General features: G+C 42.0%; 5 protein-coding genes across 11 annotated transcripts in view; all 5 read right to left on the bottom strand.

Annotated features, from left to right (window-relative positions):
- Positions 1-2,598, bottom strand: part of ankrd39 (ankyrin repeat domain 39) — a 3,502-nt gene extending 904 nt beyond the window's left edge. The window contains exons 1-5 of one of the 4 annotated variants that reach the window (XM_042708203.1): positions 2,009-2,307; positions 1,822-1,925; positions 1,462-1,665; positions 1,105-1,362; positions 1-854 (exon numbers count right to left, since the gene is read on the bottom strand). The exon at positions 1-854 is cut by the window's left edge and continues 904 nt beyond it. In XM_042708203.1, coding sequence (XP_042564137.1) covers positions 1,144-1,362; positions 1,462-1,665; positions 1,822-1,925; positions 2,009-2,102 — 621 coding nt within the window. In that variant the 5' untranslated portion in view covers positions 2,103-2,307 and the 3' untranslated portion in view covers positions 1-854; positions 1,105-1,143. The other 3 variants (XM_031570215.2, XM_031570216.2, XM_031570217.2) reach the window with 3 other exon arrangements.
- Positions 2,599-19,397: 16,799 nt separating this feature from the next.
- Positions 19,398-25,866, bottom strand: LOC105902766 (beta-microseminoprotein). 3 transcript variants are annotated; one of them, XM_042708202.1, is made up of 6 exons: positions 25,756-25,866; positions 25,013-25,097; positions 24,827-24,868; positions 24,589-24,706; positions 23,649-23,685; positions 19,398-19,595 (listed from the first exon to the last, which is right to left on the bottom strand). In XM_042708202.1, the coding sequence occupies exons 1-6, from the start codon at positions 25,756-25,758 to the stop codon at positions 19,503-19,505; spliced, it is 378 nt and encodes a 125-aa protein (XP_042564136.1). In that variant the 5' UTR covers positions 25,759-25,866; the 3' UTR covers positions 19,398-19,502. The 3 variants fall into 3 exon arrangements, with proteins under 3 accessions (XP_042564136.1, XP_012685878.1, XP_031425796.1); XM_012830424.3 differs by lacking the exon at positions 19,398-19,595 and having other exon boundaries at positions 23,458-23,685; positions 25,756-25,865; XM_031569936.2 differs by lacking the exons at positions 19,398-19,595; positions 24,827-24,868 and having other exon boundaries at positions 23,458-23,685; positions 25,756-25,865.
- Positions 25,867-33,824: 7,958 nt separating this feature from the next.
- LOC105902768 (progonadoliberin-1) lies at positions 33,825-35,219 on the bottom strand. The gene is made up of 3 exons (XM_031571181.1): positions 35,094-35,219; positions 33,914-34,009; positions 33,825-33,830 (listed from the first exon to the last, which is right to left on the bottom strand). The coding sequence occupies exons 1-3, from the start codon at positions 35,217-35,219 to the stop codon at positions 33,825-33,827; spliced, it is 228 nt and encodes a 75-aa protein (XP_031427041.1).
- Positions 35,220-36,345: 1,126 nt separating this feature from the next.
- Positions 36,346-43,102, bottom strand: kctd9a (potassium channel tetramerization domain containing 9a). The gene is made up of 12 exons (XM_012830423.2): positions 42,908-43,102; positions 42,371-42,492; positions 42,048-42,091; positions 41,784-41,883; positions 41,456-41,514; positions 40,727-40,855; positions 40,555-40,622; positions 40,292-40,387; positions 39,832-39,981; positions 39,457-39,562; positions 39,010-39,143; positions 36,346-38,721 (listed from the first exon to the last, which is right to left on the bottom strand). Exons 1-12 carry the CDS (start codon positions 42,953-42,955, stop codon positions 38,605-38,607), a joined length of 1,173 nt encoding a protein of 390 aa, XP_012685877.2. The 5' UTR covers positions 42,956-43,102; the 3' UTR covers positions 36,346-38,604.
- A 9,228-nt stretch (positions 43,103-52,330) lies between these two features.
- Positions 52,331-60,700, bottom strand: npy8br (neuropeptide Y receptor Y8b). Of its 2 annotated transcripts, none has more exons than XM_012830392.3 (2): positions 60,339-60,700; positions 52,331-54,703 (listed from the first exon to the last, which is right to left on the bottom strand). In XM_012830392.3, the coding sequence occupies exon 2, from the start codon at positions 54,591-54,593 to the stop codon at positions 53,487-53,489; it is 1,107 nt and encodes a 368-aa protein (XP_012685846.1). In that variant the 5' UTR covers positions 54,594-54,703; positions 60,339-60,700; the 3' UTR covers positions 52,331-53,486. The 2 variants fall into 2 exon arrangements, with proteins under 2 accessions (XP_012685846.1, XP_031426074.1); XM_031570214.1 differs by lacking the exon at positions 60,339-60,700 and adding an exon at positions 54,891-55,111.
- Positions 60,701-71,732: the final 11,032 nt, after the last annotated feature.

Below are 71,732 nucleotides of genomic sequence, written 5' to 3'. Positions count from 1 at the left end.
ACGGCTGATCTCATGAGACACAGCATCGGCCACTCTCCCCACGGCTGATCTCGTGAGACACAGCATCGGCCACTCTCCCCACGGCTGATCTCATGAGACACAGCATCGGCCACTCTCCCCACGGCTGATCTCATGAGACACAGCATCGCCACTCTCCCCACGGCTGATCTCTAGAGACACAGCTGGGATAGATACGATTACAGTTCCACTGGAGAACGTTACTGCAGCTCACTCAAAACATTTGTAAACCAAGAATGAACAACCATCCCCTCTTGCAAACTCCTAACTATTTGCTGAGGAACCCCAGTGAGTCGGATTCACTTTGGTTGTTCACTTAAATCTTAATTTCCTGAGATTAACAGCTACAAGACAACGTATCACTGTACCAGAATGATATTGCCTTGCCACATCTCTTCACTAAAAAGAAATATGGTGAAAACAAAAACTACCACTATTGCTTCAGTGAATTTTCTTGCATTTATGTATTATGTTCACACCGTTTAACAAGGCACACAATGAATATAGCAAATGCATCAGTATTTTTCAAAACTTTCCATTTCAAAAGAATCTTTTTTGCCATAAACAAGCACTTCAAGGCAAAGGATTAAGACCCTTGCAGCAGATTGCATAAACTTCAGTACATGTCAACAGGTCCTGGGAACATCTCCTTCACAGATATGTGTTCTGGAACTGCAAATTACAGTGGCACGACATGTCCTGATAGCGCCAGCTGAGTGTCTGCTTCCATGGTTATTCAGTCTGCACCCCCAGACTCTGCAGATTCCTGCAGACGTTTCACTCTCAAAGACCACATGCTCCATCTGTCCTCGCAACATCTGAGGGAAGACCGCCCTCTGTAGGACATTGGAGAAAACAGCCTCACCATCAATAAATGGGTAATGGATTAAACAATACTTTATGCAGATGCTTAAAGCCTATTTAAACCAAACCAGGCCTACTTTTCCATCTTGCCTGTTTTTTTTTATATATATTTACGTCAGTGAAACATATGTTTTGCAAGAACAGCATACAAATACATATGTCAGTACTTTTCTTAAGATTGGTTTGATGGTTTGGCTTGAGAAGCACAGCTCATTTTAACACCTTAAGTCTGCCCCTCAGATACATTTCATGACGGTTCCATTATGGTGACTGATCTATCTGTGGCATGTGGCAGGACGTGTCACTGCTCAAGTCAGAGGGAGTCCCATCATTTTGTGTGTTATAAAGGAGCTGTTGCAGTGGGCTATTTGCTGGCACAAGATGCTGGGGTGCGCGTGACTTCTTGTCCCTTTGTGTCTGTAAGGCAGGACAATGCTTCAGCAGCAGCTTGCAGACCTCCACATGGCCTTGTTCAGCAGCCTACACACACACACACACACACACACACACAAGTAGATGGTTTTATTAGAAGCAGCATGCGTTGCGCTGAACGTCAGTATGATCACAGAGCCACCTTGCCTTGTGTAAAGGACTGGAGCCGTCGTCGTCGCATTTCTGTGGATCAGCGTTGAACTTAAGCAGGAGCCTCGCCACGGCCAGGTGCCCACAGTAGGCTGCCCGGTGGAGCGGCGTGGCACCGCCTCGTGTCTGTGGACTCGGACACGCCCCGTTACCCAGGAGCAGCTCGCAAACGGACTCATGCCCTCCTCGACTTGCATAGTGCTGAGATAATACAAGAAAACATCTTTTTGAATTTAACTTGAGTTTTTATGGTAAACTCACCTTTCTGAGACAGAAAGACTTACACAACAAGACTATTCCTTAGCAAGGTATTAAATAGGGTAGCCTATCATTGTAGGCTAGACACTGATAACCTACCAAAGCAGTATAGCCTGCGTTATCCTTCATATTAGGATTGGTTCCCTTCTTGAGGAATGACTTGACACGGACCAAATCTCCATCTAAAGCAGCAGACCAAATTCCTGTGGAATTCATTATGGGTTTACATAGGAATTACACTCAGACATATAGCAGGAGTCAGCATTACATGCCAAACGTTATCCACCTCTTTCAAAGTCCATCTCTTCTAAAGTTTGGTGTGTGCTGGGCACTGCCTGTTGATGGGAGCAACATGAACACTCCCCTTCTTGGACAGCCATTCTGCAATCAGATCATAACAGACAGTCTAGTAAAAAAAGGTTTGGCACAGATAACACGGCCAGATTTCAAGACAAACCTCTAGTAGCTTAGTTTAGATCTGGGAGTAGAATTTTAATAAGCCTAAAACAAGAATGATGAGCTGATTGCCGCCGCATAACAAACCAATAACATAACCATCAATAGTGGGCTATAACGTTAATTAAGTTACCTACCACAAGCTAGCTTAGTAGGTTAGTTTGTAATTTACAATTAAGGTAGATAACTTCGCTATCGTACTCGTTATCCAAGTAGCTTTAGCCAAACAGACAACAACTACACATGACCTCAACGATATCCAGAAAATATTGCCCAAATTACTCTCTGAAGGGGAGTAGCCCTGACAATGCTAGACAAAGGTGTTTCACAACATACTCGTTACAAATGAGAAGGTAATACTTCTGCGACTCCTACCTGACAATGAATATCTACGTGAATCAGTGACAACGGTAATTTGAGGAATATGGGTGCTACCGGAAGCATTTGTCAAAATAAAAGTAGTATAGTATATTAACTTCTTTTTTTTTAATTCAGAGGCGTCTGATGCGGAGGCTGATTATATGCTTATGTGGAATCCTTTCAAACAAAAATAAAATATGAGGGGACCTGTTGTAGACTCACTCGTGTAAACTCATATACAGACAAAATTAAACAGGTCGTCAGATATATGGGTCACTGATTATTAAATACACACAGCACAATGTAAACACCAATTTGAGATTTATAAACAATAGAAAAACCGAAAACAGCCTTCTTAAATTAGACCAGGACGCTCTTTCAGAAAAATTCGGGAAGTGCTTATTATCGCTTACTTCACACGGGTGGCTTCTCCATTTTTTTTTGTACGAACGGATGATTTATATCCTCAGTACGCCATCTACTGGACCAGTGTCAGAATCACATTAAAAATTTTCTAAATGCCAGAAGTGACAAGTTAAAGGCAACAGCCAGTCAGAGTAGAACAAACCTTCCTTCAATGCTTCTGAAGCAATTGACTGGAAAAGAGTGTGGGAGTGACCGTCCCATTTTGTATGCAGTGGAATCGAGAGAATGAACGGGGTTGTGGAAAATCGTCAAAATAACGCGCGTGGAAGTTAAATAGCTGCTTGAGAGACCCTTTCGATTCTAAATGAAATGGCAAAAAAATCGTTGAACAAAAACCACTCGATATACTACTACACAATTAAAAACTAACTTGATGTACTACTACACCATAAAAAAAACTTTGCAATTGAGATTGAAATGAAACTTAAGGAGAGTACTACACTGTTTTGGGGGCTAAATGTGAAAACACAATAGTCCTAATTTGCGTTAGACAAAATTTGGCATACATTTCAATGTGATCCCAAAAGTAACTACTTTGCTTCCTTGATGCTTCCATCTTATACTAATTACATATACTTTTGAAATAGTATTCCGACTGATATAAAACTATATGTCGAGTCAGAGAAAGAATATAATTGCGGCAGAACGAGGAAGCCATTTTGTTATCAAATGTACTGAAATAAAGTGACTCTGATATCTACAGAAAGAGAATCTATTTCATTGTCCCACTGTGTGTGTGTGTGTGTGTGTGTGTGTGTCGGCATGTGTGTGTCTCTGTGTGTGCACGCCCATGTAGCCCCCTTCAGAGAGAGAGAGAGAGAGAGAGAAAGAGAGAGAGAGAGAGAGAACATGTGTTGTTATGAGTAAAACTGATTTGTGGAGGGCCTATTCCCTGGACCTTTTCAGGGGCCCAGCCATTCCTGTGGGCAGGCCTGGCTCAGGGTGACAGCTCTCCTGTTGCTCTGACAGTGATGAAGGTTGAATAACAACCACCGGGCTTTCAGGATCTGGTTCAAAGGTAGCCTAGTTTCCCCCAGTTAGCAAACATTAGACAGAAGTGCTCCCTGAAGCACTTTTAACAGAGGCTTCCACCTCTTTGCAATGGCCACCTGTTTGTGGAGCCATGTGACGTTGTTGACCCAAGAACAGCAAAGTTTGATCTAAAACATCTTGTGACTCAGGTGAATGTTCAAGTGTTCAACCTAAAATAAGGCGAGAACAGTGTACTTGTGTACAAAACCCCCCAAAAGTAAAGGCACCAATACTTACTGTGTTACAAAGGATCATTCATGGTGAACGTGCAAAGCCTTACTAGCTAATATTGGTTTGGTCTCCTTAAGACCAAGGCACATTTTGCCAAAATTGAAACTGTTGAAGATAAAATAAGAGGGACTTGTTATGTTTCAAAAAGTTTTAGAAACGGTTGCTTATTGGCCTGGCCTTCTGGTTTGAGCTCCTCTGATAATGTTGCTCCTCCTCCCCATGTTATATAATATTGATGCACAGCTCTATTGATTTAGAAGTTCTCTGCTGAAATACTAGGCACAGCCTGACAATTGCGCATACAATCCCAGTTTGCAACAATGGTAAGCCTGTTACAATCATATGATTTCATTGAAATGGTGAAATATGATTAGTTTCACTAATGCCATTGGTAATGCTGTCTGTTGAGTATGAAATAGCTTGGTACTTTAGACTTTGCCCAGATTCTAACTTGATGTTTGATATTCCTGAGAAACTGTGCTGAAGTTGTGTGCATTTGTATTGGTGTAATTTGACCTTGATAAAAAAAACGACACGGGTATTTATATAACTTACTTATATTGATGGTGTTTTCCATGAGGTTTTTCCTCAAGAACAGTGTTACTAAACATTTTTCATTTGTGTCCTGACGAATGGTGAGAAATCTTTCTCTGTGTTTCTGTAAAGAGGTCTGTAGCTCTCGTGCTGATTGTGTGTTGTCTGTTTCTGTAAAGAGGTCTGTAGCTCTCGTGCTGATTGTGTGTTGTCTGTTTCTGTAAAGAGGTCTGTAGCTCTCGTGCTGATTGTGTGTTGTCTATTTCTGTAAAGAGGTCTGTAGCTCTCGTGCTGATTGTGTGTTGTCTGTTTCTTTAAAGAGGTCTGTAGCTCTCGTGCTGATTGTTTGTTGTCTGGCTCCGCTGGCCCATGCAGCCTGCTATCGAGAGAGAGGGAGACCAGGTACACAACTAAGTCCATGTCTGAACTTATGAATATTTGTGTTATGAAACATAACAAAAGTGATTGGTTAAGCTATATAAAATTAGTCCAAACAGTCTAAAGAGCTCTAGATCATGGTGTGTTTTAGAGAGCTCATAGACAGTTGTAAAATGCATGTGATGTTCGCTTTACCATCATTCAAATGCTTTCCATGTGATGTTTTATCAATGATGCTAGAGGTCACTGTTTCTGCTGTAGGGATGACGCACTGTGAGGATTCATGGGATCAAACTGAGCATCCTGTTGGCTCAACCTGGGTAAACTCTGGATGCCAGAGCTGCAGTTGTGGGAAAGATGGCATAGAATGTTGTGACAAGTACGTACAGCATGAAGACAGTCAATGGCTTTAATGATGTTAACTTTAATTAAGTTAGATTTGTTCATCAGATAACGTGGCAAATATTACAACATAAATAACTAAAAAACTTGTACATTCATCAAGTTATGACAGTTATGAATCATTGAGCAATGTATGACAGTTGGTGTTAGTCAATACTTGAAGTAGAAACAAACAAAACCACAACAAAACACACAGACATTCTCATTGAATAAATCAGCTGTTTTCAGCAAATCATGGTTCTCCTCTGACTGTCTATAATGTGGTTTCTTTCCTAATCATCACAAGCATTTTGCCCTTTACTGCCAACTCCTCATCATAAGATCCACAGATCCATTACTGTACATATGATGCAAAATTCAGGTTGCATGAACCAGAGGAGATTACCTGCAATATCATGAACATATAATGACCGACACCCATACATGCTGCCTGTTTTTCAGAATGGCACGACCAATGGGGTATCCTGCCGACTGTGAAGTGCTGTACGACTGGAAGGAATGCACCTACGAAGTAGTTAAAAAGAATGACCTAAGCATTGGGTGTCCCCACAGTGCAGTTGGGAAATAATGAGCTTTGTACATGAGTGTGTATGAGTACATTATGTGACGAGGTCAGTGTGTACCATCTGAGGTCATCTATACATGTGATCAGCATTAATAAAACAATAAAAAACATGAAAGCAATATATAGATGTTTTGTTTTACTTATTTTACATGATGTTAAATAAACTGTTACATTTTTTATGTAACTTTTTAAAAGAAACCCAGGTATGGACTGCACCCGTGTATTACCTTAGTTTATTCAACGTTACATCATCCTGTCACATAAAACTTCGTCTTACCCTCAGCTCAATAGTTATGTCAGGTTTTTTCATATTGAGGCGCTGTATGCCTTAGTCTATGTCACAGGGTTTAGATAATTGTAAATATCACAGAGAGGGCCATTGAAGGAATAGTCTTCCCACAGTGGTCACACATCACACATCATTCCAGCCAATCTTGAACTCAGAGGCTTGTGTATCTGGGAGTGTGGTTTGCACACACAGTCTCCATTAGTGACAGTCAAAGTTTGCCCAATGTTCATGTTCCAAGTTCACCCAAGAGCTGGGAGGGAACTACCCAGGGGGTGCAAGGAATCATTACATTTTCTGTAGCGTGTGATGCCCATTGATTCTGTTCACGTATAATGGTGGAGGCTGCTGGTCTATGGTATCATTTCTGTGGTGTTTAGACAGTGTTTATTTACCGTGGAAGGTGACACACGTGTGGCCAAGAGATGTAGGTTGTTATTCCCACTGTAATACTGTTACGGCCACATGTGTTGTGTTCTTTGTTTATCACTTTCCTTCCCTTTTCTGTAGTTCCGCCCAGGTTGTGCTACCCCTGATTGCCAGATGAGATGCTCCTGGCCAGGTGATCAAGCAGCAGCTAAAGACTCGTTTCCTGCTGCAGTGGAGAGGCTTCTAGCTTGGGGACTGCTGGTCTTGCTGCCTCTCAACCTGGGATTTTGATGTGTGGTTATGTTATGGCTTTCTTGTAGTTGTGTACTTATGTGTATTAATAAATCCCATGGATTTGGTGCATACCCAATGTACATAACCATGCTTAAGGATTTACCTACCAAGAAGACTATTTTTTTGGGTGTGCGCGTCCTCTAACTTTGTGTCCCCCCCATCCCCACCGGGCTAGAAAACAGTTCTTGGACTAGACTTTTGGATCTAGCTTCATCTTTGTTTGTTAACTTCAAGACCGTGGAGAGCAGAGGTTATGAGGAAGATAATTATTTAGTTAGATGGTAAAATGCCAAGGTTGGGATGGGTGTGGTTGAAATGAGGTTTTGAGATCATGCACATCATCAATGATCATAATAGAAACATAATTATGAATTAGGTTGCCAATCAAATCATGAGATGTTGTTATGCAAGGATCAATACATGCCTGTCATCATCAGGATTCCAAACAAGCAATTTAAGATCCAAATAGTTTTCAAAATGTTAAATGCTACACACTGCATGCAGGCCACAATAGCATCAAACATCAAAAACAACAATCAGCTTCTTCCTTTCTTTTCTGTCTTTTCATTTGTCCAAAGTCAAGAGAAATGTGTTCTTCATATTGTGTGCAAAGTGAGAACGTGAGAACGTGAGAATGCTTTCAATTGCATAATTCTGGACCAGATCTGATCAGACCCAACAGCGTGTATTTACAAATATTTTTTGCAACATCATTTTGGATCAGATAATGGCAACAATTTGCCCATTGTCACAGAGAGGACCTAAGGATGTATTTGAATTCCAAGTTATGTGCAAATGTATATGAATGTAGTATATTCATGTTTGGTCTTTCATTTTTTTTATCTCAAGTACCTGCCATAATTGTATTATTTGAATAGAGTTTTCACTTTAGTTCTGCATATTAATCAGCCTCCAGGACTCTGTGCTTTTCAGCTGCAAACAGCCAACCAAAGGGTTTACCTGAGCCAAAGGGTATGGCCTTAAGACACAGGACAATACCATTGGATTGGTTGGTGGAACTGTATGGAAATGGGGATTATGGATTATTGTGCAAGACAATAAACTGTCACTCACATTCTACTTCTTGCACACTTTAGTGAGAGGGTAGATAATACAATTGTATTGAAATGCATTAAAATGGACTGCAACTACACACACACACTAAGCATGATATGTGGCCTTCATCATTGTGGCCAAGACCAGGGCCGGAGTGGGGCCACTTTTCAGCCCGGGAATTTCAGGCCCAAGACCGGCCCACTTTTTCCATGGTAGTGGAAATTGGATAAATGAAGCAACAGTTCAGCTCTTACTATCCTGTAGTTTTCTCTTTATTAATACCATGGTTCAACAAACAATGTAAAGGTTAAATAATAATCCAATGTTTGCAACATCATTTTGGATCAGATAATGGCAACAATTTGCCCCTTGTCACAGCGAGGACCTAAGGATGTATTTGAATTCCAAGTTATGTGCAAATGTATATGAATGTAGTATATTCATGTTTGGTCTTTCATTTTTTTTTAATCTCAAGTACCTGCCATAATTGTATTATTTGAATAGAGTTTTCACTTTAGTTCTGCATATTAATCAGCCTCCAGGACTCTGTGCTTTTCAGCTGCAAACAGCCAACCAAAGGGTTTACCTGAGCCAAAGGGTATGGCCTTAAGACACAGGACAATACCATTGGATTGGTTGGTGGAACTGTATGGAAATGGGGATTATGGATTATTGTGCAAGACAATAAACTGTCACTCACATTCTACTTCTTGCACACTTTAGTGAGAGGGTAGATAATACAATTGTATTGAAATGCATTAAAATGGACTGCAACTACACACACACACTAAGCATGATATGTGGCCTTCATCATTGTGGCCAAGACCAGGGCCGGAGTGGGGCCACTTTTCAGCCCGGGAATTTCAGGCCCAAGACCGGCCCACTTTTTCCATGGTAGTGGAAATTGGATAAATGAAGCAACAGTTCAGCTCTTACTATCCTGTAGTTTTCTCTTTATTAATACCATGGTTCAACAAACAATGTAAAGGTTAAATAATAATCCACTTAAGCTGTGAAGTTAACAAAAAACTGTGAAGTTAACAGAAAACACTATTTCACAAGGATAGGTTGATAAATTAACAAAAGCAGAAATAAATAAATAAAGCATTTGAAACGTATCCCACTCTTCAACAAAGAGGCATATTGAACTAATGTTTACAGTTCAACTCACAGTACAGTATACAGTTACATTGCGAATAGCACCAACAGCATCTACAGCATGGGTCGGCAACAGGCGGCCCTCGGGCCAATTCTGATTCAGATTTTTTTTGGCCCGTCAGATTATTCCGATCGTAGCCGAGTTTTTTTTTTTTTAATCTTTTTATTTTTTTCAGTCGACAGGCTCACGAATTAGGCAAGCTGATGCTAAGCAGAAGTGAGAGAGAACACCAGGGCACCATGATTTGCATTCTTAATTTCATCACTCGTCTTTAAGTGAACTTCAGCTGGACAGAAGTGTTGCAAAAATATTATTAGCTTAGGTCTAATTAGGATTTCAATTTCAATGTTGAAAGAAGTCCATCATTGCTATTATTCACAATAGGCAAGGCTATATTGACAGAGGGTAGGGTGACCAGACGTCCCGGTTTGACCGGGACAGTCCCGATTCTGAGTTGCGTGCAAAAACCTGTCGGGACGCTAAAATGTCCCGGTTTACACCAACCACTATGAAATTGTCCCGGTTGTCAGCGATTACATAGCCGATGTGGTCTTATTATAGCCCGATCATTAACTGATTTGATTTGAACAATGTGTGTGTGTGTGTCAGTCAATCGTAGCGATCTGTGTCTGCATAATCTGTGCAGCCAGCGTTACAATGTATATTTGTAAACATTGTTGCAAAAGCCTCTTCTTATCTGTCTCGTTTTACGGTCAGGCTATATCAATAGCTAGTCCAGGGCGATGATTATGCAGCGTTCTGCACACACTGCAAAACCTCATTTTCTGTAAGCCATGGTGGTAGCGCAGATGTTAAAGATCATATGAAAACAGCCAAACGTAATAGGTGGGTAGAGGCAGGGGCTAGCAGCGTAGCCACCTATTTTAGCAATGTTGGCGCTGGAAGTGGTGAGCTCAAGCGGGCTGCTGAGGAGGGGACGTTGGCCAATAAATGATACTTCTGCAAATTCACTCATTTAACAAATATACGGAATGAATGTTTCCAATAGGGTGTGCGTGTGTTGTTGGAATAACACTGGTAACACTTTACGCTAAAGGTACAGGATACAATTATCATGAATTCACGCATTAATTCATTGATGTAGTATATGTATTATTATGCATTATGTCATTAATGATTTATGTATTACTGCATTCCTTAATATCCCATGAATCATCAGGAATTGACGCGTTCATATGTCTTTCGTGACCTCATAAATGAACAACACAACTGAAGCATTAGGTACGGCACATCATTATGAATAGTGATTTTGTAACGTTTTCAGGTACAGACACAATAGGAACCCAAAAGCACGACAGACACAGAAAGTAGTTTTGCGTTTCTTTACTTGGTTATAACACAACAGAGTCAAACCCTGGTCATCAGCCCAGTGTCTCAGTAATACTACAGGGAAGCAGGCAGAGTAATCCGGGGAACAGGCAGGCAGAGTCAAAATCGGGAGATCCGTCCGTACAGCAAACCATCCGACAAGGAGCAGGCAGGGTAATCCGTAATCGGTGGACAGGCAGGCAGGGTCAGAACCGGGAGATCAGATAATACAGGCAGACAAGTCAGACGAGGAGCAGGCAGAGAAAACGGAATCCAAGGTACAGTCCCAGGTCTAAACACAGGGTAATCAGGCTTATGGTTAAAATACAAATCGCGGGAGAGCTTGGCAAAACACACAAGACAATCTGGCAAAGAACAGATGATAGCGGGCAGGTATAAATACACAGCACCTAATGCGAGATGAGCTACAGGTGCAGAGATGGGCGGAGATTAACAGGTGAGAGAGATGAGGAGATTGCCGAGCATGTGGGCGTAGCCGGATCTGTAATGACAGGAGATGATAACACATGAAACACAACCCAGATGAAAACAAACTAGAATTCAGGGGAATTCGTGACAGAACCCCCCCCTCTAGGGACGGCTCCTGAAGTACCACCCGGTTGTTCCGGATGAGACCGATGGAAGTCCCTTATGAGGGGTGGATCCAGAATCCAGCGCCTGGGAACCCATGCGCGTTCCTCAGGTCCATAACCCTCCCAGTCCACCAGATATTGTATTCCCCTACCACGTCGCCGGGACTTGAGGAGGCGATGAACCGTGTAGGCGGGTGCTCCGTCTATGAGTCGGGGGGGTGGTGGGGCTCTGGAGGGGGGTTGAAGCAGACTTTCATTAACAGGTTTAACCTTGGAAACATGAAAAGTGGGGTGAACTCATAGATCTTGGCAGACGGAGGCGAACTGCTGCAGGGTTGATGACTCTAGAGACCCACGTAACGGGGAGCCAACTTCTTGGACTCCACTCTGAGAGGAAGGTCCCGTGTGAATAACCATACCCTCTGCCCCAGGGTGTAACGGGGTGCAGGGATGCGACGACAGTTGGCGGACCGTTGGTAGCGGTCGGAGGAGCGCAGAAGAGTAGAGTGGGCCTGCTTCCAAGTGCGTCGACACCGCTGGACAAACAACTGGACCGAGGGGACGCTGGCCTCACGTTCCTGCTCAGGGAAGAGTGGTGGTTGGTAACCCCGTGAGCATTGGAAGGGAGAGAGACCAGTAGCCGAACTGGGAAGGGTGTTATGGGCGTACTCGATCCACAGGAGTTGCTTCGACCAAGAAGACGGATTGCGGGAGGCGAGACATCGTAGAGCTATCTCCATCTCCTGGTTCATACGCTCCGCCTGACCATTGGATTGGGGATGAAACCCAGATGACAGGCTGACCGTGGCCCCCAACAAACTGCAAAACTCTGACCAGAAATGAGAGGTGAACTGTGGCCCCCGGTCGGAGACCACATCACTGGGAAGGCCGTGCAACCGGAAAACATGGTGCAACATAACCTCAGCAGTTTCTTTGGCCGAGGGTAATTTGGGTAATGCGATAAGTTGTGCTGTCTTAGAAAAACGATCAATGACTGTGAGTATGACTGTGTTACTGTCAGAGGGTGGTAGACCGGTGACGAAATCCAGAGAGATGTAAGACCAGGGACGACGAGGAACTGGCAGAGGATGAAGTAGACCTGAAGGCGCTTGGTGAGTGCTCTTATGTTGAGAGCAAACCTGGCAGGCAGCGACGAATCCCTTGGTGTCCCTCTCCATAGTAGCCCACCAGAAGCGTTGCCTCAGTAGTGCTAGGGTGCGTCTCACCCCAGGATGACAAGCCAGGCGAGAAGAGTGACCCCACTGGAGAACCTGAGAACGAAGGTCGTCAGCGACAAACAGGCGGTTATTCGGACAAGCACTGGGAGCAGGGTGTTCGGCATTGGAGCGTTTTACCCTGTCCTCCACTTCCCAGGTAACCGCACCAATCACACATGCCGCAGGAAGGATACCTTCGGGGTGGGAGGGAGAGGCCTCTGGCTGGAACTGACGCGAAAGAGCATCGGGCTTGCCGTTCTTAGATCCTGGTCTGTAGGAAAGTGAAAATGAAAAGCGGTTAAAGAAAAGAGCCCATCTAGCTTGACGAGCGTTAAGCCGCTTGGCCGACCTGATATACTCTAAATTCTTGTGATCGGTCCAGACCACAAATGGCTCCTCCGCCCCTTCCAACCAGTGTCTCCACTCCTCCAAAGCCAGCTTCACCGCCAACAGCTCCCGGTTACCAACGTCATAATTCCTCTCTGCTGGAGACAGTTTCCGGGAGAAAAAGGCACACGGGTGAACCTTCTGATCCTCAGCCGACCGCTGAGAAAGTATTCCCCCTACACCGGTGTCTGAAGCATCCACCTCCACAATGAACTGGCGAGATGGATCTGGAAAGATCAGAATAGGAGCAGAGGTGAAACGTGACTTTAACTCACAAAAAGCCTTCTCAGCCGTGGAGGACCACCGGTAGGGCACACTCTGGGAGGTGAGCGCAGTGAGGGGAGCTGCCCCTGAACTATAGTTCCGGATGAACCTTCTATAAAAAATAGAAAACCCCAGAAAGCGCTGCAGCTCCTTCCGTGTGGATGGGGTAGGCCAGTCAGTAACTGCCTTGGTCTTCGCCGGATCCATCCGGATATTACCGGCATTGACTATAAAGCCCAGGAAGGCTATTTCCGTGGTGTGGAAGTCACATTTCTCCGCTTTGACAAAAAGCTGGTTCTCTTAAGAGCCTCTGGAGAACCTGACGTACGTGCACCACATGCTCCTGTTCAAATCGGGAAAAAAATCAGAATATCATCCAGATACACAAACACGCATATATTCAGCAGGTCTCGGAGAACATCATTAACCAACCCCTGGAATACTGCAGGTGCATTGGTAAGACCAAAAGGCATGACTAAGTACTCATAGTGGCCGCTAGGAGTAATAAACGCTGTCTTCCATTCATCCCCCTTCCTGATTCTTACCAGATGGTAAGCGTTGCGAAGGTCGAGTTTGGAAAAAATGGTTGCCCCTTGTAACAGCTCGAAAGCAGAGGCGATCAGTGGGAGAGGATACCTGTTCTTTACCGTAATGTCATTGAGTCCTCTGTAATCAATACACGGTCTTAAGCTTTTATCCTTCTTCTCCACGAAGAAAAATCCTGCCCCCGCTGGGGATGATGATGGCCGAATAAGTCCTGCCGCCAAGGAGTCGTTAATATACTTCTCCATGGTCTTGGTCTCTGGAGCAGAAAGGGAGAAGAGTCTACCCCTAGGAGGAGACGAACCCGGGAGAAGGTCAATGGCACAGTCATATGGGCGGTGCGGCGGTAACGAGGTGGCACGAGCCTTGTTAAAGACCTCCTTAATGTCCATATATTCCTTAGGAACTCCTGAAAGATCCGGAAACTCAGAAAAATCAAGTGAAAAAGTAGGTGACAGAGCAGATCTTAGACAGACCGCATGACAATGGGTACTCCACTGCATGATGGTTCCTGATGCCCAATCAATGTGAGGATTGTGCCTCCTAAGCCAGGGATATCCTAAAATAACAGGTTGATGAGGTGCATGAATTCAATGAAAAGAGAGTGTTTCATGATGATTACCCGACATGTTCATCTGCAGAGGAGAAGTTTGGTGTGTAACCCTGCAGAGGAGACGACCATCCAGGGCAGTGGCGTGTATGGGTGTTCCCAACAGCTCCCGACCGACACCCAGCTGGGAGGCAAAAGTCATGTCCAACAGATTGGCATCAGCACCAGAGTCAATCAGAACAGCAACAGTGTTCTTCTTCCCCGCACAGCATAACTGTGCCTGGATCAGAGGTCGAGAGGGCATTTCAAAAGTCATGGTTCGACTCACCAGCGCCCTCTGGATGACTGGTGAGCCCCGTCTCTTTAACGGACACGATGAAACATAATGGCCGCTCTGGCCGCAGTACATACAGCTATCTTCCCTAAGACGACGCTGTCGTTCAGTCCCTGACAGCCGGGTACGTCCGAGCTGCATAGGCTCCGAACTGTCGGAAGGAACGCCAGTGTCGGTTTCAGCATTACGCAACAGAGGATGAGGTGACTGGCTGTGTGGCCGTTGTGAAAGCGCGAACGTGTCCCTGTCCTTCCTCCGTTCTCGTAGACGATCGTCAACCCAAATGGAGAGAGCGACAAGTTCATCCAGATCCACAGGAGGATCCTTGGCTGCCAATCCATCCTTGATGCGGTCTGCTAAACCGTTGTAGAATGCATCCAAAAGTGAACTATTGTTCCAATCACTCTCTGCTGCCATGGTGCGAAATCTAATAGAATATTCCGAAACCGATCCTCCGCCCTGTGTCAGCTTGAACAAGCCCCTTGCCTGTTCCCTTCCTGGCGTCACATGATCAAAAACTTTTTTGAGTTCAGTGGAGAACAACACAACTGAAGTGCAGGAGAAAGCTCTCTTCTCCCACTCAGCAGTTCCCCAATCTCTTGCCTTACCCGTGAGCAGTGAGATGATGTACGCAACCCGGGACTTCTCTGTGGGAAAGGAGGAAGGCTGGAGGTCGAAGGCGAGTTCCACACTGGACGAGGAATGCCCGACATGAGTGAGGAGCTCCGGAGTAACGCTCTGGAGGAGGCAGGCGTGCATCAGAAAGATTCCGAGGCGCGTAGCTGGCGTGTGATGCATGACCCACTCCTGGATCTGACAGCCTCTGAAGCTGACGGCGATCATGCCCCTAGTGTGGATATCCGACATTTCCTGCAAGGCCCCACTTATGGAGGTAAGTTGTTCGTCATGTTGTTGTACAGCACTAGCCTGGGCTCTCAACTCCTCTCTAAGCGCTTCTTTGTCGGCTGGGTTCATTTTGGCCAGATTGTACTGTAACGTTTTCAGGTACAGACACAATAGGAACCCAAAAGCACGACAGACACAGAAAGTAGTTTTGCGTTTCTTTACTTGGTTATAACACAACAGAGTCAAACCCTGGTCATCAGCCCAGTGTCTCAGTAATACTACAGGGAAGCAGGCAGAGTAATCCGGGGAACAGGCAGGCAGAGTCAAAACCGGGAGATCCGTCTGTACAGCAAACCATCCGACAAGGAGCAGGCAGGGTAATCCGTAATCGGTGTGCAGGCAGGCAGAGTCAAAACCGGGAGATCCGTCCGTACAGCAAACCATCCGACAAGGAGCAGGCAGGGTAATCCGTAGTCGGTGGACAGGCAGGCAGGGTCAGAACCGGGAGATCAGATAATACAGGCAGACAAGTCAGACGAGGAGCAGGCAGAGAAAACGGAATCCAAGGTACAGTCCCAGGTCTAAACACAGGGTAATCAGGCTTATGGTTAACATACAAATCGCGGGAGAGCTTGGCAAAACACACAAGACAATCTGGCAAAGAACAGATGATAGCGGGCAGGTATAAATACACAGCACCTAATGCGAGATGAGCTACAGGTGCAGAGATGGGCGGAGATTAACAGGTGAGAGAGATGAGGAGATTGCCGAGCATGTGGGCGTAGCCGGATCTGTAATGACAGGAGATGATAACACATGAAACACAACCCAGATGAAAACAAACTAGAATTCAGGGGAATTCGTGACAGATTTAATAAGTATGATCATGATTATTTCTTTTTATGCAAAACAATGTGGTCATCACTGCGCAAATTCTGATTTGAAGACAAATTGTGCCTAATAATGTACCCACCTAATGTTTTAGTTGATGTGTTGTTCATGCATGAGGTCATGAATGAGAGGCTATTCACTCATGTCAATTCCTGATGATTAATAAGATATAAAGGAATGAAGTAAAGCACAACAACAATTCATAATTCATGTACTCTTACTGTAGTCACCATAACTGACGCGCAAAGTGTCCCGGTTTTAGGTCCGGGAAATCTGGTCACCCTAACAGAGGGGGCTAAGATAGAGTTAATTAAAATAATGAAATTATTCAAACAGACCACCAATGGGCTCATGCACATGGTTTATTATCATTCGTTATTTTAAGTAGACCTATCCATTCTCCATGTAGGCCTAGTTGTTGCGAGGTCATGTAAGGAGAACCTTTTGCAGCGTTTTTTCCCCCGGTCGACAGGCTCACAAATTAGGCAAGCTGATGCTAAGCAGAAGTGACAGAGAACACCAGGGCACCATGATTTGCATTCTTAATTTCATCACTCGTCTTTAACTGAACTTCAGTCTGACAGAAGTGTTTCAACAAGATTATTGCGAAATAAAAAGCATAGGTTTATATTTTGCAGACCGCGACAACTTCGGAGACACATGGGCTTTCCATTAGTGAAACCGGGTAAGATGAAAGCAAAATTGTCTTTCCATTCCCCTGTATAGGCTCTGTTTTGGTTGTCAACTTTCCTCTTCAGACTTTTTGACAAAGACATCGTTCCCAGCTAATTCTTTGCTAACATCTCTCTGCACACTATTTTCCCCAAAAAATAAACATTGTTACATTGTAAGGAGGTGCGTCAACCAACTATTTCGAAATAAAAGTAGCCTAAGATAGACTCCAAGTAGTAGCCTAGGTCTAATTAGGAGGCTCAATGTTGAAAGAAGTCCACCATTGCTATTATTTACAATAGGCAAGGCTATATTGACAGAGGGGGCTAAGATAGAGTTCATTAAAATAATGAAATTATTCAAACAGACCACCAATGGGCTCATTCACATGGTTTATTATCATTAGTTATTTTAAGTAGACCTATCCATTCTTCATGTAGACTTAGTTGTTGCGAGGTCACGTAAGGAGAACCTTTTGCAGCGTTTTTTTTCCCGGTCGACAGGCTCACAAATTAGGCAAGCTGATGCTAAGCAGAAATGAAAGAGAACACCAGGGCACCATGATTTGCATTCTTTATTTCATCACTCGTCTTTAACTGAACTTTAGCCCGACAGAAGTGTTGCAACAAGATTATTGCGTCAGAGCGAAATAAAAAAACATAGGTTTATGTTTTGCAAACCGCGACAACTTTGTTGCATATGAGACACATGGGCTTTCCATTAGTGAAACCGGGTAAGATGAACGCAAAATTGTCTTTCCATTCCCCTTTATAGGCTCTGTTTTGGTTGTCAACTTTCCTCTTCAGACTCTTGACAAAGACATTGTTCCCAGCTAATTCTTTGGTAACTTCCCTCTGCACGCTATTTACCCAAAACAATAAACATTGTTGCATTGTAAGGAGGTGCGTCAACCAACTATTTAGAAATAAAAGAGCCTAAGATAGACTCCAATTAGTAGCCTAGGTCTAATTAGGAGGCTCAATGTTGAAAGAAGTCCATCATTGCTATTATTCACAATAGGCGAGACCATATTGACAGAGGGGGCTAATATAGTTCATTCAAATAATGAAATTATTCAAACAGACCACCAATGGGCATTCACATGATTTATTATCATTACTTGTTTTTAGTAGACCTATCCATTCCTAATGTAGGCCTAGTTGTTGCGAGGTCACGTAAGGGGCACCTATCGCAGCGTCTAAATAGGCAGCAACCCAGACTCTTGCCCGCCACCTAGTGGCGAGGAAAAATACTGGCCCGCGGCCCAAGTTACTTGCCGACCCCTGATCTACAGCATCAGTAACCGCCTAAGCAGTGCACTGGTTTCAGCCACTTTATCTATAACTGTGTCGTTGCTTATAGACATGAGGATGTCCTTCTCTGTGCACATTAACACGAAAGCCTCCAAGTTGTCCTGACTCAATAAGCTTCGTAGCCTATTCTTCACAAATTTTAAGGTTGAGAAGCTTCTCTTACATGCAACCTGTGTGATGGACAAAGTCAACAGAAACGTATATGCTAACCCAATGACATGATAAGCATCTGTGAGGAGGTTGTACTGTGAGAGTATTAAATGGACACAAATGGCACAGTTTTTGCAGGAGGAACAGGTCCTGATTTCAAGCTCCATCTCTGGTAATATTTTGCTTGCGAATAGGTTGACAACGCTACAACGATATTAACCAACGCTACAACGTTAGCCTAATAGTTACATTGCTAGTCATTAGGCCTATGTCTCTCTTTACCAGTTGCCACCTGTGTTTGTCCTCTTGAAAATAAATCGGTAAGCTTGGCACATTTGGCAGCATCCTCCTCCTCTTTTTTTCAACCTGGCTTTTTCAGCCCCTCTTCCTCCCATCCATCCTCTCTGACGCGTATCGTTGGGGAAGGGCCGGCCCAGCTATCGGTAGTCTGAGAAAACTTTTTGGAAAATAAGGGCTATGGACCCAACCAACTCTATTTGGGAGGGGAGAACTCCCTCGCATGGTACAACCCATGCAGAGGCTGCGGTGTCAGAATGCGGAACGTGTGTAGCCTACTTTAAAAGAAGATGGACTAACGTGACAAATGTCAAAAAATAAAATTCTCGACCGGCCCAGAAGTGAAGCGGCCCACCGGGAACTCTCCCGATTACCCACCTCGGGCCTGGCCAAGACACAGAGCCAGAGGTCCATACTGCTGACAGCTACGTTACTCCTCATAACAAAGATGGTCATGCAGAGGGATCTGTCAGGACACTCAAACTGAAAAGGGTCACTACCAGTTTCATCCGCAGTGTTATATCAATTGGTGTTTTTGTTTGATTCCTTGCTCCAGTGTGGAACTTAATGATAGTGTGGTATGACAGAAACCGCAAAGTCATGTGAAAAACAATACGGTAAAATATAACATTAACAAATAAGTAATCATAAGAGCAGGGTGGAATCCATCTCCACCTACTCTAGGATACGCGGTAACCATAAGCACCTGCATTTGCATTAAAGCAAAACAAAATAAAACAACATTCTCTCGTGTTTTTTTATTGTTTTATTAATGCTGATCACATGATGGCCTCAGATGGTACACAAATAATGTACTCATACAAACTCATGTACAGTAGAAGCTCATTATTTCCCCATTACTTCACTGCGTGGATCCCAAATGCATGGGCCATTCTTTTTAACTAATTTGTAGGTGCATTCCGTCCAGTCATACAGCACTTCACAGTCTGCAGGATATCCCACTGTGAAAGAAATATGCTATATAATTATTATCATGATGTGTTTGTAGTTTGATATTAGTCTCAGAGGTTCCTTTGTTCTGATGAGAGGAATTCTATCTGTGAGAACAGAGATGTTAAACTCAGACCTGTCATTTGATGTTTAGGGTAGGACTGAATTAGGAGACCATGTGTTTATGTGAACTCATTCTGGACTGTTGTGTTAAAGTCTGGGTTTGGGGGTCTTAGGTAAACATTCTTATCTCTTGGAACCAGAGGACGGGATGGTACAAGATGGGAGTGTTTTCCTGCATGAACTGTGAACATTGTCTTTGCATAAAGTGTGTTACATTTTACCAGGGAAGTCAGTGATGGCTTGAACAGTGTTCTGAAACCACTGCACTCCTATTGTAGGAGTGTATGTTGACGAGCGGTCTAGAACCATGCACTCCTCTTCGCCAGAGTAAAAGTTAATTATTTATTATATTCTTGGTTGTGTGAGTCTTAATTCTGAGGTTAATACAGTCCTGAAAAGGGTGAAATAATTCCCTAACACCCACTGGCCTTTTCATCCTGGAAATGTACAGTACAGTAGAAGCTCATTATTTCCCCATTACTTCACTGCGTGGATCCCAAATGCATGGGCCATTCTTTTTAACTAATTTGTAGGTGCATTCCGTCCAGTCATACAGCACTTCACAGTCTGCAGGATATCCCACTGGCCTTTTCATCCTGGAAAAAAAGTTTCATCACAGTATGTAACTCTCTGTGGTGATTAAATAATAAATATTATTATTATTATTATTTAGAACACTGCAAAAAGTTCCTAAAAGTAGTGCCAGCACTCAAAGTTCAAATGTCTGTCTGGGTGTCCAGTTGGTTCGTATGGTTTCAGCACCGTGCGCGCCAGTCTCGTTCTCCCGGGACACGGCCAAGCCAGACGCTCTTCTGGTTCTCTGATTCTCATTCACACACACGACACAGCTTGGACAGGGTCAATGGCCGGCAGTCCGCAAGCAACTCTCCTCCGGTCCAACCTTAATACATGGACACAGCTTCAGACAATACTGTCATTAGCTTGTGGACACGGGTATAAATAGGAACATTGTGATGGGAAACACCTAAGGAGGGGAGTGGCATAATGCTAGGCACCTGTGCTTAATTAGTGATCATGCTACACACGTGCGGTAGAAAAGGTTCGTGCTCAGTGCTCATTTAAAGTGTGCCAATCACCACTACACTCATGTGAAACACTACACACCACTCAGAACACACCGTGAATCACTGCAAACAACCCTCAGGCCCAAAACACCATGTTACAATATCATGAACATATAATGACCAACATCCATACATGCTGCCTGTTTTTCAGAATGGCACTACCAATAGGATATCCCGCAGACTGTGAAGTGCTGTACGACTGGAAGGAATGCACCTACCAAGTTGTACCGTACGGTGCAGTTGGGAAATAATGAGCTTTGTACATGAGTGTGTATGAGTTATGTGACGAGGTCAGTGTGTAGCATCTGAGGTCATCTATACATGTGATCAGCATTAATAAAACAATAAAAAACATGAAAGCAATATATAGATGTTTTGTTTTACTTATTTTACATGATGTTAAATAAACCGTTACATTTTTTATGTAACTTTTTAAAACAAACCCAGGTATGGACTGCACCCGTGTATTACCTTAGTTTATTCAACGTTACATCATCCTGTCACATAAAACTTCGTCTTACCCTCAGCTCGATAGTTATGTCAGGTTTTTTCATATTGAGGCGCTGTATGCCTTAGTCTATGTCACAGGGTTTAGATAATTGTAAATATCACAGAGAGGGCCATTGAAGGAATAGTCTTCCCACAGTGGTCACACATCACACATCATTCCAGCCAATCTTGAACTCAGAGGCTTGTGCATCTGGGAGTGTGGTTTGCACACACAGTCTCCAGCAGTGACAGTCAAAGTTTGCCCAATGTTCATGTTCCAAGTTCACCCAAGAGCTGAGAGGGAACTACCCAGGGGGTGCGAGGAATCATTACATTTTCTGTAGCGTGTGATGCCCATTGATTCTGTTCACGTATAATGGTGGAGGCTGCTGGTCTATGGTATAATTTCTGTGGTGTTTAGACAGTGTTTATTTACCGTGGAAGGTGACACACGTGTGGCCAAGAGATGTAGGTTGTTATTCCCACTGTAATACTGTTACGGCCACATGTGTTGTGTTCTTTGTTTATCACTTTCCTTCCCTTTTCTGTAGTTCCGCCCAGGTTGTGCTACCCCTGATTGCCAGATGAGATGCTCCTGGCCAGGTGATCAAGCAGCAGCTAAAGACGCGTTTCCTGCTGCAGTGGAGAGGCTTCTAGCTTGGGGACTGCTGGTCTTGCTGCCTCTCAACCTGGGATTTTGATGTGTGGTTATGTTATGGCTTTCTTGTAGTTGTGTACTTATGTGTATTAATAAATCCCATGGATTTGGTGCATACCCAATGTACATAACCATGCTTAAGGATTTACCTACCAAGAAGACTATTTTTTTGGGTGTGCGCGTCCTCTAACTTTGTGTCCCCCCCATCCCCACCGGGCTAGAAAACAGTTCTTGGACTAGACTTTTGGATCTAGCTTCATCTTTGTTTGTTAACTTCAAGACCGTGGAGAGCAGACGTTATGAGGAAGATAATGATTTAGTTAGATGGTAAAATGCCAAGGTTGGGATGGGTGTGGTTGAAATGAGGTTTTGAGATCATGCACATCATCAATGATCATAATAGAAACATAATTATGAATTAGGTTGCCAATCAAATCATGAGATGTTGTTATGCAAGGATCAATACATGCCTGTCATCATCAGGATTCCAAACAAACCTGTCTTTTCATTTGTCCAAAGTCAAGAGAAATGTGTTCTTCATATTGTGTGAAAAGTGAGAACGTGAGAACGTGAGAATGCTTTCAATTGCATAATTCTGGACCAGATCTGATCAGACCCAACAGCGTGTATTTACAAATATTTTTTGCAACATCATTTTGGATCAGATAATGGCAACAATTTGCCCCTTGTCACAGCGAGGACCTAAGGATGTATTTGAATTCCAAGTTATGTGCAAATGTATATGAATGTAGTATATTCATGTTTGGTCTTTCATTTTTTTTTAATCTCAAGTACCTGCCATAATTGTATTATTTGAATAGAGTTTTCACTTTAGTTCTGCATATTAATCAGCCTCCAGGACTCTGTGCTTTTCAGCTGCAAACAGCCAACCAAAGGGTTTACCTGAGCCAAAGGGTATGGCCTTAAGACACAGGACAATACCATTGGATTGGTTGGTGGAACTGTATGGAAATGGGGATTATGGATTATTGTGCAAGACAATAAACTGTCACTCACATTCTACTTCTTGCACACTTTAGTGAGAGGGTAGATAATACAATTGTATTGAAATACATTAAAATTGACTGCAACTACACACACACACTAAGCATGATATGTGGCCTTCATCATTGTGGCCAAGACACAGAGCCAGAGGTCCATACTGCTGACAGCTACGTTACTCCTCATAACAAACATGGTCATGCAGAGGGATCTGTCAGGACACTCAAACTGAAAAGGGTCACTCCCAGTTTCATCCGCAGTGTTATATCAATTGGTGTTTTTGTTTGATTCCTTGCTCCAGTGTCGAACTTAATGATAGTGTGGTATGACAGAAACCGCAAAGTCATGTGAAAAACAATACGGTAAAATATAACATTAACAAATAAGTAATCATAAGAGCAGGGTGGAATCCATCTCCACCTACTCTAGGATACGCGGTAACCATAAGCACCTGCATTTGCATTAAAGCAAAACAAAACAAAACAACATTCTCTCATGTTTTTTTATTGTTTTATTAATGCTGATCACATGATGGCTTTAGATGGTACACAAATAATGTACTCATACAAACTCATGTACAGTAGAAGCTCATTATTTCCCCATTACTTCACTGCGTGGATCCCAAATGCATGGGCCATTCTTTTTAACTAATTTGTAGGTGCATTCCGTCCAGTCATACAGCACTTCACAGTCTGCAGGATATCCCACTGGCCTTTTCATCCTGGAAAAAAAGTTTCATCACAGTATGTAACTGTCTGTGGTGATTAAATAATAAATATTATTATTATTATTATTTAGAACACTGCAAAAAGTTCCAATGAATTGCATGTTATATCAACGGACCAAGGTCTAATATTTCTTTATATTGATTGCTGGAAAAAAAATAGCTTCATCTTTGTTTGTTTACTTAAAGACTGTGGAGAACAGAGGTTATGAGGAAGATAATTCTTTAGCTAGATGGTGAAATGCCAAGGTTGAGATGGGTGTGGTTGAAATGAGGTTTTGAGATCATACACATCATCAATGATCATAATAGAATCATTATATAAGAAAAAAATATTATATATTTTTACTCATTGAGCTCCACTGGCTGCCTGTAGCTGCTTGCATTAAGTTCGAGTCACTTATGCTTGCCTACAGAGTGCTTGCTGGCTCCGCTCCCACCTACTTAAATGCTCTTGTAAGGGCAAATGTTACCCCCAGGATGCTGCGCTCGTCTAATGAGCGTCGTTTAGCACTACCATCTGTGCAGTACGGCAATCCAGACTATTCTCACTCGTAGTTCCACGTTGGTGGAACGAGCTGCCTGGCACTACCAGAGCAGGGGCAGCCCCTTTCTACCTTTAAGAAGCTCTTGAAGACCCAACTCTTCAGAGAGCACTTCCCTTCCTAACTTGCACTTCTTCTAGTACTTAACTTGCACTTACAGTAGTTACATTCCTGCACTTTTTTTCTATTTCTTATGTAAAATAGTATTTATTGTTACACTAGGTCTCTATTGCTCGTAGCTTGATTGTTTTCTCCCTTGTGCGTCACTTTGGATAAAAGCGTCTGCTAAATGACTAAAAGTATCTAAATGTAATGTCAAATGATCCATATATGTACAATGATGGGGTACACTTACATGTCACAACACTCCATTCCACTCTTTGAGCAGGTACACCGCTGGCATTGGCTGCTTCTCCATGTGGACCCAACAGGATATGACTCCTGATCAACTGGATCTAGGCAAGGGTCCTGGCCTGAACAGAAGCACACAGGCATATTGAACACAGATAGGTGGAGTGTTCAGCATAGCCCGCAGGTACTTTCATGTTTGTATTTTGTAACTTTACATATTTGTTTTGAGCTTGTAGAGGTACCTGGGTCTTTGACGTATAGCTCTCCATTGCTGCCCCTTACAACTTCACAATTCAGAGATTATTTTTATGTTAGAGACATACATCACTCATTGCTCGTGCATTTTTCTGTATGGGTAGAGAGACATAATGATCATAATGATCTATGGTGATAAAAAAAATTGAATAACTATGGAGTTCAATTTTTACCTTGAGCTTTCCGTTCCGTCCGCCAGCAGGCGGTATTAGCCAATGGCACCAGAGCGCACAGGGTCAGTATCAGAGCTGCATACCTCTTCACAGAGACACAGAGAAGATAGAACAGAAAAGCAACACAAGCTTACTTTCAAATGTGAAAGATTCAATTTGTCAGGCCAGCTATGGACGAAAGGGGAACCGAAAAGAACAGATCTACCGGGCAAAAATGTAGCTCATGACTGAAAAAGCACAGAACAAACTCAATAAAATACTGCAGTGCCTTCTACATTATGGCTGAAATGTTTCTTAGACTTGTCCCTAGTTTAGCTTAATTAAAAAAAAAAAAAATGTTAACAACTAATTTACTGCAGCTCATGAATCAACTAATTTATCATGCCATAAGGAGGACAAAGATGGGCTGTTTTGACAGTAACTTTACTTGCATTAGCAAACCTGGGGTTTGCTCTTTCAGGTTAGTGAGAGCAGGATAAACACACACAGAAGCAAACAGACTTCATGCTTTATATTTGGTGTTGGAAGTACATATACACGTACACATACATACACCGCTTCACTGAACAACATTAAATCACAGAAAAAAAAAATACAGATCCTGTTATCTTTAGGTCACAACTGAACGAATGAAGCATCGACCCTAATAACAGAAAAGGTTATCAAGAATCCTGGCACATGACCTTGACTAATTGAACATTTCAAGAAGAGAATTTGAAATACAAATATTACAACAGACTTACCATGTTTGCAAACTGACGTGAGCTTGCTTTTCATGTAATAGGCAACCGTGCAGCAGACTTTTAAACCAACACCCTGCTAGGGAGGAGGCGGAGCTTTCCTCTCCCCGTTGGCACTTGGAGCTTTGGAACTTGGGACTTTGGCAGTATGTCATTCAAGAGAATGGCAGTGTTCTTAGAATATAATAGGATGTCTTTCTTCAGCATGGAGTTGTGTTGACTAAATCTCTTACGTGGAATAGTATGGTATCAAAAGACTGCGTTAACTGTGTTCATATATTACCACAAACATTTGCTGGTGTATTCTACTCCGACAAATACATAACAGATTTCAATTGTGCAGAATATTAACATGCAAACATGAAAGGTGTAATCATAACATACAAACACGAAAGGTTACCGCGTATTCTGGAGTAGGTGGAGATGGATTCCACCCTGCTCTAATGATTACTTGTTTGTTAATATTATGTGTTTTGTTCTTCAAGTTTAGACAGTTTATTCACTGTGGAAAGTGACACATGTGTGGCCAAGAAATGTAGGTTGTTATTCCCACTGTTGTACCAAACTAGGAAGAGTGAGGCAATGGAGGAGCCACTATTGCTAAATAGATTTGTAGATGCGGTATCTTGCAAAAGATGTGTATGATGTGCTTGTTACTTGTGCAATGATGTTCCCTTGCCATGGTAACCATATCTGTAATGTGCAGACATCTCATCTTCCTTTCCTGATCAGATAGGACACCATGTGCATGGTCAGCCACTGTGTTGTGCTTGCTTGTGCCAAGAGTTACTGAACTAGTGTCTCCCAAATATGGCCGTCTGTTATTGGCCTTCTGAAGAGGAGCACCCAGGTTGAGATGTCTGACATTGGTAGGTTGGGGATGTATGTATGTCTATCTAAATATTAAGATTACATGCAAACTAAAAGAGAGAGATAGAGAGAGAGAGAGAGAGAGAGAGAGAGAGAGAGATAAACCTTTGACTAGACTGTCAGTTCACTGTAGGCTCATTATTGGTGTAAGGGGTATCTGGCTTTGGTTGCTATATAGTCACATCAGTAAACATTTTTCAGACATCAACATAATTCAATCCATTGTAAACATACCCAATGTACATAACCATGCTCAACGATTTACCTACCAAGGAGAATAGATTGTTTTTTGGAAACCGGAGCTTTTCATCTGTGTGTGCTTGTCTGCCAACTTTGTGGGGTTTACTGTTTGCCCCATCCCCACCTGGCTAGAAAAGAGGTCCAGTATTTCAGGCGAATGAACTCCTCTCCAAACAGGTCAACAACTTCTCAGTTTGCACCAACACAAAAACAGTTCTTGGACTAGACTTTTGGATCTAGCTTCATCTTTTTTTGTTTACTTCAAGACAGTGGAGAGCAGAGGTTATGGGTAGATCATTATTTACTTAGAGATGGTGAATTGCCAAAGTTGAAATGGGTGTGGTTGCAATGAGGTTTTGAGATAATGCACATCATGAATGATCATAATAGAAAAATAATTATGAATTAGGTTGAGATGATCAACCTATCAACAATCAAATCATGAGATGTTGCTGTGCAAGGATCATGCTTGTCATCATCAGGCCAAGGATTCCAAACAAGTGATTTAAGATCCAAATAGTTATCAAAATGTTAAATGCTACACACTGCATGCAGGCCACCATAGCATCAAACATTAAAAAAAAAAAAAACAATCGGCTTCTTCCTTGCGTTTCTGTCTTCGTCCAAAGTCAAGAAAATGTGTTCTACATATTATGTGCAAAGTGTGAACATGAGAATGCTTTCAGTAGCATAATTCTGGACCAGATCTGATCAGACCAAACAACATGTATATAAGAATATTTTTTTGGATCAGATAATGGCATCAAGATATTGTGACAAATAATATTGTGAAATACTCACATGACATACGTGTACATCATACACTTTTTAACTTGTAAGGCAGAAAATGCTCTAAAAATGATCAAATCTACAAAATGGACTCCCGGACCAAAAGACCTCCATTGTGTGTATTCACAGCAACCCACATGCATTGAGTGCCAGCAGATCTATCAGCATGGCCTGGCCACAGTTGAACTAATGACCATATCCTGCATTCCTAACACCTGCTACAACCCAGCCCATTGTCACAGAGAGAACCTAAGGATGTATTTCAATACACATTGCTTGTGTATTCTTCTGTTTGGGTAGAAAGACTCTTTAACATAATGATATATGGTGATACAAGATTGAATAACTATGGAGTTAAATCTGTACCTTGAGCTTTCCGTCCAGTCAGAGAACAGGCCGTATTAGCCAATGGTGCCAGAGGGCACACATCACAACAGCCTTTTTTCTGTGCTCAAGTGATCAAGTGAAGACGCGAAAGACTGATGCACTTCGTCAGAGGGTAGAGACAGCAGAGAGCAAAACAGACATAAATATTCTCTATTTGAATACCCTCCAACCCTGCTGAGCTAGCGGTTCCTGCAGCGCTGAAGCAACTTGGATGCAAAGAATTCAGTGGTGAGTACGACTTCACACATTCTGCATTTATTTCTGCAGTTTTTCTGACCTTGTAGCTTTGGGAGATGACGTAAATATCACAAAAAAATTCAAAGGTCATGTCTTTGATTAGGGCAAATGGTTTTTGATATTTGAGCGAAATAGCCAAAGAAGTTACACTTTTATTTTCAAGCAACGTGAATCTTTTTACGACCCGGTCCGAGCACCTACGGTTGATTCCCGTTTACAGCGCCAGGTCTACGTATGACTGTACACACCAGAATTTTTGTTTATCTCTCGAGTACACATTAAATGGATAATGGACAAAAAGTGTATTGGATTAGAATCACAGACTGCACCTTTAAGAGTGCCTAGTTGATACGGAAGCAGGGTGACACAGGAGCAGGTCAGAGATGAACAGATGTGTGAAAATGCAGTCAGACTGTTTTAAATGGAAACAAGACAGATATTAATAAATGTTTGATGTGCTCTAACCTAATCATTGTCCTTAATCTCAAGGGGTGCGGTTTTTCTATTCAACCTTACTTACTGCCCAGTGCTGCCCTAAAAACCCTGAGTTTATTACTGTCAATAGCACACGCTATCAGAATAGTGTTCAGACATTTCTAAAGCATTCACTAAAAAAAACATCAGAATGGAGTAGGTCTACTCTCCACAAATCTCACTGCATGTTAAGTAAATGTAGACGTTGCTGCACACACTGCATATGCAACATGGAACATGATTGTATAAACAGGACCTATACTAGAGTGAATGCATTCAGTCAAATTATTAGTTTTTCCCTGCCGGTACATGGTGAAGTCCACACCCAGTAGGTTGTGAAGCATGCTAAACCATAGACATATATGTCTATGTGTTAAACTGTCAGCAGTGAGGTCATTTCCTCTGTGTGATGGCAGCAGCTCCTACTAGCCCGTGCTTCACTTAGTCAAGTGCAGGAGTTAAACCTTCCCTCATTGTGCTGCAGGCAGAAAAGGCCTCCTCTTCAAAAGGTTTCTGATTGCTGGAGAAAATGACTCACTCAGTTATTCTGTACTGTACTGACTACAGTTTATGCCGTATTACTGAATTCCAATCCATCATCACTTTATTTCAGATACATAACGCCTCACAATGTGATCCCATTGTATAAATACCTCAGAGATACACATTTGACATGTATTATCACAAGTGTAAGCATTTTATGCAGCATATGTCACACACCTTTATATTATTCTGCCTCAGTTAGTGTCAATCATTTTCAGATTGTTTTCATTTTTATGTGCACTGGAATATGTTGATATCTCAAAGACATACAGTACTTCCTACTGTAAGGTGAATGAATACACTTTTATTTTCTAAAGGATTCATCATGAAGACTTGCCTCAAGCTCCGTCTGTTATCTTTCCTGGTGTTGCTGTTTTACACCACTCTCTCCGTCAGCGGCAAGACATCACCAGAAACACTGGCCCGCTACAGAAAGTTCATCAACCAGCATGTTGATGCAAAAATGGCGGCAAACAACTGTGACAGGGAGGTTAATAGAAGACAAATCTTCGACATTAATACCGGTGCATGCAAAGACACAAACACTTTCATTCTAGCAACCACCAATCATATCAAGCCGATTTGTGACAAGGCAGGGAAACCATATCCAGGAGAGCGCAATCTGAGGATTAGCAATCAACCATTCCCAGTTGTCAACTGCGAAGCAAAACGAAAGGGGAAACGTGTGCCAAATTGTGTATATAATGGCAAGGCAGCTACTGTATATATTGTAATTTCCTGTGAAGAGGGCTATCCTGTGCATTATGATCACGGGCGTAAGTGGATGATATGACTTCTGCTGTAATGGTTAAAACTAATGCATGCTAATTCTTACAGAAACCTTGGCTGTGAAACATAATGTCGCACTGTCCTCAAATTGTGTTTGTATACCTGTTAGTGTACATGCCAAAGATGCATCATAGAGATTTCTTTTTTCTTCAGACTTGTTATTCTTAAAATCACATTTCCATGACATTTATGCCGTGATGTCAATACATTCTTTACTTAAGGCAAATGTGCGTGTGTATTTGTTGTAATAACACAGAGGGAACACTTCCCATAAAATGAAGAAAAAAAACTAAACAACACATCTGAGTAACACGTCAGATAAAAAAAGAACACATGACAGTAAATTCATTCGTGGACCACTGAAGTTCAGAATTACTATCGCTTACAGTTTTTCACAATTGTTAACACACGTTTTTCAAAACAATAACGGCTTTCTCAAAACTGCACACAGAAAACTGAAAACCTCACACACAAAATGCTAAACCTGACACTCCCTTTGCCATCAAATCTCTTAACTGTTCACAAAATGGAACTCGTGTTTTCATTTGGTACACACAGCCATATTTACAAAAGACACACACATACATTCATTGAGTACACACAACTAAGCATCTGCTGCCCACTACCAAGCATTTACAGCACACTGCAGTTCAAAATTGAAAACACAATCATCAAAATGGAACACCATGAATGACAATGACTCTGGAGAATGAGCCATTTCTCCTTTAGTAAAATGTCTCAGTGTAGGCCTACTTTTTTCATAGTCAAACATAAAACAGCACACAAATATGCAGCAAAAAAAGTTTTATTTCGGTACACACAGAGAACAGTACAGTACTGTAAACCGTGTGATACCGTTGTTCTCACAAACCATATTTACAATTTCAATCTCCTGTTCGGCGGTGAAAGTGTGTGGTTCACTTTCAGTCCTGCAAAATACAAATACTGTGAGCACAATGTATTCTATTGATATGCAGTATTACAGTACACAAGGCAAATAGATTTCGTACCCGTTCTCCATCCTGAAGTTTCTAATGATGGCAGCAACTGTGAAGAGGCTGAGATTTGGTTGGACACTCTGGCCAGCCTCCCTCATGCTCAAACCATGGTTGAGCACATGGTCTACCACAGCGGCCCAAATCTCATTAGAGATGACCATTCTCCTTCATTCTCCTCCTCCTCCTCCTCCTTCTTCTCCTTGTCCTTCTCATCCTCTTCCTCCTCCTTGTCCTCCTACTCCTCCTCCCCCTTGTCCCGGTCCTTCTTGTCCTCCTCTTCCTCCTCCTCTCACTCTTACCCCTCTCCTTCTCTGGTTGTTGATCTCTTCAAAGTTCTCCATTGTTTACCAAACAAAACAGAGGCTCAAGGCACTTTTATGCTGCAGTCCTCATTGCAAATGGCTCAACCGACCTGAATGTTTAGAGATTTGACTATTTGTGTGTTGTAGGTTGATGCTTTGAGATTTTCCTTGAGAAGTGTGTGCAACAACTGAACATTGTGTGTAGTGTTTTGACAACAAGGTGATGTGTAATTGACATCAGAGTGTAAACAAGGAAAATCAGAGTCTAATGCAGATAAGGGAGTGTGAAGTAGTGCCAAATTGGGTCGAGCGATTGGTACATGAAGTGAAGGTTGTGCAAATTGTGCCGAATTTTCGCTTTTTGAGTGTTAACAACTGTGAAAAACTGTAAGACCGAGAGAGGCGGGGGGGAGAGAGAGAGATAGAGAGAGAGGGAGAGAGAGAGATAGAGAGAGAAAGAAAGAGAGAGAGAGAAAACCTGTCAACCTGTTCTCGAGGAGGACCGCCTTGAGATCCCGAGAAGGACCGCCTTGAGTTCCTGAGGAGGACTACCTTGAGTTCCCGAGGAGGACCGCCTTGAGTTCCTGAGGAGGACTACCTTGAGTTCCCGAGGAGGACCGCCTTGAGTTCCCGAGGAGGACCGCCTTGAGTTCCCGAGGAGGACCGCCTTGAGTTCCCGAGGAGTGGGAACCAGACGCCTGTTAAGCCAGTCTCAGGGTATTTTTGGTTGACAAAGCGAATACAGCCAAAGTCTCCTATTGAAGGGGAGATAAGTGAACCGAAGACGTCCTGTGTTGAATTGTGTTTCTGAGGACTGCTGCGGCTGGAACAGGAGAGGCCTGAAGAAGAGAGCACGTGCACAGCCAGGAGTCAAAGCCTTACGGGGCGACGAGGTTAGTGGCAGTGATCAAACCCCTCACTAACTTTGGCCTGTCTCTCTCCCTCTCTCGCATCAGGAAGAGCCAGACGGAGCCCCCGGACGCGAATTGCCAACCCGGTGAAGATTTGAGTTACCTTTTTGAGCTACCTTTTTGAGTTACCTTTTTGCGTCCCCTCCCTTCCTCCCCACTTATTATAAATACAACTCCTAAGTTGTTTTCACTGCAACTCCTGTTTCTGACTTCCCACTCTTTACCCTCGTAAGGCAGTGTGTGTGTGTGTGTGTGTGTGTGTGTGTGTGTGTGTGTGTGTGTGTGGTGTGTGTGGTGTGTGTGTGTGTGTGTGTGTGTGTGTGTGTGTGATCAGAGCAGTCGTTTCTCTCTCAAGTGTTCTGATTGCTTGGTGAAACTGGATCATGTTAATCATTTTACTGGCAGTTTGGGAACCATAAGAAATTCACCCTAATGTTTTTCATTCTCAGGCATCTCTGTTCATGATGGTTTTGCACATATAAACACAGCTGACTTGAAGTATGTGTCCTTACTGCTTACAAAGTCTTAGAGTTGTTAAAACATGACAGACATCAACACTTCCCCAGAAATGTTCTTGGGGTGTTAGAGAGTGATACATTTGCAAAATGTGGTTTTGATCGTTTATATCCGATGCCAGAAACATGCTAAAGTCAGCCATTGTGGACTGCTTGTGTAAATGTCCAAAACAACCGCACCTACAGTCTCTGTTTGTTCGTTTCTTTCTTGATCTATCTTTTACAGACCTCTGTTGTAAATCAGAAATTACATTTCAGAATTTTTTTTTTTTATTTGAATATAAGTGTTTATCCATGTATTTCTTCTTTCATAAACCTGCTGGAAATTGTGTCACAAAACAATTATACACCCAGAGTCCTTTCCAACATGGTGACAGTGCCGGTAACCACATAATATCTATCATTGACGAAAGGTACATGCAAAGCAATTATTAATTCATTATTAAAGAGGAAAGCTCCACCTCCTCCTTAGCAGGGTATTGGTTTAAAAGTCCACTGCACGGTTGCCTATCATGAGAAATGCAAGCTCAGTTTGCAAACAGGGTATGTCTGTTGCAATATTTGTATTTCAAAATCTCTACAATTGCTCAACTTTTTCTGTTGTTAGGGGTTGCACTTTATTCGGTAATTTTATTACCTAAAGATAACAGGATCTGTATTTTGCTTCATTCAGTTTATGTGTATGTATTTCCAACACAAAATATACTGAAGCCTGTTTGCTTTTTTGTGTGTGTGTATCCTGCTTTCACTGACATGCTGAGAGAGCAAACTCGAGGTCTGCAAATGCAAGTAAAGTTACTGTTAAAACAGCCCATCAAGTTTAAGAAACATTCCAGTCATAATGTAGAAGGCACTGCAGTATTTTATTGAGTTTCTTCTGTGTTTTTTCAGTCATAAGCTACATTTTCTCCTTCCATCAGACTGACCTGCGGGAGACAGACGGACAGACAGACAGGGAGTGCATAAGTGAGAGAGAGATTGCGCAAGATTTCATCAGTTAATCAGCTCAAGAGTAGCTTAAGCCTGCATATAAAGAACACATGGTGAGGTATCACTGAAAAAAGGTGAAATAGAATATTCTATCATAAACAGGAGGAGATGCTCACCAACTGTTCAAGTCTATCTGGTCTTTTATAAGGGGAAACATCTCTGTATTCACTACCACAGAGTGATGCACTCCGCTTTGGTAGGCCTTCCATCACCTGAAGGGGTGGGGTAAAGTTACAACAGCCTAAATAAATAACTTGCCATTCCAGGACTCGTTCCAGGACCTATCAGAAGAACAGCTGTGCATATTTGGAGAACATGCTCATGTTAACCCTCCTATTATGTTCAAATTTTACCCACATCTATTATGCTTGGGGTCAATTTGACCCCAGCAATTTAAACCTCCAAAAAATGATTATAATATTTTTTTTTACCCAAGTTTATGTGTCAGGTACTTTAGGTTTGTTTGTTGACTACCTAAATAGCCCTTAAAAATAAAACAATACCCTCACCCACCCCCCTTATACATCCAGAATACATGTTACGCTACTATGGAGAAATATGCAGATCACCATCAAATCTCACTGATTGACTTAAAATTGGAAAGAGATATCCTTCTGGTGTTTTATGGCTTCATATTATTTCTAAGTACATATTGTTGTTATCTATAACATATGGAATAGAAAACTATTTCTGTAATCAAGAATAGTAACAATGTGATAAAAAAAGTTTATATTTCTTATATATTTTATACAATTAAAACAGCCTGGGGTCAAATTGACCCCAAACAACACCTATGCGTAAAGCATGTGTACAGGACATTGAAAACATATCATCATGTTAATTTTGTGTTTACCCAGTTCTCCCCATTAGATTAGGAAAAGTCATTAAATATGAAGCAAAAAAAACTATGCCAATCATTTATTTAGAGACGTTAAACATTGAAAAGGGTCAAATTGACCCCAAACATAATAGGAGGGTTAATATGTAATGTTGGTAGAAAACATATTTGCATTTAATGTACCAAACACTTTTTTTTATCATTACAGCAACAAAACTTGTGGTCTTGTGGCTTGTGGTCATGCAGACATGAAGCAGTGAGCTTACAACAGCTAGTATCTCTGACCAGCCTCAAAGGCATTCTTACCAGCTGACAGATGGGAAGTGAAAGGTGATGTGGAGACACACACACACACACACACACACACACACACACACACACACCTATACACACACAGGCCCACACAGACACACACAAGCACACAATGATAACTATATGTTAAGTTACATGATACTTACTTCAGTCAGACTGTGAGCCTCTCTCTTGCCACCAGGGCTCAATCCGTGAGACCAGTGCTGGGCAGAGGACTGCAAGACCACTGCAGCAATCAGCAGTAGCCACAGGAGGACGCACTTCCCTTCCATTCTGGAAACACGTTAACCATCAAATAATACCAAGGCATACATACCCATTTATCCATCACATCCATCCAGTGCCGTAGCCAGTAGTGGATTAAGAGACCCTACAGTTCATGTTCAGGCACCAGGCATAACAAACCTTTTTCACATACTAAATGCACTGCGAGCCACAAAATGCCTTGATTTATTATAAAACCATGTTAACATGTCGGTGAAGTCCCAGTATGTTCTGCAATTGAAGCCATGGATAATTAAAGATGTGTGTTAGGTAATGTATGGACTATGGCCACAGAAAAATAAAATTACGATCAGTAATACAAACTGTTACCTTTTTAGATGGCAGAGGCTGGAAACGTCTTTGTTCTGTTGTGTGCTCTGAGGCTGCCCCAGGTAGCATCGTGTGGTTTTTATATCAGGGCCCCCTTTCACCTCAGGTGTTACACAGCAGGGGTCTAAGTGATTCATTTCAAGTCATCACCGCTCTAAGATCAACCATCAGAGGCACTCTGGAGGGGCTTCTCACAGCTTGAAGTCCAAATATGTTTCTGGAAAATGTGCATAGAATCACGCTGGTCACGGAAACGCCTGTAAAGAGTATGTCTTCCCCAGCAGTACAGTTCAAGTTGAATTTCCATCTACTGCTAAGTCAGGTTAACTTAAGACAGATGCAAGGGTTAGTTTCAATTGAGTTTCATGTCAAAAACCCAACTTAATTGGTTTGGGAAGTGCTTCATCTGGTGACCAGAGCTGTGCAGTGTGTTTTGCTAACAATTTTTGATGACTATTATTGATTATGGCTAATGTAAACCATGACTTATTTTCCATCTGGCAGATGTAGAAACTAATGCAATGCTTGACTGGCTATTAAAAAGGGATGTGGAGAAGCCAGACAAGTCGTCACTTTAAACAGAATGACTCGATCTCTGAATGTGGTGATTACTTTTGGCCCACTTCATATCTCTGCTCCTTGCACTGTATATCTGATGTATATTGAGATTTAGGGGAAACTGTAAAAAGGACCACAGTATTTCTGACGCATGTTGCTTAGATATCTATTCTGGGATGACCATGAAGCCTCATCTAATATGTTTGTTTGGTTACTGAATGCACAAAGACAAAACAAATACCAGGGTTTGGTTCTCACAGTCCTTTTATGGAGATATGCTTCCTTGGTTCAGCAAGTGCAAAAACTGTTGAGCAGGGTAAAGTCACAAAGAGAACCAAATCTATGTCATTTAAGTATATCTTTCTCCGCCACAGATAAATATATTCTGATACATAATAAAATAAATAGCATCTCCCCTTTTTGTCTGGGTCTGATGTTTTTAGAACGGTGCCCTCCAAGTGCAAAGTTGTATGTGATTGCCTTCATTAGGATAGACTATAGTACCTACAACAACAACCCTACTGACAGACCAACAACAGTAATGCAGAACACGTCCATCTTCCCAAATGCTTACAGCAACTCTTGGGAGGAATTCTTTGACAAGTAACAATACTGACAAGGTTGAGTTCCTATTTGTAGTTATACATGTTCAGGCCAGGATAAAATGTGAATAGTATGATGATAAAATAAAATAAAATAAAATAAAATAAAAAATGGCAATAGTAATACAAAATGCCTTCTACAGCAATCAAGCAATGATGATATCTCAATATAATAGTAACCCAAGATAACAGTCTGGTAAGAGTCATTGCCTTGGGACAGTTCTGTCGAGGGGACAGCCTAACACAGCCAAATCTCTAGTACTGTAGCTGTGGCTCCTGAGGTGTGTGTGTGTGTGTGTGTGTGTGTGTGTGTGTGTGTGTGTGTGAGAGAGTGTGTCTAGCTGCTGGATAGGAGACTTAAAGCACACTAGAGGACAAGCAGAGAGGTCAGCGTTGGCTGAGCCATCTCGAGCAGAATCTGACCCAGGCCAATGAGGAAGAACTCTACTGAAAAATAGGACATAACTTAGAAACCAATCAAATATTTGGTGTAGGATGCACAGTGGTACAATGGTAATTTCTTTAACAAATCAAAACAAACCAACAAAACAAACGTGTGAAGGGAACAATGTCACAATTATATAAAAAGAGAGACAATTAACGGATACAATATTTTTGGTGGAAAGCATTGATATAGAATTGTACAAATGAAAAGATATGTTCATACTATTGGTGTCTGTGAGCGTCGCCCTTCTGATGAGCGTTGTTGCACAACCATACTCTCACCGGAGGACTGCCCACATGATCCAACCATTTGGTTCGTCTTCATTACACACAACAAAATGTCATTGCAACGGCTTCATTCAAATGCAATAAGAGACATTCTTCCATACAATCAACCGAGCAGCCAACCGCTGAGAAAAGCTTTTCTCAAAGTCCTGACAGAGAGGGAGGTAGATCCAGGGAGAACCCACTAGCTTCCATCACTTCATATACACTAGCAAGACCAAGAAACTGAAACACTGAACATCTAGGCTATGAGCGCTTAGTATTTCGTGGCAGCTACTTAAAATTGCATACTCAAAAAATAATGAGTGGACAATAAGAGGTGGGACTATACTAAGCTGGGGGGGGGGGGGAAACAGGCTTAGCATTAAATGATTGGATGATTATTTGCCATTTGAAAACATGCCTTACATATTATGGCTTTAATTTGAACCTGAAATCTTCTAGTTATTATGCAGCAAGCACAGTGTCTGGCCATAGACACCCCTAAACTACAGTCCATTAAGAAGTGCAGGCTACCTCTCAGTTAAGAATAGTCTCTGTTAGCCCCTGAGCTACTGCAGAGCTGGAGAGTAACACCAAAAAAACAACAACAAAAAATAAACAAACAAATCTGACCAAAGCCAAAGGAAGCCTTTTACGGTCGTCAACATCTTTGAATTGTCTAGAGCTCGTAGTAAACTCACACAGCTGTCATGTTTTTGGTATAACATTATCTTGAAATAAACAGCATTTCATCAACATTAAATGAAAAACAAACAATGGTGGGTGTATACGAACACGCACATAATCAGAAATGAGCGAGGTCGTGACACAAACAACAAGTCCAGGAAGTCATTCCAGCTACATGTGTCAATAAATAGGGGGACCAGGTGACAGGCAGACCACTGTACATCGCAGGGTTGGCCTTGAAAATCAAAAGAACAATAACCCTGCTTGTGCACTGGTGCAGGAGAGTAAAGCTACGATGGGAGTTAGAGAACAATAGGATCAGGGCAGGAATCTGCCAGTACTGCATAGGTTTTCCAGGGCTTCTAACGCAACATGGGGCTGGGACTTGGGTAGGGGGTGTGGGGTGGAGGGGTGTGATGTGTGCTAGACGGGCACCCAATGCGCCATGCCAACCCCACCCTCACCCCTCCTCCCTACTCAAATGGAATGCTTTGTGTGGTGCGAGTTATCTAACACTCTGGGACATGTGCAGTGGAGTCAGCATCTCTTCAAAAATGGCGCCCTTGACGTTGGAGCCTCGGAGGTTGGCCTCCTGCAGGTCGCAGCCAGACAGGTCGCAGTTCTGTCGGTGATAGCAGAAAAAAAAAACATGACAGTTACTACTATGCGACAGAAACATGGTAGAAAACACCTTCAGAGCGAATGTGTGTGTGTGTGTGTGTGTGTGTGTGTGTGTGAGAGAGAGAGAAAGAGTGAAACCGAGAGAGAGAATGAGAGAAACAGAAAGAGAGAGAGAGAGAGATAAACAGTGAGAGTGAAAATCAGAGAGAGAGAGAGAGAGAGATGTACCCCATGTCCTCTGTCCCAGACACTCCTGACATGCACAGTATGCCAGTCAGCCCTCTCTCACCTCAAGATCAGTACCAGCCAAGGTGGCCCCCCTCAGATTGCAGTTCTTCAGTTTGGCGTTCTTCAGCGTAGCCACACGGAGGTTGATGCCAGTCATCTGACTGCCTTCCATTTCCACACCTTTTAGGTTGGCACCTGGGGGGGTCAGGCAGTAAAGTGACTTAGGTACACCGTACAGCCAACTTGCATCATGAGTACAAACTTAATATGGAGCCATGTGGAGCCATGCTATGTCGTATCTATACTACATGAAGCTGTTCTGCTGACACATCTGTTCTGCTCACCATAATGTGTTTTGTGATAAACATGAAAGAGTGGTCACTGCATACTGTTGATGTGTGAAAACTAAGTGCCGCCTATGATTTGCACACCACATTGCAGCTGAGTCAGGTAATGAATAAGCTTGTCTCAGAGAATAATGCATGAGTGGACTATTCCTTCTGCTTACCTTCTAAGTTTGCCTTAAGTCCGGAGGGGTCTTCAAAATTGCATCCCTTAAGAGATGCCCCTTCAGCATTTGTGCAAAGCATTTTGACACCTTGCAAATTAGCACCCTAGAACAAACAGATCAAAAAGCACTAATTTCAGAACAGAGCAGAGCTTGTAGAAGTGCCTTCACCTTGCCATGAGCTAGTAAAATAACTATTCCTATCAGAATAATTAAACGAAAACGGCACCGCAACTTAGCCATTACTTTTTACATCTAATCATTCGGACAGAAAGTCATCCAAAGTGATTTACAAGGCCGTGAAGGCTTAGGCCCACATTGATTGTGCTCCGTGAAAGTTGGCCATTTGGAGCACAGAGCGACAGGAGCGCTCACATCTAGGTTGGCCCCCGAGAGATCGGCCCTCTCCAGGTTGGAGCAGCACAGGTTGGCGTGGGTGAGATTACAGCGGCTAAGGTTGGCCATCTTGAAGTTGATGTATCGCAGGTCCAACCGAGAGAGATCCGCACCGCTGAAGTTCAGGCCCTGCGGAGCGACACGGGGAGGATGATTAAAACGGGGCCGCAATCAGTGATGCCAAGCCAGATGGCCGTATCCTTGGCAACAAGGCAAAAAACAGCACAATCAAATTATCCTGTATTCAATCCAACATTTGCTAGGGTTACGATAAGTTAGAATAAAATACAATAAAATGAACAAGCAAGTGGATGGTTGGGCAACCCTAGTTTCTAGGATGTAATAATCATGCCAAATGAGTCGGTTTGAAGCTCGTACACCCAAATTAGGCAGTCACAACTTTAGGAATGAAGGCACAATATCAGGAGTTGTACGTTACCTGACAACGAAGCTCTGATTTGGTTGGGGTGGCCAGCAGGAAACGGACAAACTCTTTGCGAGAGAGCGGAGAGTGGTCTTCAGGAGGATGGGAGTTCTGTGAGATGATCATTTATCAAGGTTACAATCCCATTTCAACTTCAAAAGTCTAGGCCTCAAAATCAAATTTCACATCACACAACCATTTGAATGTAGACTTTTGAAGCAAGAGCAGCTGTCTTTCTCAATGGAACAGACAATTGTTTGAAGATCAATCTCTGGTACCTTTATGGCTACTTCAAGCTGCTCAGCAAGCTCTTCAATTCCGAAGAACCGGGCTTCCTCCAACACCCCTGGAACGCATTTGTAAACTTAACTGGCTAGATAACATTGATGATGAAAACACATTTTGCATTTCAGTAACAAGCTTAAATCTTAACAATTCATGGCTTTTCACCTAGGAGATTGATTCCTTCGTTGACAATCAGCTGACCATGTCGCAGGTAGTTCAGAATAGGTTCAAAGTACTCTGGGCTTCGGTCGATCAGGTAAGCTCCACGCTCATCCTGTTTGTTACCCCACACATCTACACAAGCAGAGAACAAAACAGACTTAAGTGCTACAAAAAAGGGGCATCTGACAAACACAAGTAGCAAAGCTTTCATCTCTCTAGGGGAGGACCTTGTTACAAAGGAAAAAGCAGAGATTATGCCAATTATGGCTGTTTTCACAAATCTCTTGAGTGTATCTAAGCTGCAGACTTTAAGTGGATCGTCTCTCAAAGTGACCCAGACTGTAAATGAAAACATGAAATGACACAAATAAATGTCAAAAGACAAAGTGCTTCACCACTCAGGCAATATGCCCTGTGGTAAAGTTTAAATTGAGTCACAACACACACCCCACATTTGAGCCCCAATGCTGTACTCAGTCTTTATGTTGGTACTGCATGGACAGAGTGATCTACCTCTGCTCATTTAGACAGCAGGGCCGCACAGAAATGTGGTTCACTGGGCATAAAGCAGATCATTAAAAATACTGTTCCAGCGGCTAATCCAAGCCATCCACGTATTCCATTTAGCCATCGGAGGGCAGGCGGGGAGTCAACACACTCTTCATAAAGTATGCACGGGTTTTCTTATCTACATGTAAAAGCTTTCAATATGGCTCCAAAAAGTGCACATACCTTTCTCCCCGAACATGTGGGCCAACATACTGTCAGGTTCCTTACTAACTAAAGTGCTCCTGTTGGTACAGAGGAAACAAGGGACATTATTAGAATACAGATGTGCCAACCGTGCATCATATTAGGCCTCAGTTACATACACACACATATTCTCAATGCACAAAAATACTCACAATACTCACAAAAAAATCAAAAAGGCTAAGATCAGCAGAGAGATGTACACAGCACAGAAACACAAGAGAGTGACTCTTAGAATATAAGAGTATACTCTGAGCGACATACTAGTGCTGTCCAGCTCTTGCTGAAAAGCTTTGCCATTTGTTCTCACCGTGTTGTGGTAAAGAGACGTCCGCCGATATTGAGAGTCAACCAATCAGTTTGCGCCCCAGAGCAGGAGTCATCCGAGGCCTTTGTGCCATTTTGAGGATCTGAAGCACACAACAAACCAGGCTCTCAATAAATAGCGAACCGAATATGCAACTATGGTGAATGTTAGAACAGGAACCTTTACCTTTAGCATATCCTCCTGAAAGACACATTATGAATCACCTAACCACATACAAATATGCAAGCAAAATACATTTGAACTTACCAGCAAAAGCATCCCCCTCTGAGACATATAAGACATCATCATCTCTGTTGGAGACATGGCAGTTTAGAATTTCAAAACTTGACTTGTTTATCCTTTATAATAAGAACGTGCTCAACTTAGAAAGTGAATTTATAACAGTGCATTTTACTTGTCATCATAATACAAAGTTAATTCTTCTTTATCTTCACCTCATACTGTTATAATAAGGGAGGGTGTATGCTTATTGCCTAAGTTATTCGAGTGTCTCTCAGGCTAAAGACAGGCCCCTGTTAGCTATGTCTAGGTTTCTTTTATGACTCACATAGCTAGGCCCATAGTCTCACCTGATAAGTGCAATGTCATCGATGAGCCCTCCTTTGCTGTTGTACAAACTGCAAGCTCTGATTCCCAATTTATTACTTGCAACAGATAACAAATCTGATAGAGTCCCGTAAACAGCTACAACCTGAAGAACAAGTAGATGAATAGGCAGAATAAAGACATGGTCTACAAATGTCAACATCGGCCACTTTAGCTGGCCCTAAAGTAAAATAACCTCAACGAAAGATAACGTTATGTTTACCCTAGTGATAACGCTAGGCTGGGATAGCAAAGGTTAGCTAACTAATGTAACGTCAAGAAACTTGTCTCACTCAGGTGTCGCTGGGAAAGAGGTAATGTCATTGTTTAGAGGGAAGACACAGTAGTCTTTATGAGTTCTTCACAGTATACCCTGTAATAATCATACATTTGGCCCAATCCCAAGGCTACTGGAAATGGCTATAGACTATTCAAGCTCATTTTAGCATACGAGTAGCTACTGCTAGCTAAACACCAAGCTAGCTGCCAAAGCCAATGTTTCAGCTTTACTAACCACATACCTTTCCATTTTTTGAGGTTCCATTGACAAAGAGCGTTACTCTTCTCATGCTTTTATTAAAGCAATCTGAAATATGACTTCTTTCAGACGAATTAACTTGCCGCTCTGTTACCTCAAAGGCAAAATAATGTCGTCTTTAGTTAAGTGCTTAGGAAGACTGCACTTCCTATAGAAAGGTACGAAACATATTGAATCCAGATGGCGGTGCATGTCTCTGTCCAATCAAATATTAGATCTTTGTTCCGTCTTTACATGTCATCCAATCAAATATAAAAACCGCTCTTTTGGCCAGTTTCGTGAACCAATTATATCACTTCCCTGCTGGTTCTATTAATGAATGACACAGGATTTAATAACAGTGTTCGCTGGACAACTGGTACCAAATGATTTTAGATAGGAAATCTGATAGGCTTATTGATCAATTAGTGTCTTTTACCTATAAATATGTATGCCATTGTATTCATCGTTTGACAAATTAAAGCTAGCATAGTAAGTAGCCTAAAACATGACAGAATATGTACTGTAGATGTAATAAGAGCTGAATAAATCCAGAAGGCTGCAGGATACCTTCAGTTTGGACAACTAAGGGCTACTTTTCTAAGATTGATAGTTACATCAGATTTTAGATTTAATTGGCTGTAGCTCATGAACTCATTCTGAATGTGACGCCTCTGAGAAGTTTTAACGTTTAAAAAAAAAAAAAAAGCCGAAACATTTAGGTTTAAAGGGCAGGATGTTTCAGATGTTTTGCACCAACAGAGGGAGCCATCGCATCATACATTGGGAAGGCTGTCATGGGGTTCACATTAGTCGTAGGTAATGACATACTTAGTCAAATGTGATCATGTTATAGTTGCATAATGTAAAGTAAGCCTATTACAGGACAAACATTTAAAACATTAGGTGCAATTCTGCTGTGTTCGGGGGGCGGGGGGGGGGGGGGGGGGGGGGGGTAGTTCTTTGGGAGAATCTGATGAATAGCCTTTAAAATTGTTTGTCAGTTGATTAATTACAGGTATATTTTGGAAGTGTACCATAGAGTCTGAGTGAGTATCTAAATCTGAATGTACCCTGTAATGCGTAAACTTGGCCAGAGGCTCTTTCAGTAGCCCTATCTTCTATATTGCTGCAACTCACAAATGAGCTAATACATGGGACCTGATAAGCCACTAAAAATGACATGATAAAGTGTCAGATGAGCTTGTTTGCTTTTTGTCAGCAAACCCAGAGGTATTAATAAAGGTGCTTCAACAATAAGGTGCAGTAATATCCTCTTTACAGCTGATTGACTTTCACACGGTTGCCACGATTTTATCGCGAGCAAAAAGGGTGTTTTTCAAAATATCTGTGTGGGTTCCTGCAGCCGCTTGCGTGCTCAGTAAACACAGACGCCAGATAATCATGTATCTGTTTGACACTGTTGACTAGATGGTAGGCTCTTGCACAAAACTTGATCCTGTTCATGTGTACTGTGTGTTAGGCAGTGTTGACCAAGTATTATCTTTTAAAATAATATATTAGATAAGAGCCGGCTTACACAACAGTTGTATACTTCTCATATCAGGAGCTTAGTCTGAGAAAAGGGGGCATATGATTGATCGATATTAGAAAATTAGCTCATGCAATACATGCCAGTATGTATCTCTATTAGCACAAGCGACATATTATTAATGTGACAGCTGCATCTGATTAATTGCCTTAACATCGCATAACATGATCAGCAATTTAGGGTAGTTATGAGGTAGAGTCAGAATGAATTAATGAATTAATGAAGGTATTAAAGGAAACTTTCTGACATAAAATAAAACTGGTGGTCTCTTTTCTTTAAAATGGCTTTTTGGAAATTATAACATTTTCTGTGGCAATTTTATGTTTAATTGGATCTAGGTTTTTTTTTATACATACATTTTTAAAGCAGATCTAAACATACTGATAAGTGGACTGATATGTCCAGTGCTAAGATGCTTTTTTTTTTTTTTAAATCAAAACCCAACATAAGGAAATGCTCTGACATGACGACAGAGGTGGACACATATGCTTCTTCCAGCTGTCACTCTACTGCAACCATGTTACATCCAGAGCAAACCATGTTATGAAAGACTTCACCCATACATGGTAACTGAACTTCAAGATAAATCTATATATGGACATTGTCTTGATGATGCATTCAGTGTCTGGACTAGTGATATCTAAGGCACTGGGTAAACCATCCTGATTCTACCATGGGAAACTCACTGAGGAGGGCTTTTGTCATTTGTCATGCTCAATCAGGAGAAATGCCTAAATTTGGCACGCATTTAAATAAACTTTGTGGGTTGTGGTAAAAATGACCAATAATATGTTTTTAATATCTAATAATATCTATTTTTACTCAGTATTTGGAAATAATCTAGAGACTCTCACAGCCATGGCCCAAAATATCTAATGCTACTGTCCATAATGGTTTTCATGGTTTCTGAGAGACAAGCTGTACAGTAAATATAGCTCACTGAATGGTGCTGAAATCAGCTTGGTAAAAAGCAAACACTGAGCTAGCCAGGCCACAACAACTGCCAGCACCTGCTGAAAAAAGATGCATATAGGAAACTGGGCACTGAAAGACATAGGCTTGCTCATGAAGCAGTGAGCAACAACTGTCAGAGGACTTTTTTTCCAAGAGAATCTTTCATGTTGTCAGGTTCAATAAGTTCAAATTACTTGTTATCCCCTGTTATATGTTAATGAAGCTTAGTTTATGGCATGTCTAGACAAATGCTGTGAAATAGCTATGATGGTTTCGTTATGGGTAATACCAACACAATATGACATTAGCAACTGCAAATAAGGACAGTAAAGTATGTAGGACAAACACAATATATTTGCCTATTAACTTTTTAGCTGACAGTCAGGGAGAAGAGAAATCCTCTTAGGATCTCAGTTTTTTGGAAGAGAAAATATGTCATCTCAGGTACATTTTCATTTTTAAAAAATATCTTAAAATAAATCGTGTTCTCCTGCAGAGCTTATCATAGAAGGATGTTTCGAGCTTTGATTTCTCTTTTGCCAAGTACCGACTAAGTGACTGGTGATGGAAGCAGTTACTTAGCAACAAGAACAAGGGATGACCTGTCACCATCCAGTGAGGAGAAATCTTTAAGAGGAGGAAACAAGGAGATAAAGCAAACAGCCAACACTTCAACTGTTATAAAAGTAACTTTTATTTTTCAGTCATTTGGAGAAAAGGGAGAATTTGGAATTTGTGCTATTGTGTTCATGACATTTTCAGAATTATAACTGCTCTTCACTAAAGTTTGACACAAGACAGGTGATATTGCGCCCAGTACTGCGTTTAAACATGGTTTGAACACCAAAGGCCCTGCTACCATGCTATACCAGTGAGGCCGCTGAAAGACTTGCTAACATCAATGAGTTGCAAAGATGCGTCATACATAAAACATAAGGGCGCAACAGCTCTGATCTTCTTTTTTTTCAGGAACTCTTTGAAAAGAGAGATAAATAATGAATGCATTTGCTCAGTGTGGAAAAGTGAGAAAATAGAACACAAGCTGAGAGAGGTGGCATTTTGAGAGACAGTCGAGTTAAAAATCAGAGGTGCATGTCTGCCAGTCTGCCATGATTTCTAAACATCACCGCTGTTTATTTCACACGGCAGCTTGTATACGTCTGAATAGCCGCAGTCAAAGGGGCATTGACTGAAGGCAGTAGAATACATTCATAGATTGTGATTACATTCCCATTTTGTCCTTTTCATTGTTACATGTGAGTTCTAGCTAGTAGGGGAAATGTCAGCCTCCTCATGGGGTAGACAGGATCCCTTCCAGCAAAGAAATGGACTCTTAAGCAGTATCTGTGGCTAAGAGATAAAAAGGATTTGTGAGGGGGGAACAAGCTGTACCCTGGCCTCCCATGTAATAGCAGTATACACTATATTTAATTTATATACAACACTAACACAGAAATATTTTTGTGAACAGTTTTCTATTTGGAAACACAGAGATTTCAAACATGCAGATATTAAAATATGAAAGACTGTAACTGTTTAGGAGCAGACCTTTGAGAGAGCAGCGGTTGGGTATTGTTGACTTAGCTAGAGCTTCACATTAAATATTAAAGTGTGACATTGTCTCTGTGGTAATTTCAGGAAAGTTTGCTGAAACCCAGGATGACGTTTGCCTGGAAACACATTCTGAACTTGTTTTGAGAGCACCCAATTTATTTCAGCCAACATGTTTTTTCCTCTGTCAGTGTAGACAGGATTAGGATTTCAGGTCCCTCACCTCAACCAGAGTACATGTCAAAGAGTGAAGTCTCTCTGATTCCCTCTCCAGTCCTGGAGTGCAGACAGACACACACAGCTCCTGACAGCGAACTGGAGAGCGACCTGATAAATATTTCATCCGACATCCTGGATTGTTCATCATGTTGGGAGTTTAAGCCTGGTGGAGATACATCTCCCTCCTTCAAAACCGCAGGGCTACTCCTCATCCCTCTAGCATCCAATTTCTTTGTAGCATCGCAGCAGGGAACTCACTGGAGTCTTTGATGAGGAGAACTGGAAGGCAAATTCATTTGTAGAATCTGATTGAGCCTCCGATTTGGACAATGCCGTGCATGCCGCAGTTTATACCACAGCTTGTGGAAAGGAAATCACCCCATTGACATGCTACAGAATCGCCACAACCCTAGAATTTGTAACAAGGTGGCAAAAAATTCTGTGTGGGTGTTGCATTTAGATGAAGATGGTGGGGAAAGCATAATGCTTTGCGCTGTGTTCAATTATAAAACAGCTGGCTGGAGCCTAGGGCCACAGATTCTCAGATGGTTCATTTCTGTGCAGTTCAGTTTTCTCTTGACAGTCTTGCTGATGCCAGTGGTGCAGCATTCAACTCAGCTGGAATGAGTAGAGCCCTGGCCTGTGGAAAAGTGCCCAACAAAAAGGACTTTGTTTGCCCAATGCATCACTTCCACATAAGAGGTCTGTAAATAACTAACGGATTTCACACAGTAAAAATGTATTCTTTAGAGATACTATTAAGCACAACTCCAAAAATAGTGTCACAGATAGAACCCCAGAATGGAATACTTATGTTATTTTTTATATATTTATTTCTCTTAGTGTTGTTGATGTAATATATTTTTAGGCTGGTTTAGGAAAACATCACACGGAAATTTTGCTCGTAAAAAAGATTGTCATTCTGCTGGTGGCCAAAAAATGGTTAAATTGTGTCATTGGTAATTGTGATGTTTAGGCATGACTGACTGAAACAAGATTAGAAGAATATTGCTGAGACTGGGCGAAAGAGCCTGAATGTGATCTGCACCAAATATTGACTGGACCGAATGTCAGCAGTACACCATATGACGGCGTTTAGACATTGTTAGACCCACTTGTATGCTTAATGCAGATGTTATAATTCAAAGCAGATTGCTGGAAAACGTCCGCTCCCCCCCTCCATCCTCCATCCTCCCCAACCCTCACCCCTCTCCCAGTTGCCTTGACCCCCCCGGAGACTTCACATCGGCGGTCTTGAGAGAAAGATTTTATTATTCCCTTTGCAAGAGGAAGGCCAGCGCCAGACCAAAGGGTTTGTGCTCCATGATCACTTGGTGCCTTGGTAGGAATGTGCCTCAAAACCAGTCAAGATGTTTACATAGAAAGACTAGGAAATTACCAAGGGAAGCTTTCCTAACTCCTCAATAGAACACACTGTACTTCAACCACAATCCTAGAATAACATGCTTATCCTTGTGTTACACTGGGGTTGTGTAGGTTTGAATAAGACTAGAAATGAGATCAAGCCATTCAAGCATTCAAGATTGTTCTCCGAACATTTCCGAACTGTGTCGCCACAGAGAGTGGAGGAGACACAGCAAGAGACTGATCACTGTTCCATACCATGTTGCTGTGCACCAAGCTGTCGTCGTCTTTAACTGAGCAAGGCTGAGATTGATGAGGGTAATTACTGCGGGATAAAACACAGGCGTGCATGTCAGAACTTTGCATTGCCACTTTGATGAAGACCACAGACACACAGCAAGACACCAAACATATGTCATCATCCTGATGAAGTCAATGCTGATTCTAAAATCGGTTTTAACTTTAAACAGAGGGAAGCAGGATTTTGTCCTTCTGAGGTAATTTATTACTCTCTAAAATGTTTTGTTAATAGGGAGGACAAAAGGAACGTAGATAACCCTCTAATACTATGGCAAGGGCTCTCTGTGATTCCACCAAAATATTTATCTCATAGTGATAAACAGATGTGACTTAGCTAAGCCTCATTATCAGAGAGAAACAAACCAGGCATGGCTCATATCTCAAAAGTATATTTATACCCAATTTATGTCAGCCACCATAGTCCTTTTATGGAGTAAACCAATCTGCTGTTGCAAGTCTGCCAACCATGAATAACATATGAGGCTCAGACCATATGTTGTCACAGAAGACACCACTGGGTCAGATACAGCCAGGTACACAGAATCTGCAGAGCGAAAGCGAGGGAGAGTGCAGGGTGAGAACGACAGTTTATTCCAGCAAATCCATACCACTTACTCAACTGTCAAAGGGCTTCTTCACTTTCTTCAAGGGCTCAAAGCACAGTAGCTGGCGATTGCGTCGTTTTCGCTCGAAGGTACAGTCTGCGATTCTAATTCAATCAATCAAATTCAGCTAATTGCTCCTCCCTGTCCTCTAACTGTCCAGTCCACTAAACCTGGGTGTTTGCACACAGTCCTGGATCTATCAATGGGAACCAATCAAAGTGGCTCGGATAGAGTCATACACTATTCCAGGCAATTAACACGTTGCTTAAGGAGCATCGAAGGGAGGGGTGTAATCTGAGTGGTTGTTGATGTCAAGTATCAACAACCTTTCCCCAGAATCACTGACTGTACCTTTAACTGGGAATCTCAGGCTTATGTGTCAAGCGTTGCCTGCTGCAGGAGGAGGCAGGGGTGAATGGCCTAGATCCCACACAACCTCAGCAGGACCCCCGGGGACAGCCATGAAAATCTCAAACAGTCGAAGACTCTTAACTCAGAATTTCGACACCAAAAAGTTGTCGTTTATCACTTTAGTGTCAAGAGAACCAACTGTGTTTTTTTACATAATAAGGTTCGTTTCAGCATCATTACCGTGGGTATTATTCATGTCATAACATTATGTAGAAATATACAGTGCAGGAAGACAAAAATATTCCTTGCACTTACTGACTGTAAACCAGATAACAACAAAGCACTGCAGCCGTGATGGCTGACAGCACTGCAAGCTGTGCAGGGAGCACTGGGGAGTGTCATGTATTCAAACAGTAAGTGAAATATCAGTCATCTCCCTCAATTCAGCCTATTAATTTACAGCTTCCAGTTACACTGGCCCAGTCATGCAGGGGTCATGTTTGAGTGTATCCACACCAGGGCCTTTGGGTATAAGGGGGTCGTGTACTTGACTCCTGGAAGCTGGCAGGCAGATTCATGTGAATAAGTGTGTGTGTGTGTGTGTGTGTGTGTGTGTGTGTGTGTGTGTGTGTGTGTGTGTGTGTGTGTGTGAGAGAGAGAGATTATTTTCCCCGAGAGGGCTTTCGTTGACAGAGGCTCGGTGGCATGACTGGTGTTCAGGGGATGTGGCCTGGAGCTACAATAGAAAACTGGCACTTTGTAATTGGTGAAGGCTTGGTGGTTATGTAAAGCACACTATGTGTGATGTGTGAGGGACACAAAGAGACACAAAAAGGTGACCAACAGAGTCGAGATGACATTTTCTTATGGTGTATTTTAGCACTTTGAATGATGAAAAACAATGATACAAAATGATGAAGAAATATGACACACTTACAAGGAATGTTCAATTTAAACAGTGCAGTATAAAAACAAAATGCTTAGGATCACAGGACTAAATCAAAGGAGCTGATTACTTTAAGTGCATCGAATAGGCAGGTATCTGTTGAATGAAAGATGGTCACCCACTAGTTGTGAGGATCTTTGTAATTAAGGGTAAAGCAATAATGCCTGAGTCCTGAGGATCTGAAAACGATCAGTGCGCAGTCAAATGGGATTTGGTCAAGGGAGTCGCATTATGAGATGTTGTGGCCAATTTCAAAACACCACTTGTCATACAAATTGACAAATATAATCAGTTTGGTTATGAAACAGGTTTGGAGTTGCTGAAAATCAGTCGTCAGAGCCAGTAAAATTGATATGGAAGGCCTCGTGTGTAATGTAAGCTAATCAAAAGTTTGGCACTATTCCATTTCACAGATATTGTAATAATGTCGGAATGCTCCAGGACACATACACAGTATTCTGCTACTCAATATCTATATGATTCTAATACAATTGGTAAAATGTATAGTGATCTAATGTCCATAACATTAAGTATAGTATTATGTTAGTATAAATTATATATAGCATAATGCCACATTTAGCATCTTTCCCATGCATGTGTTTTTACAGATGCATCCATGTACGTACTTTAACTAAGGAGTGGGTTACATTCATTACCTACCGTGTGTAGGCATTTCTGCTCTGCAGTGGTGACTTCTTCATGAGACTGGGCCCATTTATCTCTGGCCATTTATCTTTGTCAATACATTCAATGCAAAGCTAGAGGCCAGCCTACAAAGTGCTCACTGACATACACACACACACACACACACACACACACACACACACACACACACACACACACACACACACACACACACACACACACACAGAGAGAAACAGAAGCATGTCCACACCACGCACACACACACACACACACAGACACACACACACACACACACACACACACACACACACACACACACACACACACAGACACACACACACACACACACACACACACACACACACACAAGTGTACAAAGATTGGGTGACCATTGTGCATGCTTACATAAAAAGGAAGGACATGAGATCCAGTAGTATACTGTAGGAAATGATTACTGATCCACATAAATACTTCAAAGCAATTTTCCTAAAGTAATAGAACTGACAAACTGAACACACACACACACACACACACACACACACACACACACACACGCACACACTAAAGCCTATTACATCTGTAATATTACATTCACTGCTTTGAAAATGCAATGTTGCAAGCTATATCTGAGCTGATAAAAAATATAAGAAATGAAATCTCTTCTTTACATTGTTATATCAGAGGGAATGATTAAAACAACGCATCTTTAAATATTATTGATAACTATTGAAATATATTGATGATAAACAATACCAGACTGCAAGGCAATCATCAACTCTTTGAACCTATTTTCAGTACTTCACATAAAAAGTGGTCTGGATTGCAAACAAGATATATATTTTTTAGATGTTTTGCATCAGTGAATACAATCACATAGAATAAGTTGAATTATAGATGTGTGTGTTGGTTTTAGTCAACTACAACCAGAAGTCTTTTTTGCCTCTTAAGCCATGAGATGTTATGAGACGACAATCAAAAACTAAGTTCATCCATGACTGCTAAGCTCATCTATCAGTCTTTGGTGACTTGCTGAACATGGACTGTTCCATGTTGGGTAAAAACGTAAAAGGCATTAAAGCCTTTGGAATGACTTGGAAATGTGAGATAGAAAATTAAATATGGAAACTTCACATCACAGATATAATTATGGCATCACTTTTGGTACTATATCACAATTTCAAAAAGCTACCATAACAAAGTACACAACATGTTTTCTTTTCCAACCATAAGGCAATGGCACGTAATCACAACAAATTACATCATAGTATATTACAGTGATTCAAAAATAATATCAAGTTATCAAACAAATCATTAGCATGACTACACAATACTAACCTAGGCCCCTAGATAAGAGCTTTTTGATTTGCAGTAACATAATGCTGAATAACATTCCTCTGAAGGGTTCAAGATATGCAGCCCTGATGTCATTTGGCTATCTAAGCATGGTAAAATATAATTTCGCATGTAACTCTCTGATACATATTGTGCTGCTAATTTAATTTGGGTTGACGATGTTGAGGACTCATGGTTATAGTGCTCATAACATGAAATGTTTGTATGAATAATTACGTTTCAGGCAAAACTCCTTATCAGTCTTCTTATCAGAGGGCCAGCTGTTTCAGCTGTCAACATATATATTCCAGAACATTCAGCGGAGCCATTCAAATTTTACACTACACAGCTGGTCTCACACAAACACACATTTCCCTGTTCTATTGATGTTGGTTTGGATCAACCAAACTGACCAAACCAAACCAAACCAGATGACCTCTCTTGATGACAAAATCAGCAATGACTCCTAGAACTGAGAGTCCTCAAAGAAGTGCTTTTTTTTAGTCTTTAAGTTAATTAGTGCAGTGTCTCCACAGGGAAAGGTGGTCTAGAGTAAGGTCCTGTTGGGGTGCCGAGATAGAACTTGTCAGTGAAAGCATGGGTTTAAACATGTGCATTGGCATTGTGTGGATATTCATATCTATCAGTGGAGAGCCCAGAGAGGCCGCTGCTACCACTGACTGTACAACATGCAGTACTCTGTACACTCAACACGGCCCCCTTTCTTCTCTATTTTGTCTTTTTTCAGTTTTTCTGCAGTTTGTCAGGTGTTGATGCTGACTGAGCCGTTGCTGAGGATGGAGCCCTTGGTGATGCCTGTGCTGACAGTGGAGAGGGGGAAGCTCTCGTAGTCCTCCGGAGACCCCCAGCATCGGCAGCGATACAGCATGGCTTTGAGCTCCTTCTGGAAGTTGTTGTTGAGGAAGCCGTAGATGATGGGGTTGACGCAGGTGGAGGCCATGGCTACCAGGTGGCAGGCGGAGAAGATGGAGTCGTTGTGGCAGGACGGGATGGCCTCGTGGTCCCAGTCGAACACGGTGTTGAAGATGTTCAGAGGCAGCCAGCACACGGCGAACGCCACGACGATGGAGGCCAGCATGGCGTTGACCCGCTTGGAACCCTTGGCCTTCTTCTGCCGCGCATCCCTGGCCCGTTCGACCATGTCCCTGCGGCGGTGGAGGCGCAGGAAGATGCGCAGATAGCAGAACAGGATAAGAGCCAGGGGCAGGAAGTACTGGAAGACCAACAGGGACGTAGTGTAGGCCAGCCGCTTCTCATTGGTGGGCCAGTCCTCGATGCAGACCAAGTGGTCGGTGAAGGGGTTGAAGGGTAGGGTGGCGTTCTGGAAGGACACATCCGTGAGAACATGGAAGGACAGAAAGGGCAAGGAAATGAAACAGGCCACTATCCAGGTGATTGCCACCGCCAGGTAGGAGTGGCCCACCACAGGCTTCCAGCCAGTGGGGTGAATGATGAGCTGGTGGCGCTCCAAGGCGATGAGGACCATGGAGATGATGGAGACCGTCACCGACATGCACTGCACGAAGGGCGTGAACTTGCAAAGCGCCTCCCCCAGGATCCAGCTGTCCATTAGCGTGTAGATGACGGTCACGGGTATGCACAAAATGCAGACTAGGATGTCGGAGCAGGACAGGTTGGCGATGAAGATGTTGGTGACGTTCCGCATCTCCTTCTGTCTCGTAATGACCAAGACCAAGCAGGTGTTTCCCACTAGGCCAATAGCAAGCACTATGCTGTACGCCACGATTAAGAGAGTGGTGCCAGTGACAGACATTGGACACTTACCCATATCATCCCAGTTGGTCATATCCCCAATCGATGGAAGACTGCTGTTGTTGAAACGAAACATGGCTTTGGCAACCAGTCAAGCTCTTGATCTGTTATTTGGCTTCAGTGAGTTAGGCGGGATTTCCTGCTTGCCTGAAATCAGTTGATCAGAAGTGCCATTGTGCCTTTTACCTAAACAAACACATAAAACAAAGGCTTGTAATAATCTTTAAACTTCAAGCTTTATTAATGTCTTCTATTATTTATTTATGTACACCAATAATAGAGGGAACATCTGAGTGTCAGAAACAGTGAGGCAACATTGATATAGGGTTTTTAATTAGTCAGGGTTTTAATTAGTCATTAGCCCGGAATGTACCTGAATATTATATCGCCTCTGAATTATTGGTTTGCTTGTTTCAGTTAATCCACCTCTCTCTTGAAATGAGCTCGTTTGGAGTAGGAAATGGTTTTCCAGCGGATGAGGACTGGTGATGCTTTCTGAGACCTTCTTTTGATTTCACTATGGCACAGACAGAGTACCTTTTGATCACCTCAGTGACAAAGGTGGTGTTACACCAACTGAATCCAACAGTGACAAAAAAAGGCCAACCCCATTGTACCACACAAGTGGAAGTATCTGTTCTCTAACGGAAACATGTGACTGAGAACAGTCGTGTTGCCTACAGACGCAATACTTTAAGACGGAAATGGCTAGAACAATGTCTATTCACTGATGCAGAACTGTTTTGTTTGTGTTTCTGTAACAGTGCATGAATAATGCTGATGAGATGTTGGGAAGGCTGCAGCACTAGACTCTAGAACACACTAACAAGGGAATTGGGCTGTTAGGGAGGAGGATGTCTGATGCTTTGTAAAAAATCGACTGGGAAGAAACAAAAGCTCGCTTTGAAGAGCCATGAAAACCTAAGAGGGAATCTATAACCTGTCATTAAGATCACTCCGTTCCAACAAAAGAGAGCTTGGCTTCACAATGACGAAGAGTGAGGAAAAGATATATCGGCAGTTTAGACAGTCGGATCGTTTTGACATTCTATGAATTGAACTAGTGAGCCGATGAACTCATGGCCTCAAGGAGAACCGAAAAAATACAATAATATGTGGATTGGCGATGTGGACACAAAAGTAAAAACCTCATTCAAATGTAACATTCACTGAGAGTGTGAACATTCTGACACCTGCACACATAGCCTAAAATGCCACAGCAATATCTCTGATATCTATCCAGCACATCAGTCACACAATCTTTGGAGATGTTAAACCTTTCGATTAATACGCCCGCTTATCTGCTCCCCTGCCTCTCCTTCCTATTACCCATGGCACTGCTGTGGTATTGTTCAAGAGGACAATGGTCAGATCAATGGTTAAAGGTAGAGAAGATTTAAGGGTTTCTTTTGCTTGTCCTAATAGGAAAACCCATAAATGTTATACAAAGGATTTTGTTCTGTTGTGAAATGATGTTCATGATCTCTGGGCAGAAACTGTAAGGGTTATTAATGGAGATTTTAATGGTTCTTCTGTGAGAACAAGTAGAATATTGTCTCTTCTATGTGAGTGCTCTTACAAACCACATTAAGTCCTACTGTTGATAGGGAGAAGGCTTTCATAATGTTCAGTGTAGAAAGATCTCACTTCCAACAATTCATTCGTCTAAATATTGCTCCATATTAAACTTCTTTCCAAAAATATTTTTAATTAACATTCCTCTCAGGAGATAGTCAGCAACTGAAAGATCTTGAAAATATTACTTCATACTCTCAGCTCCTGGCTTATACTCTAAATTAAAATTGTATTCATGGTAAGTTCCCATGTGAAGTCCTCAACATTCCTCGCTACATTGTCGGAGTCTGGTATTTCATTATGGTCCATATTTTGTAGGACTATGTGATGACCTGACCGAGGTGATTATAAAACCTAATTAAGAACTGTCACTAGCTGGGGGCCCTTACACTGTACAGTGCTATCTTCTAATCACAGTAGAGCATAAATCATCTTGATTGCGCTCTGCCAACGTTGCGCTCCTCACTCTCCAAGTGGTGACTTGGAGGCAATGAGCAGAGCGAGTTCAATTTAAACATTAAACCTCCGATGCAACGGAGCAATAAAATCATGTCTTTACTGTTTGGAACTTGTCCGATCTCCAGTGATTAATGACCCTGCTCTTGCTCTCGGCTTAAAGGTTTAAAGCTTTGGCCACAATCTAATTGCCATCTCCAAATCCCATTGTCTGGGATACAAGAAACGTCCATATTGGCCTGCGGCCCTGGAAGCTAACCTGTCTCTAATGAAGTGGTGCACCAAAGCCCGGAGAATTCTACCCGTGATTACTGAGTGACTCGATCCCTTTCCCTGTGTAAACTGGGAGAGGCAAGCGTGGATTGAAATAACAGGGAGGGCCATTCACTGACATCTCTGTGCAGGAAACGTCTGTGCTAGTTGTCAGGGCAGGATTGAAAGGCCAGTTTTGCATGTGGATTAACTAATTTACTGTAATTTTGTATCGAGATTATAGCTTAATGCTTACATTAAGACAAGTGAAAGACAAACCATCTGTAATGTTAAGATAGCAAGGATAGTTACATTTGTTAAAACCATTGCTAAAGAAATTATCATATACGGGATATTCGGGATATTTTTTTAAATGCCCAAGGAGAGAATTTAAACAAGTGCCAGAGGGAGAAGTGAGATTGTTAGAGAAGAGGCATAGGGGGTACAGAAAGGCAGACAGACAGACAGACAGAGAGACAGACAGACAGAGAGACAGATACATAGAGGGGCAGAGAGATAGGGGGCGGGGGGGGGGGGGTGTTCTAATAAAGGCAGATGTTTTATGTGCCCAAAGAGCTTTGACATTGCCCCAGAGATGTCAGATAAGCATGGAAATCACCAAAAATCAATTTCAAGCGCAAGAGCAAGTCTTGAAATGAAAATCAATATCAGGTTTCACTGTATATTCGTTTCAACTCCAAGATCATATACAATGAAATGGATTGAATATAATTGACCAAAATCACATGTGTGTAGATGCATGTTTACTCCCTTGAATAATGAATAGGAGTTCTTTTTTTTGTGGAGTTTTCTGGGCACTGAACGAGACCAGTCAGTTCTTGTTGTATGTTGTATGTTGTATAGAGACCATTCTTCAGAGATGACATCATTGTGTGGCAACATATTTGAGGGGCTCTCTTTGGCCTCTCAGTATACAGACACACTGAATCCCCAGCATGAGTTCCACTGTTCACCACGGTAAGTGACAGCTGACTTGGGGGCTAGAAGGAACCCACCCAAATTCACTGCAGATGTTAAAGAGCTGTGGCCCTGAGCCCATTGGCAACAGCGTGCCAATCATTTTCCACTGTGTGTACTTGACCCGTTACTCCTGAGCAGGGAAAAAAACACTGTCAATCAATCTAACACTGTCAATTGTTTCTATGATGACAACAAAGACGAGCATAACTACTGTTGGAAATGATTCAGCACTGCCTTACAAGTCTATTCACATTATTTCTAAAGGACAGGTGGAAAAGAGTGTCTGTAATTCTATTATGTGTAGTGCTTATTGTGACTGCAGTCATACCTACACAGACAAGCATGGCTTTGAAAGTTTGCACACAATAAAAGCTCTCCTCTAGATAAGGGAAACGGGTGAAGCTGAGTTGACTGGAATGCAAAAGCACAGCACAGCGCTCACTGTGGTGTTAATTTGGCCTCAGGTAACACATTCTGCCATTGTAATGAAAAACGCAGAAAAATCCCCCTCCTTTGAGTACACAGTGAGCGAGATCAAGCAGAGAACAATATCAGCGATCAATACTGAAGAGAGATCCAGCAGCAACTAATGATGGATGGCAAGCATATATTCCAGTCTCTCTTCAGCAGGGCATCATTACTCTTGTAGCTGAACATCAATGTTCATTAAAAGCATATCGGGTGCCAGGCTATTGCATACAAAACCAAGTGTTTAGCCTTTGATTTCAACCATTAACTCCCTTCATCTGAGTCATTTCTTTGGCACAGTTTGACTCAAACACATTAAGCTCTATAGAACACAGTTTAATATGGCAACACCACAGCTTGAGCCTGTAGTTTTCCCACAAGTGCAGCGGCTAAGGTTTGGCTGTGGTTTTGCTATGGCTCGTGGCCAAGATGCTTGACTTTCCATATCTGTAGTTGTTTTCAGCTTTAAGAGGTGCAAACAAAGTCTTGTTAGCTTCTTGGTGAGAAGGTCTGCATCAAGGTAGTAACAGGCAACTGGAACTTTTTAGATTTGGATTTTTCCTCAATTATATTTCTACCAAGCAACTGTAAAATCTCAATTCCAGTAATAAAGGTGTCGCCTATTTTTACACTGACCCAGTTACAGTGCATGACAACCAGAGATGACAGCTGTGCTGAACAAAGAAAACCTGATAACTGTTCCTCAAGTACTGTGCAAAAACACAAACATTTGTCAGTTAAGGATGAAGCTGTGAAACATATGCTCACCTCTTAACAAGAGAATAATAGATCAAACACAAGCACTGAATAAACACTATAGATCAGATAAGCCGCACTGCACAGTACAACATTACCTAAATGAGATCCTTTGTATGATTCCTAGATGCTTTTGTAACTTGGATGTCGCCTGTTGTAAGGCACATTTCATTCAATGACAATAGGGGAACCAGCGGGCAGAATTTGTTGCCCAGTGACATCGTTTATTGCTTTGGCTCTAATCTTGGCGTGATTCCAAAGATTATTGTGTTAATTGCCATAGAAGTGCTCCATCTGTTCAGACAGAAAATATTCTATTCTAGTTCTATTCTTGTGCTTTCATGCAACATAGACTGGGCATGACTTTGTGATCCTCATCCCGCCTTGTTCTGTAGTGCTAATAAGCAGTGAGGGAAAGTGTAAAATAACAGTTTGAGGCTCAAAAGAATATCACCCACGCCTTCTCCCCTTCCAGCTCTGTGAAAACCCCAAATGTGTATCAAAGCTTTGATTTTTAGATATTGAAGCCCAAAGTTTCTGGTCATTAGTGCCTGTTCCTTGCTCTCGATTTAGTTTGTTTACAAACATCACTGCAGCGAAGAATGGCCACAAATTAGCGGTCTGGATCACTATCATAATAAACAGACAAGTTAAATCCTTAAAAATAGCATTAGAAAAAATAAAATGTCTTTTATCTCTACATATGCCCATATTGAGATGATGTGGCCAATCACAATGGAGCATTTGCATGGGGAGCAGCGACAATGGATTGCAGCCTTAATTGAAGGATAATTCAATGTCCCACAGCTGTGTACAGAATAGATTGAAATAAACAGAGTCCATAAAATAGCGCTCCGTATTACAACTCTAAATCATTTTGTCAAATTGATGACTGATAGGTTACTTAAATTACGCATATTGAGTGCTTAAAGATTACGGATTATCTGCACTGAACTATGGCAGTGAAATTTTGAGATATTCCAGATGTCGTTCACTTACCAATTTAAATCATATTTGCAGAGCAGACTAGGCTTCAAACGGAAACCAATGTTTGCATTCATAGGCTACAGCACGCGACATTCATAAGTTCATCATTAAAATATTATTTCCATTTCGCATGAGCTGTACGACAATGGTTTGACATAGCAAGTCGTCGTGACAGTCTATTACACTGTAAACTGTTTTTTTTTTCCTATGAATAATATCGGATTTCAATATAGGATAATACTTAGGCTACTGTTCTAAACATCTTTGACAAACAGTAGCAGGAACAGTGATTTAAGTCAGTCATGCTGATAAAAAAAGGCAGAACACGGCGATCCATTTAACTTACCATCCAGTTTTCCCTGTAGTCTGTATACCGCCAATACTGATTGTGAGTTTATGGTGGTATCAAAAGTGAAGTCCACTCTAACGGAGGAGTGACTGTTGGACTTGAAGGGAGTCTTATCAAGCGATCCAAAACGGCAGGTAGGAGGTGGCTTATTCCTATCAACACGATGTATCAACCACGGGCAAGCGGAGATCGACTCTTAAAGCGACCCCAGTAAGTAGACCTGTAACATCAAGCAGAGTTACAGTAAACCAAAAAAAATATTATCTGACGACAGATGTGATAATGTTCGTGTAACAGAGGGTTTTCAATTCAGCATCATAACATGCCTCTGAAGAGCACACAGCATGCATGCTCTGTATTGACTACAGTCTCATTTGAGGGACACGAAAATGAATACAAAATAAATAAATACTCCAGTTAGAGAAGCTTACCATTGTTTAAACAGACATATACTTGGCAATTCACAAATTGTGGATTCTGAAATAAAACTATTTTGAGGGTAGGGTATTTTTCAAAAACTATTGAAACATCTTTGTCAAGTTAAGGGTCACTGTTTATATGCATTTTTGGTAACACTTAACCTCAACCCAGTATTCCCCAATGAATATAACCACATTCATAAAGGGTTATAAAGTATTCATAATGTCTCATAATGATTGACATACGTCTATGTAATTATTTATACATAGTATTGACTGCACTCATTATGATGTTAAGCCCTTACAGCTTGAAGTATCAGAATGAATAAGAAAGCTTCTTTTACCTATTGATAATGGCATTTAGGACATTTTGCCTTATATTAAATGCACCAAATGCTCTTTATGGAGCCATGTGCGACTCCATACAAGCTTTCATAATAACAGTTGTGTAGGGCTAATACTACATAACCTCATAATGCTTTATAAGTGGAGTCATGTCTATTCATAAATAGTTAAATAGACTAGAAATAGAAATAGTCAGTCGCTACAATGCATTATGAATACTTTATAAGCATTTATAAATGTGTTAAAAATGCTTTATGGATAAGTGTTACTGATTTTGTATTTTATTTTAGGAACGTTATAATCCCTTAAATTTGCAGAAGGCCAGATTTATTTGCTCCCATGCCTAAAGCACCATTCTCTTGTACCTGTGGACATGGACAGATTATGAAACCATGGGCCCCTGGGCCTGGACATGTCATTTTTTTTCAACAGCACAATAACTAAATTCACCTGTACCTCAACAGGATTTACACTCTGACAATCATATGTCTGAGAAAGTACCAAGATAGGGGCTGCTTTGCCTACGAACCCTCCGCGCTGGCTGCATTGTCTATAGTTACACCTTTGGCGCACATACACATTTTCTAACACAGCGCAGGTACAGTCAATTAAAGCCAACAGCAGATTAACAAAATATGCCTCTTTCAACTACAAATGAGATATACATAACAGCGACTTCACGCAGAAGCTGTGGCTTAGGGGCCCCCTGAGCTCATGGGCCCCTGGGCCTGGGCCCGGTAGGCCGGTTCGGTAATCCATCCCTGCCTGTGGACACTTGCTAATCCATGTTCTCAGTGTGTTCCCACAGTCGCTCATTATTCCTTCCCATGTAGGATTTGTCATGGACATCCTGACTGAAACACACTTCCTGTTTCAGTAATTTATAGACTATACACTGTCATAACATTCAAAGCTACAATAAAACCCGTTGGAACTATATACCACCAGAGCTTGTCTTTTGGTAAAAACAAAACAAACCATATTGACAGAAATCTATTGTGAGCAGTGAAATTCCACACACTGATAAAAACTGGACAATCTCCTGCAGTTTCCAAGTTATACAGACAGATTAAAATAGTAATTCAACTGCATGCATATTTCAGTATTTGGCGGAGTGTTTGAATGTCTACCCTTTCCAATATGATAGTAATGATAGTAATGGATTCCTCTCCTGGAGGAAAGAGGAATGTGGAGTGATTTAAGAGGCCCTGCTGTCTCAAAGCGTGAGCTCCCTCCAATCAAAGCACAACTGAATCTCCCAGAATCGCCCTAGTATTTATTACCAGAGTTCATATACAGTACTTCAGTGAAGAAGGCCGCCTGTTGTTCCTGCCATCTCAGAGGTTGTATACCGGTTTCCATAAAATGGGCTTTAAGGTTAGGAATAACAGAAAATATACACACACTTAACCAACTCCAAATCAATGCCCCTTATGTTTTAAGGAATTGATTTTCTCTCGTAGGGGTTTTCAAATGACTTAGCATGTTTTAAAAATTACATCTTGGTTCTTGTTTTTTTCAGTAGTCAAAACAAAGAGTAATAAATCTGAGATCAGAGAAAAGGTTTGATGTGATAGTAGTTCACTCTAGAAGAACAGGAGCAAGGGTAAAGCATATCAGCGTGGAGTACACAGCTTACACTAGAGTTACACATCCTCGGCCCTCTTACCATACTCTTGATACCAGTAGAAGTCCAGGGGTGGAGATGGTCCAAATACTCATACATCGCCATTTCATTCACAATGCACATGACTGTTGTTTGCACTGCCACTACAGTTACACTTTATGTGCATTATCTCTCTTTTATATAATCTGTGTATTGTGCATTATCTGTCTTTTATGTAATCTGTGTATTGTGTATTTTCTGTAAGTAATGTGTACATTGTCTGTATGTTGTCTGCATTGCTTGAGAGTCACCAATGGCCAGACCCAATTTACCTTGTGTGTGTTAACGTACTTGGCCAATAAATTTGATTCAGAATTATGATTATGGTCACAACCTAAATAGATTATAGACCAAAACACAGAGGTGTTTGTCTCACTGTCTCATTTTCTTTAACCAAGAATGGAGAAAGTTTCTGGAAACTTAAAAAAAAATTCAAAAGAGTGCTGTCCATGTTTTCAAATATCTGAGCTATTTCCTTAGTGCTTGCCCTTTGAAATATTTTATCATAACAGGGCAAGACTTGCACATTAGATTTATGATTATTGATATTACTTTTATCTGATCTGTTTGGGAGTTTTCAGATACCAATGCATCATAACTCAAATTACACTAAAACTGAGAGATAGCAAAAAATTCAGTGAATTTAACACATTTGAACACAAATGAACACACATTGTTTTTGTTTTACCTTGACTTAAACGGAAAAGGACAATTTCCTTTGTTAATTTACTGTCACACATTTATACATGATAGTGTTGCAAGCTGAACGTTGTTAAATGTCTCAAAGGTGACTCAACTCTCATGTTGTGGTCGCAACATGGTTTCACTTGTGGTTCCGGTCAGAACTGACCGGTTTGGCATAAATATTAATTCTGCTTTTTCTAAACATTTGAGTTTGATAATTTAAATGTTTATCTTTCTAAAGAAGTATTTGTGTTTATGACTTTTTTTTAACAATAATATATATATATTTTTTCTAGTTTTTAAGCCTCCTTTTAATGACGTTATACCACTCAGTTTTATTAAAAAAAAGGGATAACATACATGCAACCAGTGCAAATCCAAATCTTATGGTTATTAGTATTTTGGGTATCGAACCATTTTAACCATTAACAACACACATTTACAATATACATAACATATACACAATAGTTGACGGGTGTGAAACTAAATTATTTGAAAAAAAAAAAACGTAAGTTTTGAATCTTTCTTTTATTTATTTCATCCATTCGAGTAGGTAGGGAGAAAGACGTCAAGGATGTCAAGATTTTTTTATTAAAGACTGAAGTTTTAAAATGGTCATTTTTGACTGGAACACAACATGATGTGAGAGTTAACAGTCAGTGTGGTTCTTTGGATAGCCTGCATATCTTGGTAATTAACAACACATACCAACAAAGGCTCCAGGACACTGACCTATTCTTCGAGTGTTACAAAGCTTTATCGAAATCCAGCTCATGTGATTCCAACATAATGGGGGGTATGCAGGCTAATGGAGAAAAATGAAGCACATCATCTACAATGGCATCATGACTCATCTTTAGATGAACAGGCATTTCTGCCACCTGTGTTCCTCCACTGGGAATGGCCAGCGGTGGTCAAAAGGTCAAATCAGCTCCAGGAAAGATGGCGGAATAAGGAGGACATGGCTCAATAAAATGGCTAAAGGACCTCTATGGACAGAAGAGACTCCACACCTATTAGAGAAGACTGATGGAAAGTGATTGCTCCGACTTTGCTCTGTAACTGTCAGACCCCATAGCTATCAGCGCTGCCAATTCTGTCCTCCCATCCGAGGCCCAATCCGTTCTGAAGAGTGCATAGGCTTTCAAGCACCTGCGAGACATCTCTGTGATCACCTCAGCGGAGTCCATCAGCGATCGGCGAGGCAGGCGTCTGGCGTCAGGCATCAGATTTCCACTTCAGCGGCTAATGGCTCCGTGACGCCGGAACTGACAGGAGAAGGAGAGGGGGAAGCTAATAAATAGTGAACAGGTAAAGTATAGACTGCAGGCTTGGCCAAGACTATTTTTAATACCATGGAAGGGGATAATCAAAAGCCTGATCCAATTTTCACTGACAATCCAGGGGAATGAGATTGCTCTCTCTCTCCCCCTGTGTGTGTGTGTGTGTGTATGTGTGTGTGTGTGCGTGTGCGTGTGAGTGAGTATGTGTGAGTAGTTAGGTAGCTGACCACAAATCGATTGTTCTTAAAAGGCTTCAAAGCTGGAACCCAGTATCTGTTTCACTCTGTTAGAAGTTTATTCCAAACTACCTGTATTTTGAAAATCAACCTTTATTCTTTTGTTCTCTACTGTTTAAGTCTGTTCACTCTGGATACTAGAATCAACAGGGCATGGCTCTGATCAACTCCATCCTCTTCACAAGGTGTATTTGGCACAGGTATGGGTTTTTCCCCAGTGTTCACAGAATACAGATCGACATTGGAATAGGACACCTGAACCGTATGAAACTCAAACAACACTCAAAGGCCATAATCATCCACCCATGACACACCATGCACATGTTCGCAACTCCTAATCAGCAGCACGAATCTGCAGGCACAGAGACATTTCACAAGCCTACTTCACTCCCACGGTACCACGGTACACGCAGACGCAGACGCACAAACACACACACACACACACACACACACACACACACACACACACACACACACACACACACACACACACACACACACACACACACACACACACACACACACACACACACACATCACTCACACTCTGGCAGCAGTCTTCACACTGCACACCCCACACACATACCAGCGACAAGGTGATTTACTAGAAAGGACAGGGTTTCTAAATCCAGCTCTGAACAAGGGGGGAAGTTGTTGCTGCATTTTGATTGTACTCCTGCTTTGTTGGTCCCACCACCCCCCCTGTAAATAATGAAAATATCCATGTTATTCTGTACCCAGACCTGTTCTTATTTTTTCTGTTTTCTGATGGTTAAGAGGTCTGCAAGCTGTAGCTGAACCACGAATGAGTGTTGACAGGGGGAGCTTCCCACCCGCGTCATTGTGCGACGTCATTGTGCGACGTCATGCCAAGGCTCACGAGGCTGGCCCTCTCCGTGCGCTGCTCCAACGGTGCTGCAGTGACAGGTTGAAATGGAGGACATAATGTGAGGAACTCTAAAATATTTATATTGATCGATACTTCTAAGGTACACGAGACGCTCAAACTGGGCCTTGATGAAAGAAGCCAGAGCCTCTAATCTCAAGCACAGCATCAGACCAGTTCTACCATCCCCATTCCATTCATTTTCGGAGATAGATAACAAGACAGATCAAAGAGGTTCAAAAGTTTTCAGATTCCACTTAAATGCCAAGCATTTTATATTAAGCCAGATACTGTCTGTCCTGGCTATATATTTGCAAAATGTGTTCACAAAATGTGTTGGTGATTGCATATTCTATACCTGGCAGTTGGGTAGGGTCAATTTGAAAATGCTGATTTTATGTGAAAATGCTCTCCGTTTGCTATTGTTTTCGTATCGATTTCCGAATGTTCTACATCCCCACCGGAATGCAGAAACGCCATAGAAGTGTTGGTTGTTGGTACTGTCTGGAGCCCAGACTTTCATCAGTGCCATGGCAACCATATGTCATCATTCCGAAAATGTCCACTTTCCCTGTCAAACACTACAATGTGAACCTGGCGTTTTCAAATCCATGCATCTTAGGCCCTGTGCACAATAAGCTGGGTACATTTGAAAAAGCATAATCATTTCTCCATTTAGCCCTTCTGTTAACACTACAATGGCGTTTTTAAGACACCAAAAACTATCATTTTCGAAAAACGCTGTCTGAGGTGCATTATTTTGAAAACGTCGGGTTTGAGTTGAAAGGTGGACAGGCAAACACAAATTGTTGTTTTATGATGGTAACGTTTTCAAGTGCCATATTGCTTTTGCAGTATAGCAGCAGTACGGATGTTGGGATCCAAATCAAATCTAATGCGGATCTAGTTTTCTTAAAGTTAGTGTATGTCACTGGCCACCATGTATTTGCTTGATATTTTTTGGCCATGCTCTCTCTCTTTCCCTCTCTGTCTCTCTCTCTCTCCCTCTCATGATGTCCCTGATGGCATAAATCAATAGGTTCTGTGGTCAGTAGCTCATAACCCCCCCCCCCCCCCCCCCCCCCCCCCCCCCCCCCACATACAGTCTAAGATCCTCATAATTCCTGCCTCCTGGAGAAGCATCACGGATCTGGCTTAAATATGACAGGAATCTGTTGACCCAGGACACACACATCGAGCTGTATGCTGCAGTTCTTGTTTATCCTTCTAGGATTAACCTCTGTTAAATTGTAATGTAAAACCCCAATATCACTCTGAAAAAATAAAACGTGTTGGGTTTTGGTTGTTTTACTTCCATTTCCTGTCTGGGCAGTTATGATGGGGTTTACCCCTGGTAAAGAATTGGTTCAGAGATCTGGTGCTGACTGAGAGTGACAGTATTAGAGTGGCACACAATTTTATTTATACAGGACATTGCCTTAGTAATCAAAGTGACCAATATTGTGTGTGGCAATTCATGCAGTTAGTGAATTAGATTAATGATATTTTATTTTCGAAGTGACACGGTTCAAGTCACTGACGGACTTTTGTCAGTCTCTTCAGTTCGTGACAGACTTTCGTTCGTTCATGAGAAAACAGACTTTTAATTTGCTATGATGTTCCCAGCACTGACGGATGCTGAGTACACATTTGGCAAAGTCACTTTCGAGGAAAAACAAATCAAAGGGCCTCATGCTGTTCTCCATGTGCGGCAGGATGTCTTCCTTCCCGTGTCTGATCCCAGAGGTATCCCATGGAGTCACCACCACCCTGCTTTTAGTAACTTTACATCTACCACTACTACTACTACTAATAAAAATACATTTTATTTAATGATGCCTTTCATGACACCGAGGTTCACCTTACATCACACAAGATCAATACAAACATGTAATCATAATCATAATCATCAATTAAACATACAATAAGAAACCATACACGTGCAATAGTCCAATCATAGGCTACAATAAGCAACAGGGTATAGCTCAGCAATTAGTTAAATCTGTATTTTAAACAAAAATGCCGTTAATGCCGTTAGAGTACGCAAAAAAAAAAGATGGGTTTTAACACAAGTTTTGAATTGTGTACTGGAGTCCGGGGCGCACATGTGAGTGATCAGTCTTTATAAGTGAGGTCTTAAAATAATTCTTAAGAGTGAATAGCGTAGTTATTGGGTAAGATACGATCTCTTTAAGGAATGACTAAATGATCCTATGGTAGTTAGTGGCTTGAGAATGAAGGTGGGTGGGCACAGAGGGGACATGAGGGGTCATGAAATCAATGGCCCCTGCGTGGTGGACAAACAACCAGAATAGAAGTGCAAAGCCCTTCCATTGATTCCTGCTTCCTCTGCACGGCGATGGTAATGACCAAGTTTCCCCTGGCTCTTCCTCTCCGTCCCCCTTACGTGATCCCCCTCCTTATCTCCATCTAAGATGGACAGACGAGGCCTGGGCGAGTGTGTCGAGCGAACCGGCTGTCTATGTCTCCTGAGCTGAGTAGGCCGGCCCTCAAGACAACACTGCCTCACATTCCTCATAAATCCACTGTGGACCTAAATTGCCTCGCCTCAGGGAGAAAGGCCACAATGCATTTGGCATTCAAGAATGATGGATGGCCCTCGCAGTCTCCCAGATCCGACCTGATATTGGGCTTTCCCTAGTGCAAGTTTGCATGGAATTGGCCTTTGCAAAAGGAAGATGGAAGCTATTTCCAAAATTGAAACTGTGGCACATCAGGAAAATAAATAAAGCGTCACCACACATTTGTTTGAAACCATTACACAGCTCTGACAGGATGGCAACAAACAAAATGAAAAGGAAATGTGGCCAATTATGGTTGTTTGACACAAACCTTACATGCCACCGGACAGAGGAAGATTGGCTAAATGCAAAACAGTTAGTGAAGGCAGCGGGCCCTTTTGCTTTGTCTGATAGTAAAGTTGCACAGACAGGACTGGACCCTTTTAAGGCTACCTAATCGAGATTTTGTCTTCCTGCAGGAGACAGTAATGAATGGATATGTCCAAGACTCTCCCGGCCCTGGAGTGCACTGGTGGGGAGCGACGCTAGGCTACGCTCTGTAGATGGGTCTTTATTAGGATTAAATTACATTAACCAAATGAAAGGGAAAGGATCAGTCTAGCACGCATTAGATCTACAGTTGCTCTGTCCTTCTGTGGGCCTGCCCATTCTCTGTCCTCTCCTGTGTGCCTGCCCATTCTCTGCTTGTCCTTCCTGCTCCACCGCAGATGCCTAGGTAATGTGTATGTGCACCACTGCCTCTGGGAAATCAGGTTTGCGGTGCGTAATACCACTGCATGCCTTGGCTTGAAACTGGACCACTTTACATTACATGCTGCCGCCCGCCACTGACCGCACAAAGTTTAAGTAAATTAGTGTGACAATAACTGAATTGGAATGGTCAGGTTCAGGGAGCATTTCAGGAGAATGAATAAAAGAGTGTCATTTTAAACAATTGCTCCTGCTTTGATGAATGGGCCATTTCGCGTTATGTTCGAAGGGTGTTTAATCTTAGACCACGGCTTAGTTGAATTTCCAATTGTGATGCGTTTTTTAGAACGTAAGTTAACTTTTGATATTTGCACACCTATGAAGTAGTTCCAGTCAGCATCACGTCGTGGCCATATTACCACCTTAATTGTGCGTTATTTTCTGCTACTCGAACACTGTGCCGTCCACTGAATTTATATATAAAAAAAATGTAAAGTCTTTGACAGAGTGGTGAAGTTTATGTGGGTTCTATGGCTTAAAAAATGAAGAATGAACAAACAGACACCATCCCTTTTTGGAAGCAGGTCAGCACCTGGGAAATTTCCCATTAAGTTATATGGCTCAACACCACTTGGACATTGGACTCATAGCACAGAAAGGAGGACTCCCACACATTGTCAGGAACCTCTCTAGAGTTGGACAGTATAGCTGAAGATGCTAACTAAATGAAACATCAAATACATTCAATTCATTAAATTCAGAGTATTTTGAGTGAGGATACTGGCTTTGATCAGAAATAAATAAAAAAAAAACATTCACTACAACCACATTTGGCAAGACTTAGAGAATAAAGACAGGGAAGAGAGGAACAGAAAGAATTGAGAAAGGAAGATGTCTGAAAACACCCTAATGATTTCCTAAGGAGCCAGGGGCATGATGATGGCTGAATTAAACAGTTATTTAATTTGGCAGTGCAGAAGTGCAGTCAGGCAGATATAGTTACCTTTCTGTGACCCGTAATAGCATCATACTTCAAGGCTTAATTTGAGCATACAACACTTAAGGAATCACTGTGCCATTTTTTGCTCACATAAACAGTTACATAAATATGTAACATACTTTGAATAACAACTATGGTTTTCACTCTGACAGACATGATTTCAAAACGGGGCGTACCAAATTCTAGGAAAATGTTTGCTGTACTCTGAGTCTGCCAAGACATCGCGAAATATCATAGCAAAGCAAGGTTTCTGCCAATCGCGCTGTGTGAATTACTTCCTAGATACAATCAATTTCTCAGATCTGTCATAACATCTCACACCTTTTTTTGTTGTCTACAGCACCATGAACATGTTTTGTCAGTTGTGAAAGTTGGTGTGAAGAATGCTTGTGGGAAGAAGAAAAATGATTGCCGAGGGACTGAAAGACCTTGGAGGTTTCCCACATGTTAGACCTCTTACAATTTTCACTTCTCTTGCCAGTCAGAAACAATACCTGCCATCCACCACCCCATGGTAGCCTGCCTTCGGACCGCCACTGCTGTGCTCTAGTGAAGTTATTGCAGACAGCTGCCACCCTGTAATTTGGTCTGCACTTCCACTAGGAAATGTCATTTCCCCCTCAAGTCACACAAGGGTCCTGTCTGTTGAAATTTACATTTCCCTTCAGCGAGGCTAGCGCAGCTTGTAAAAAAGGACTCTCAGTCAGTCTAAAGACGAATGCCAGTTATGCAAAGTCCAGCACGTATGGCAGAGCTTGGATGAGGGAAAGACTTGTGAAAAGCCCGACGAGCCATGCACTCTGCAACGCACCAGTGCAATGACGTCTGGGAGGACAGAAGGTGCACTGCGTGACAGTGACATATTCAGTGACAATATTTCTCTTCTAGGGAACATCGGGTGTTATAAATAGATTTTCAGAGGATTCGAATTTGTCTTTTAGCTGGTCTTTAACTTGCCGTACCCCAGCGGGCATGTCAGGTTCAATTTTTCTCAGAAAAAAAAGCTCAGGGACTGATGCACATCTCCACAGTAGTAACTCTGCTCTTTCCTTTGACCCCTGCTCCTCGCTCTAGCTTGCCAGTGTGGCCTGGCCTTTTCCTGGATAATGGAAGTATTCCACAGACCTATATATACACTATAAGGGCACACAAAGTAGAGTCTGAGAGAGACGAGAAAAACTGTGGGTGGAACTGGCATTTATTGGCTAAATTAAACTCATATGATTCATTAATGTTGCCACCCATTAGAAATATGAAATGTTTGGCTGGGGCTTAGCCTTAAAGTTGGAGATGTATTTCCTCATTAGAGTTTACAGATGACTCTGATGGCGTGCATCAATGTGAGAAGAAGTCTTCAGTTGAGCACATTTTGGCTCATTTACGGCTGCAGACAGGGAGAAGCTAATAAACACCAGCAAGCAGTTCTTAGCTAAATCATTTATGGTGATAACTTGGCTGGCAAACGCAAATGTCTGAGCCCATGACTAACAGCACAGAAGAGGACAACAAAAACAAAAGCGACACTAAATGGGAAAAAAACTCCTCCATCTATCAGAGTGAAGGAGAGACTTATGCGCCACCACTGAAGTGCCAGACAGAAGTGAGATTTGAGCTTTATCAAATGCCAGTGCTCTCAAGT

The sequence above is a fragment of the Clupea harengus genome, chromosome 7 (assembly GCF_900700415.2).
Source record: "Clupea harengus chromosome 7, Ch_v2.0.2, whole genome shotgun sequence".
In the NCBI taxonomy this organism is placed as follows: Eukaryota; Metazoa; Chordata; class Actinopteri; order Clupeiformes; family Clupeidae; genus Clupea; species Clupea harengus.
The sequence above is the reverse complement of the archived record's forward strand: the minus strand, read 5'-3'. Positions and strand labels throughout refer to the sequence as shown.

Excerpts from the sequence above, each read along its gene's own strand:
- LOC105902766 (XM_042708202.1), bottom strand. Across the intron at positions 24,869-25,012 it reads GACGGAACGGAAAGCTCAAG|TTGTAAGGGGCAGCAATGGA; the intron begins GTAAAAATTGAA and ends TGAATTGTGAAG. Across the intron at positions 19,596-23,648 it reads GATATCCTGCAGACTGTGAA|GTGCTGTATGACTGGACGGA; the intron begins GTGCTGTATGAC and ends GCAGACTGTGAA.
- LOC105902768 (XM_031571181.1), bottom strand. The coding sequence starts at position 35,219 with ATGGAAGGGAAGTGCGTCCTCCTGTGGCTACTGCTGATTGCTGCAGTG. Across the intron at positions 34,010-35,093 it reads AGGCTCACAGTCTGACTGAA|GTGATGGAAGGCCTACCAAA; the intron begins GTAAGTATCATG and ends CCACCCCTTCAG.
- kctd9a (XM_012830423.2), bottom strand. The coding sequence starts at position 42,955 with ATGAGAAGAGTAACGCTCTTTGTCAATGGAACCTCAAAAAATGGAAAG. Across the intron at positions 42,092-42,370 it reads GATGACATTGCACTTATCAG|AGATGATGATGTCTTATATG; the intron begins GTGAGACTATGG and ends TGTCTCCAACAG. Across the intron at positions 40,623-40,726 it reads CGAAGGAATCAATCTCCTAG|GGGTGTTGGAGGAAGCCCGG; the intron begins GTGAAAAGCCAT and ends AATGCGTTCCAG.
- npy8br (XM_012830392.3), bottom strand. The coding sequence starts at position 54,593 with ATGTTTCGTTTCAACAACAGCAGTCTTCCATCGATTGGGGATATGACC.